Raw genomic sequence first — 65,762 nt, forward strand, 5'->3', positions numbered from 1 at the left:
TAGATTGTAGGACTGCCAGGGTGTTAAGCATATCCCAGTTTAGGTCACCTAACAGAACAAACTCTGAAGCTAGATGGGGGGCGATCAATTCACAAATGGTGTCCAGGGCACAGCTGGGAGCTGAGGGGGGTCGGTAAGCAGGCTGCAACTGTGAGATACTTATTTCTGGAGAGAGTTATTTTTAAAAGTAGTAGTTCGAACTGTTTGGGTATGGACCTGGAAAGTATGATATTACTTTGCAGGCTATCTCTGCAGTAGACTGCAACTCCGCCCTCTTTGGCAGTTCTATCTTGACGGAAAATGTTATAGTTGGGTATGGAAATCTCTGAATTTTTGGTGGCCTTCCTTCTGATGTTGACATGCATGAAACCAAGGCCTTTTCGATCACAGAAGTCAACAAATGAGGGTGCCTGGGGACATGCAGGGCCTGGGTTTACCTCCACATCACCCGCGGAACAAGGAGGAGTAGTATGAGGGTGCGGCTAAAGGCTATCAAAACTGGTCGCCTAGAGCGTTGGGGACAAAGAATAAAAGGAGCAGATTTCTGGGCGTGGTAGAATATATTTAGGGCATAATGCGCAGACGGGTATGGTGGGGAGGTAAGCCCAGGCACTGGGTGATGATAAGAGAGGTTGCATCTCTGGACATGCTGGTTGTAATGGGTGAGGGCACCGCATGTGTGGGAGGTGGGACAAAGGAGGTATCAGAGGTATTAAGAGTGGAACTAGGGGGTCCATTGTAAACTAAAACAATGATAACTAACCTGAACAACAGTATACAAGGCATATTGACATTTGAGAGAGACATACGGCGAGGCATAAAGTAATCGCAGGTGTTGATTGGGAGAGCTAGCTAAAACAACAGGCGAGACAACAACACCTAATTAGCTAACACAACAACAGCAGGTAAAATGGCGATGACTAGGCAGAGAGGGTCGGATTAACTACACACAGAGCCTGAGTTCGCGGCTGGGGCCGACAGATAAAAAATAAATAAACAGAATGGAGTACCGTGATTAATAGACATTCCAGCAGGCATCAGCTATGTGGCCAAGTGATCATAGTGTCCAGAGGGCAGCAGTAGATGGAACAGGGGAGCCGCCACTACGCTAGCACTCGGGCGACACGCCGTTTAAAGTTAGTAGCGTCTGCTCCGACGGAGGTCGGATGAAGGCACAGCGGATGGAGTATTCGTCGGCAGCCCAGTCGTGGTGGTGCGGCGGGGCGCCATGTCGACAGAGAATCCAAGCCAGATGGCGAAAGTGGTATTGTAGAATTTAGTTTGCTAGCCGGGAGATGCGCCTGGCTCACGGCTAACTGGTGCTAGCTTCGTGGCAGTGGCGTTAGCCACTATAGCCAATCGGTAGCAGCAGTGAACCGGTGCCAAGGTCCAGAGTATACAGCAAGGATCCGGTGGAGTATGGTGCTCTAGCCGTGTATGAGTGGGGTTCGGGTGAACAGCTGATTAGGCCGGGGGGTGGGCCTCAAGGATAGCTTTGATGCTGGATGCCACGGTGAGTGCAAACTAGCTGTGAGCTAGCTAGCTGCAAGCTGTGAGCTAGCTAGCTGCAAGCTAGCCGTGAAGATCAGAAATAGTGGTCCAGGGATTACGGCAGGAATCCGGCGTTGTTGTGGAGAGACAGTCCGATACTGGTAGACCGGCGACTATTATCCAGGCTAAAAACAGGGCTGGTATCTGTGCAGAAGGTAAAAGCCGCTAGCAGTGGCTAACAATGACTAATAAATAGCTTGTAGCTAATTAGCTGGTTAGCTTCTGGAGGTTCTAGAATGTGTTCTAAAGTTTAAAACATTTAAAATAATAGCGATACCGTATCACATTGGGTGAGGCAGGTTACCGGAAGGTATAATCAAATTAAAAATCGAAAGGAGATTGAAAATAAAGTTGAAATATAAATACGAAAAATACAAAAATACACGAGACACGAACAAAACACGTCTTCACTGCTACGCCAACTTGGATCTAAGGGGGGTAGCAGAAAGAACAGTCTATGACTAGGGTGGCTGGAGTCTTTGACAATTTTTAGGGCCTGGTATAGAGGTCCTGGATGGCAGGAAGATTGGCCCTGGTGATGTACTGGGCCATTCACACTACCCTCTGTAATGCCTTGCGGTCGGAGGCCGAACAGTTTCCATATCAGGCAGTGATGCAACCCATCGGGATGCTCTCGATGGTGCAGCTGTAAAACCTTTTGAGGATCTGAGGACCCATGCCAAATCTTTTAAGTCTCTTGGGGGAATAGGTTTTGTCATGACCCTCTTCACGACTGTCTTGGTGTGCTTGGACCATATTAGTTTTGTTGGTGAACTTGAATCTCTCAACCTGCTCTACTACAGCCCCGTTGATGAGAATGGGGGAGTGCCCGGTCCTCCTTTTCCTGTAGTCCACAATCATCTCCTTTGTCTTGATCACGTTGACGGAGAGGTTGTTGTCCTGGCACCACTCGGTCAGGTCTCTGACCTACTCCCTATATGGCTGTCTCATCGTTGTCGGTGATTAGGCTTACCACTATTGTGTCATCAGCAAACTTAATGATGGTGTTGGAGTCGTACCTGGCTGTGTAGTCATGAGTGAACAGGGAGTACAGGAGGGAACTGAGCATGCATCCCTGAGGGGCCACAGTGTTGAGGATCCATGTGGCGGATGTATTGTTACCTACCCTTACTACCTGGGGGCGGCCCTTCAGGAAGTCCAGGATCCAGTTGCAGAGGGAGGTGTTTAGTCCCAGGGTCCTTAGCTTAGTGCTGAGCTTTGAGGGTACGATGGTGTTGAATGCTGAGCTGTCGTCAATGAATAGCATTCTCACATAGGTGTTCCTTTTGTCCAAGTGGGAAAGGGCAGTGTGGAGTAAAATAGAGATTGCATCATTTGTGGATCTGTTGGTGTGGTATGCTAATTGGAGTGGGTCTAGGATTTCTGGGATAATGGTGTTGACGTGAGCCATGACCAGCCTTTCAAGGCATTTCATGGTTACAGATGTGAGTGCTACGTGAGTGCTACGGGTCGGTAGTCATTTAGTGTTCTTAGGCACAGGGACTGTGGTGGTCTGCTTGAAACATGTTGATATTACAGACTCAAACAGGGAGAGGTTGAAAATGTCAGTGAAGACATTTGGCAGTTGGTCAGTGCATGCTCGGAGTACACACGTCCTGGTAATCCATCTGGCCCAGCGGCCTTGTGAATGTTGACCTGTTTAAAGGTGTTACTCACAACGGCTGCGGAGAGCGTGATCACACAGTCATCTGGAACAGCTGATGCACTCATGCATGTTTCAGTGTTACTTGCTTCGAAGTGAGCATAGAAGTAGTTTAGTTCATCTGCGAGGCTCGTGTCACTGGGCAGCTCTTGGCTGTGCTTCCCTTTGTAGTCTGTAATAGTTTGCAAGCCCTGCCACATCCGACAAGTATTGGAGCCGGTGTAGTACGATTTGATCTTAGTCCTGTATTAACACTTTGCCTGTTTGATGGTTCGTCAGAGGGCATAGCGGGATTTCTTATAAGCTTCCGGGTTAGAGTCCCTCTCCTTGAAAGCGACGTCCTCGATGCACTTATTGATAAAGCTTGTCACTGATGTGGTGTACTCCTCAATGCCATCGGAAGAATCCTGGACCATATTCCAGTCTGTGCTTACAAAACTGTCCTGTAGTTTAGCATCTGCTTCATCTGACCAGTTTTTTATAGACCGAATCACTGGTGCTTCCTGCTTAGCTTGTAAGCAGGAATCAGAAGGATAGAGTTATGGTCAGATTTGCCAAATGGAAGGCAAGGGAGAGCTTTGAACTCGTCTCTGTGTGTGGAGTAAAGGTGGTATATAATTGTTTCCCTCTGGTTGCACATTTAACATGCTGATAGATATTAGGTAAAACTGATTTACAGTGCCTTGTGAAAGTATTTGGCCCCCTTGAACTTTGCAACCTTTTGCCACATTTCAGGCTTCAAACATAAAGATATAAAACTGTATTTTTTTGTGAAGAATCAACAACAAGTGGGACACAATCATGAAGTGGAACGACATTTATTGGATATTTAAAACTTTTTTAACAAATCAAAAACTGAAAAATTGGACGTGCAAAATTATTCAGCCCCTTTACTTTCAGTGCAGCAAACTCTCTCCAGAAGTTCAGTGAGGATCTCTGAATTATCCAATGTTGACCTAAATGACTAATGATGATAAATACAATCCACCTGTGTGTAATCAAGTCTCCGTATAAATGCACCTGCACTGTGATAGTCTCAGAGGTCCGTTAAAAGCGCAGAGAGCATCATGAAGAACAAGGAACACACCAGGCAGGTCCGAGATACTGTTGTGAAGAAGTTTAAAGCCGGATTTGGATACAAAAAGATTTCCCAAGCTTTAAACATCCCAAGGAGCACTGTGCAAGCGATAATATTGAAATGGAAGGAGTATCAGACCACTGCAAGTCTACCAAGACCTGGCCGTCCCTCTAAACTTTCAGCTCATACAAGGAGAAGACTGATCAGAGATGCAGCCAAGAGGCCCATGATCACTCTGGATGAACTGCAGAGATCTACAGCTGAGGTGGGAGACTCTGTCCATAGGACAACAATCAGTCGTATATTGCACAAATCTGGCCTTTATGGAAGAGTGGCAAGAAGAAAGCCATTTCTTAAAGATATCCATAAAAAGTGTTGTTTAAAGTTTGCCACAAGCCACCTGGGAGACACACCAAACATGTGGAAGAAGGTGCTCTGGTCAGATGAAACCAAAATTGAACTTTTTGGCAACAATGCAAAACGTTATGTTTGGCGTAAAAGCAACACAGCTGAACACACCATCCCCACTGTCAAACATGGTGGTGGCAGCATCATGGTTTGGGCCTGCTTTTCTTCAGCAGGGACAGGGAAGATGGTTAAAAGTGATGGGAAGATGGATGGAGCCAAATACAGGACCATTCTGGAAGAAAACCTGATGGAGTCTGCAAAAGACCTGAGACTGGGACGGAGATTTGTCTTCCAACAAGACAATGATCCAAAACATAAAGCAAAATCTACAATGGAATGGTTCAAAAATAAACATATCCATGTGTTAGAATGGCCAAGTCAAAGTCCAGACCTGAATCCAATCGAGAATCTGTGGAAAGAACTGAAAACTGCTGTTCACAAATGCTCTCCATCCAACCTCACTGAGCTCGAGCTGTTTTGCAAGGAGGAATGGGAAAACATTTCAGTCTCTCGATGTGCAAAACTGATAGAGACATACCCCAAGCGACTTACAGCTGTAATCGCAGCAAAAAGGTGGCGCTACAAAGTATTAACTTAAGGGGGCTGAATAATTTTGCACGTCCAATTTTACCGTTTTTGATTTGTTAAAAAGGTTGGAAATATCCAATAAATGTCGTTCCACTTCATGATTGTGTCCCACTTGTTGTTGATTCTTCACAAAAAAATACAGTTTTATATCTTTATGTTTGAAGCCTGAAATGTGGCAAAAGGTTGCAAAGTTCAAGGGGGCCGAATACTTTCGCAAGGCACTGTATGTTCTTATTGTCGTCGTTCAGCCATGACTCTGTGAAACATAAGATATTACAGTTTTTAATGTCCCGTTGGTAGGATGTACGTGCTTTAAGTTGGTCACATTTATTTTCCAGTGATTGAACGTTAGCTAGCAGAACGGAAGGCAAGGGCACATTAGCCACTCGTCGTTTGATCCTCACAAGGCATCCTGATCTCTTTCTGCGAAACCTACGTTTCCTTTTCAATCGAATCACAGGGATCTGGGCCTTGTCGGGTGCCTGTAGTATATCTCTCGCGTCCGACTCATTGAAGAAGAACTCCTCATCCAATTTGAGGTCCAGAAGCTCTTTTTGGTCATAAGAGACGGTAGCAGCAACATTATGTACAAAACAAGTTACAAACAACGCGAAAAAACAAACAAAATAGCATGGTTGATTAAGAGCCGATAAGACGGCAGCCCTATTCTTCGGCACCATTTTCACCTCTCTTTTGGGTGTGGTCTCAGTAAGTTTGCAGAGGTCCAAACATAGTGTTCAAACATGATGAAATCATGTGGTGACAAAAGCACAGCTCGGTGAGAGAGATGAGTCACAGGCGGCAGTCCGGTTGAGGAGGAGATGTTAAAAAACTGAAAGGTCAAAAATGTGATGGTAGTTTTGGCCTCAGGCCCATGACTACAGTAGGTCCAGTGAGAGGATATCTATAAATAAAGATCAGATACAAAAGAGACACACCTGGTCTCCCCTTGATTAAATATTATTGGTGTAGATTGGAAGAAAAAATCTGTCCCCACAAAAAAATGTTTGAAAAAATGTCAGAATTCATAAGCACATAATTGAGACAGTGGCATTATCTATAATTCTAAGCTCTTAATTCAAAGCTCTTGTTGGATATTGTAGTACTTCATTGGCCTGTTTAGTATGGGTGATGCACTATTCACTTTGGGGGAAGGCAGTTTGGTTCTCCTCCATAGATTAGGACAGCCATTATTGCCCTGTTGAAGGGGATCAGATGCTATGACGTAAGTAAGAGCTCACCCAACAAGAGAGGATGGCTGTGATAATGACCACATTACTACCGGAGGATGTGTAATCATGGCTCAGGTGTGGCTTAATGCTTGAAGATGCATATTGCATATTATTGATTTCTGACGAGGAGCTCTCATTTGCAACAGAAAAAATAGAAGCTTCCACCAGATGCTCAACCACTATCAGATTTTGCCCAAGGTTTGAGCAGCTGTGAAGTCATGTCCAAAAATGCATTTGAACTGCTGTTAATAATTCATATTTGTTTGCTCCCAAAATACGAGGCCATCATTTTACAAAAAGAATAAGACTCTATTATGCCAGATACGAAGAGCAGCTGAATAGGTTTTTATACGGTATATCCAAAAACATCAACCACACAAGTAGCTAAAAAGAACAAATACACATATAATGAGAACACATGTTGTTCCCCATAGATTATGTTGTGCCCCTTTAGCATAAAAACATTAGATCAGATGGATATTGGGTCTGATCCCTGATCGTCCAGAACCACTGGCCTTCTCCTCTCCCAATCTGGGCTAAAGACGTCATAGGCCTTTCTCAACGTTTGGTGAAATCCGCAAACTCTTGCCTCGGCAAGTTTCACCACACACTCATTTCACACGAATGAAGTCAGAACGTCACATAGCAGTCTCATTAACCTATGCTGTGTGTCTGACAACGCTATAGGAGAGGCTACAGCTGTGGACGGATAGTGAAAATGGAAACGTATTCCCTTTATAGTGCACTACCGTTGACCAGAGCCCATAGGGACTCTTTGCCCATTAGTGTCATGTCAACAGGTATGAGACAAACATGAACATGCTATTGGCTCCCTCCATCTACATTTCTGTATGTGCGGTGAGACAGAGAAGGAGAGACATACAAATCCACGTTAACACTCATCTTGTCCTTTTCAAGATCAGTGATCAGAACGTCCACTCTGCCAAGAAATCATCTAAAGAATCTAAAGCTGTTGTTGAATTGCACTATTATGGTGTGAGGCAGGCTGTCCGAATATTTACACCGTACATTTCTTAGTTGACTGAGGAAATCTTGCTTGCAGGATGATTAACAGTGTTGACCGTTTGTGCCATGGTGTTTTTTGTTAATGAGATTGATCATAAATCGTGGCCTACACAGAGCGTGGGCAGAGGTCCACCATTGATCTTCTCCGGTTTCCCCAGTCTAGAATGGCAGCTTTCCTCCTGTCAGTTCAATTACCAGTTATCTGCTGCTCACTGAAGTAGGTGTTGTATGTTTAGTGGGGGTGCTGGTGGGTCAGATTGAACAGGATATTAAAAGCTATGGAAACACTACTAGAGTGTATGGTCTGGTGTGATCAAAAGTCATGTTGCTAAGGCCGGGATTCAATCCGATCAGCGATAGATCTGCGTAATAGCGAACTTGACATTTAAAGGTAATTCAATTTTTTTGCTGACATTTGCACCATTTACAGTTAAATCGGTCTACAAAATACAGGAAAATCGCATTTAAAATGTTTATAACCTAAAAGGGTGGTTTGAATCGAATCTCTGCCTAAATCCTCCTGGGATGGTGGCTGGGATAGGGCATGCAGGGTGGGAATTAAGAGATACAATGCTCCCGTGTTCGCGGAGTCCACATTCCCGGCAGAAGCTGCGCATGTCAGCTCAATCAGAAATGACCTTTAAATGGTGTGTTTTCGACAAAGCGTGAATCGGATTGAATCCCGGCCTAAACACACAAATATAGCTGAGAGATTACAGGAGTGCACATTTGTGTGTCATATCTGTAGGTTCAATCGGGAAGATGGCAAACATACAGTTTATTGACATATTAAAACTATTACAAATATAAAGATGGAATGAACACCATAACACCATGTAGTATTATTAATATCCTTAAGAAATAAATATAGTTACCAGCATAGATAAACTGCAGCATCAGCATGCCGGTATCGATCTTTATTTCATGAGTTTATTCTTTGCAAGTTATTGGATGTGCGAACACTACGTTTGAAAATAGTATTAATAATCGTGACCTGTTCTAGGATGATATGTCTTTTTCACTGTTTCAAGGCTTGCTGACTGCAATTTTAACGGTTTAACATGACATTTTTAGGGCAACATGATATTTTGGGGTGGGCAACCCTGCACCCCCCCCCCCCCCCCCTAGAGATGGTGTTGGTATTATTATCCTTCTGAATTTGACCAAGACGTTCCAGGAACCTAATGTTTCATGGGCACAATGTAATAAACGTTGGGGTCAACTAATCTAGAACAGCTAAAAAAAAAAAGTTAAATGGAAGAATATTTCTTTAAATGACAAAACAGTGGGTAGTGTAATTAGCTTGCTTGACAGATTAAAATAATGTTGGAAATTAGATCAGTCTGAACAAGTACTGAGAATGTACCTGCTTTTACAAGGATCATGCATTGATGTAACCAGTGGCGTTGCTTCATTCACAAAATTAATAAGATGTAGACTGTATATAAAATATAATAAAATGCAAAACCCCCAAAAAGACACTGATTCTTTAAATCAAGGGAGTACATGTCCTGTCCCCAACCCCCTCATTCTGAAATTACATTTTTGTCCCCCATAGTTTTATCATTGGAATGTGATACAAAACGAGGCTACTATATGCTTTAGGACCATGCGGACACCTCCAAGCAGTCGGATAGGCTGTTTGGAGTGTTTATCCAACTGGTGAAAAAATAAAAAATAATAATAGTTATGTCCCCCCCATTTCGAAAACTAAAGTTGCACCCCTGGTTATACTGTATATAATGTATTTTCAACTCGTTTTTCATTTCAAAACTTGAGACATCTGTGGCTTTGTGTTTTGTGAAAAAACTGCACATTTTAAAGTGGCCTTTTATTGTCCCCAGCATAGATTGTACATCTCAATTGTCAGTAGGAACCACATTTGTTTAAGCAAGTCAGCCATATCAGCTACAGTATGTTTTTTTAAAAAGGCAGTAAACGAGGCTGAATGAACTGTTTCGTTGACAGACAAGGCTCCGCTGATAGCCAGGTGTAGCAGTGGTAAGGATGTTTTGGTGCTGAAAAGAAAGCTCTGCTGTTGGGAAAGCTTTATATAGGGCCTAACTGTTTGTGGGTACCGTTTGTCACCGTTATAGTGCAATGAACGTATTCTTTAATGTTGTATTGTCTTGTGTAATGGCTTTGCTGGCATGCGTCAAAACTTTTCCAGTATGTTTGCCCCACCGAGATGTAATTTTCTTTTGGGAATAAGAGATCCAGTGGCCTAATGGATAAGGCATCAGCCTCCGGAGCTGGGGATTGTGGGTTCAAGTCCCACCTGGGTCTGTTGAGAGCAGCTGTGCATTAAATAAATGGCTAGCCGAGACTTGGTTCTTGCTAAGATCCACTTGCATGGAATATCTGTACTAAATTCCCAATTCCCTGATTCAAATAGTGAATTCCAAATAAGTGAAGCGTTACTCAACAGTAGGAGTGCTAGAAAAGTGACAATTGGAACCCCTCTTCCAGGTCATGACTTCACCAAACAATCTACAGCTTTATTAATCATAAATAAAAACATCTTCATAGTATTCAAATGACTCCAATTGATCTAGTGAGTCAGGATTTGTTTTTTTGTGAAATGTATTGTGACAAACATGATTGTGAAACTAAACGTTATAATAAATGTTGATTTGAATGTTGATTCATATTTGTATGATGATGACAGTAGAATAGGTTTGTCTACTTGGAGCTTGCTGCTAGTGGCTGTTTTCTTTTAGATTAGCTGTTAGTATATTGTTGTTGTTCTTGAGGCTGGCCAGAGAGGCAGCGTAGTCCACTACTTTTTCCACACTCCACTTGGAACAGAAGAACATGGGCAGGCTGGAGTCTTTGCCCTCTTTGGGAAGGAAGACGTTGAAATAGGTCCACTCTGTCTGGAAAAACAAATGAATAAGATGTAGACTTGTATATAAAATATAATAAAATGTAAAACCCCCAAAAATACACTGATTCTTTAAATCAGGGGAGTACATGTCCTATCCCCAACCCCCTCATTCTGAAATTACATTTTTGTCCCCCCTAGTTTTATCATTGGAATGTGATACAAAACATGGCTACGGTATGCTTTAGGACCATGCAGACACCTCCAAGCAGTCGGATAGGCTGTTTGGAGTGTTTATCCAACTGGTGAAAAAATAATAATAGTTATGTCCCCCCCATTTCGAAAACCAAAGTTGCACCCCTGCTTTGTACTGTATATAATGTATTTTCAACTCATTTTTCATTTCAAAACTTGAGACATCTGTGGCTTTGTGTTTTGTGAAAAAACTGCACATTTTAAAGTGGCCTTTTATTGTCCCCAGCATAGATTGTACATCTCAATTGTCAGTAGGAACCACATTTGTTTAAGCAAGTCAGCCATATCAGCTACAGTATGTTTTTTTAAAAAGGCAGTAAACGAGGCTGAATGAACTGTTTCGTTGCCAGACAAGGCTCCGCTGATAGCCAGGTATAGCAGTGGTAAGGATGTTTTGGTGCTGAAAAGAAAGCTCTGCTGTTGGGAAAGCTTTATATAGGGCCTAACTGTTTGTGGGTACCGTTTGTCACCGTTATAGTGCAATGAACGTATTCTTTAATGTTGTATTGTCTTGTGTAATGGCTTTGCTGGCATGCGTCAAAACTTTTCCAGTATGTTTGCCCCACCGAGATGTAATTTTCTGTTGGGAATAAGAGATCCAGTGGCCTAATGGATAAGGCATCAGCCTCCAGAGCTGGGGATTGTGGGTTCAAGTCCCACCTGGGTCTGTTGAGAGCAGCTGTGCATTAAATAAGTGGCCAGCCAAGACTTGGTTCTTGTTAAGATCCACTTGCATGGAATGTTTAGCTTTAATCAATATCTGTACTAAATTCCCAATTCCCTGATTCAAATAGTGAATTCCAAATAAGTGAAGCGTTACTCAACAGTAGGAGTGCTAGAAAAGTGACAATTGGAACCCCTCTTCCAGGTCAAACAATCTACAGCTTTATTAATCATAAATAAAAACATATTCATAGTATTCAAATGACTCCTATAGATCTAGTGAGTCAGGATTTGTTTTTTTGTGAAATGTATTGTGACAAACATGATTGTGAAACTACCCGTTATAATAAATGTTGATTTGAATGTTGATTCATATTTGTATGATGATGACAGTAGAATAGGTTTGTCTACTTGGAGCCTGCTGCTAGTGGCTGTTTTCTTTTAGATTAGCTGTTAGTATATTGTTGTTGTTCTTGAGGCTGGCCAGAGAGGCAGCGTAGTCCACTACTTTTTCCACACTCCACTTGGAACAGAAGAACATGGGCAGGCTGGAGTCTTTGCCCTCTTTGGGAAGGAAGACGTTGAAATAGGTCCACTCTGTCTGGAAAAACAAATGAATAAGATGTAGACTTGTATATAAAATATAATAAAATGTAAAACCCCCAAAAATACACTGATTCTTTAAATCAGGGGAGTACATGTCCTATCCCCAACCCCCTCATTCTGAAATTACATTTTTGTCCCCCCTAGTTTTATCATTGGAATGTGATACAAAACGAGGCTACGGTATGCTTTAGGACCATGCAGACACCTCCAAGCAGTCGGATAGGCTGTTTGGAGTGTTTATCCAACTGGTGAAAAAATAATAATAGTTATGTCCCCCCCATTTCGAAAACCAAAGTTGCACCCCTGCTTTGTACTGTATATAATGTATTTTCAACTCATTTTTCATTTCAAAACTTGAGACATCTGTGGCTTTGTGTTTTGTGAAAAAACTGCACATTTTAAAGTGGCCTTTTATTGTCCCGAGCATAGATTGTAAATCTCAATTGTCAGTAGGAACCACATTTGTTTAAGCAAGTCAGCCATATCAGCTACAGTATGTTTTTTTTTAAAGGCAGTAAACGAGGCTGAATGAACTGTTTCGTTGCCAGACAAGGCTCCGCTGATAGCCAGGTGTAGCAGTGGTAAGGATGTTTTGGTGCTGAAAAGAAAGCTCTGCTGTTGGGAAAGCTTTATATAGGGCCTAACTGTTTGTGGGTACCGTTTGTCACCGTTATAGTGCAATGAACGTATTCTTTAATGTTGTATTGTCTTGTGTAATGGCTTTGCTGGCATGCGTCAAAACTTTTCCAGTATGTTTGCCCCACCGAGATGTAATTTTCTTTTGGGAATAAGAGATCCAGTGGCCTAATGGATAAGGCATCAGCCTCCGGAGCTGGGGATTGTGGGTTCAAGTCCCACCTGGGTCTGTTGAGAGCAGCTGTGCATTAAGTAAATGGCCAGCCAAGACTTGGTTCTTGCTAAGATCCACTTGCATGGAATGTTTGGCTTTAATCAATATCTGTACTAAATTCCCAATTCCCTGATTCAAATAGTGAATTCCAAATAAGTGAACCGTTACTCAACAGTAGGAGTGCTAGAAAAGTGACAATTGGAACCCCTCTTCCAGGTCAAACAATCTACAGCTTTATTAATCATAAATAAAAACATATTCATAGTATTCAAATGACTCCTATAGATCTAGTGAGTCAGGATTTGTTTTTTTGTGAAATGTATTGTGACAAACATGATTGTGAAACTACCCGTTATAATAAATGTTGATTTGAATGTTGATTCATATTTGTATGATGATGACAGTAGAATAGGTTTGTCTACTTGGAGCCTGCTGCTAGTGGCTGTTTTCTTTTAGATTAGCTGTTAGTATATTGTTGTTGTTCTTGAGGCTGGCCAGAGAGGCAGCGTAGTCCACTACTTTTTCCACACTCCACTTGGAACAGAAGAACATGGGCAGGCTGGAGTCTTTGCCCTCTTTGGGAAGGAAGACGTTGAAATAGGTCCACTCTGTCTGGAAAAACAAATGAATAAGATGTAGACTTGTATATAAAATATAATAAAATGTAAAACCCCCAAAAATACACTGATTCTTTAAATCAGGGGAGTACATGTCCTATCCCCAACCCCCTCATTCTGAAATTACATTTTTGTCCCCCCTAGTTTTATCATTGGAATGTGATACAAAACGAGGCTACGGTATGCTTTAGGACCATGCAGACACCTCCAAGCAGTCGGATAGGCTGTTTGGAGTGTTTATCCAACTGGTGAAAAAATAATAATAGTTATGTCCCCCCCATTTCGAAAACCAAAGTTGCACCCCTGCTTTGTACTGTATATAATGTATTTTCAACTCATTTTTCATTTCAAAACTTGAGACATCTGTGGCTTTGTGTTTTGTGAAAAAACTGCACATTTTAAAGTGGCCTTTTATTGTCCCGAGCATAGATTGTAAATCTCAATTGTCAGTAGGAACCACATTTGTTTAAGCAAGTCAGCCATATCAGCTACAGTATGTTTTTTTTTAAAGGCAGTAAACGAGGCTGAATGAACTGTTTCGTTGCCAGACAAGGCTCCGCTGATAGCCAGGTGTAGCAGTGGTAAGGATGTTTTGGTGCTGAAAAGAAAGCTCTGCTGTTGGGAAAGCTTTATATAGGGCCTAACTGTTTGTGGGTACCGTTTGTCACCGTTATAGTGCAATGAACGTATTCTTTAATGTTGTATTGTCTTGTGTAATGGCTTTGCTGGCATGCGTCAAAACTTTTCCAGTATGTTTGCCCCACCGAGATGTAATTTTCTTTTGGGAATAAGAGATCCAGTGGCCTAATGGATAAGGCATCAGCCTCCGGAGCTGGGGATTGTGGGTTCAAGTCCCACCTGGGTCTGTTGAGAGCAGCTGTGCATTAAATAAATGGCCAGCCAAGACTTGGTTCTTGCTAAGATCCACTTGCATGGAATGTTTGGCTTTAATCAATATCTGTACTAAATTCCCAATTCCCTGATTCAAATAGTGAATTCCAAATAAGTGAAGCGTTACTCAACAGTAGGAGTGCTAGAAAAGTGACAATTGGAACCCCTCTTCCAGGTCATGACTTCACCAAACAATCTACAGCTTTATTAATCATAAATAAAAACATATTCATAGTATTCAAATGACTCCAATAGATCTAGTGAGTCAGGATTTGTTTTTTTGTGAAATGTATTGTGACAAACATGATTGTGAAACTACCCGTTATAATAAATGTTGATTTGAATGTTGATTCATATTTGTATGATGATGACAGTAGAATAGGTTTGTCTACTTGGAGCCTGCTGCTAGTGGCTGTTTTCTTTTAGATTAGCTGTTAGTATATTGTTGTTGTTCTTGAGGCTGGCCAGAGAGGCAGCGTAGTCCACTACTTTTTCCACACTCCACTTGGAACAGAAGAACATGGGCAGGCTGGAGTCTTTGCCCTCTTTGGGAAGGAAGACGTTGAAATAGGTCCACTCTGTCTGGAAAAACAAATGAATAAGATGTAGACTTGTATATAAAATATAATAAAATGTAAAACCCCCAAAAATACACTGATTCTTTAAATCAGGGGAGTACATGTCCTATCCCCAACCCCCTCATTCTGAAATTACATTTTTGTCCCCCCTAGTTTTATCATTGGAATGTGATACAAAACGAGGCTACGGTATGCTTTAGGACCATGCAGACACCTCCAAGCAGTCGGATAGGCTGTTTGGAGTGTTTATCCAACTGGTGAAAAAATAAAAAATAATAATAGTTATGTCCCCCCCATTTCGAAAACTAAAGTTGCAACCCTGCTTTATACTGTATATAATGTATTTTCAACTCGTTTTTCATTTCAAAACTTGAGACATCTGTGGCTTTGTGTTTTGTGAAAAAACTGCACATTTTAAAGTGGCCTTTTATTGTCCCCAGCATAGATTGTACATCTCAATTGTCAGTAGGAACCACATTTGTTTAAGCAAGTCAGCCATATCAGCTACAGTATGTTTTTTTTAAAAGACAGTAAACGAGGCTGAATGAACTGTTTCGTTGACAGACAAGGCTCTGCTGATAGCCAGGTGTAGCAGTGGTAAGGATGTTTTGGTGCTGAAAAGAAAGCTCTGCTGTTGGGAAAGCTTTATATAGGGCCTAACTGTTTGTGGGTACCGTTTGTCACCGTTATAGTGCAATGAACGTATTCTTTAATGTTGTATTGTCTTGTGTAATGGCTTTGCTGGCATGCGTCAAAACTTTTCCAGTATGTTTGCCCCACCGAGATGTAATTTTCTGTTGGGAATACGAGATCCAGTGGCTTAATGGATAAGGCATCAGCCTCCGGAGCTGGGGATTGTGGGTTCAAGTCCCACCTGGGTCTGTTGAGAGCAGCTGTGCATTAAGTAAATGGCCAGCCAATACTTGGTTCTTGCTAAGATCCACTTGCATGGAATGTTTAGCTTTAATCAATATCTGTACTAAATTCCCAATTCCCTGATTCAAATAGTGAATTCCAAATAAGTGAAGCGTTACTCAACAGTAGGAGTGCTAGAAAAGTGACAATTGGAACCCCTCTTCCAGGTCATGACTTCACCAAACAATCTACAGCTTTATTAATCATAAATAAAAACATCTTCATAGTATTCAAATGACTCCAATAGATCTAGTGAGTCAGGATTTGTTTTTTTGTGAAATGTATTGTGACAAACATGATTGTGAAACTAAACGTTATAATAAATGTTGATTTGAATGTTGATTCATATTTGTATGATGATGACAGTAGAATAGGTTTGTCTACTTGGAGCTTGCTGCTAGTGGCTGTTTTCTTTTAGATTAGCTGTTAGTATATTGTTGTTGTTCTTGAGGCTGGCCAGAGAGGCAGCGTAGTCCACTACTTTTTCCACACTCCACTTGGAACAGAAGAACATGGGCAGGCTGGAGTCTTTGCCCTCTTTGGGAAGGAAGACGTTGAAATAGGTCCACTCTGTCTGGAAAAACAAATGAATAAGATGTAGACTTGTATATAAAATATAATAAAATGTAAAACCCCCAAAAATACACTGATTCTTTAAATCAGGGGAGTACATGTCCTATCCCCAACCCCCTCATTCTGAAATTACATTTTTGTCCCCCCTAGTTTTATCATTGGAATGTGATACAAAACATGGCTACGGTATGCTTTAGGACCATGCAGACACCTCCAAGCAGTCGGATAGGCTGTTTGGAGTGTTTATCCAACTGGTGAAAAAATAATAATAGTTATGTCCCCCCCATTTCGAAAACCAAAGTTGCACCCCTGCTTTGTACTGTATATAATGTATTTTCAACTCATTTTTCATTTCAAAACTTGAGACATCTGTGGCTTTGTGTTTTGTGAAAAAACTGCACATTTTAAAGTGGCCTTTTATTGTCCCCAGCATAGATTGTACATCTCAATTGTCAGTAGGAACCACATTTGTTTAAGCAAGTCAGCCATATCAGCTACAGTATGTTTTTTTAAAAAGGCAGTAAACGAGGCTGAATGAACTGTTTCGTTGCCAGACAAGGCTCCGCTGATAGCCAGGTATAGCAGTGGTAAGGATGTTTTGGTGCTGAAAAGAAAGCTCTGCTGTTGGGAAAGCTTTATATAGGGCCTAACTGTTTGTGGGTACCGTTTGTCACCGTTATAGTGCAATGAACGTATTCTTTAATGTTGTATTGTCTTGTGTAATGGCTTTGCTGGCATGCGTCAAAACTTTTCCAGTATGTTTGCCCCACCGAGATGTAATTTTCTGTTGGGAATAAGAGATCCAGTGGCCTAATGGATAAGGCATCAGCCTCCGGAGCTGGGGATTGTGGGTTCAAGTCCCACCTGGGTCTGTTGAGAGCAGCTGTGCATTAAATAAGTGGCCAGCCAAGACTTGGTTCTTGTTAAGATCCACTTGCATGGAATGTTTAGCTTTAATCAATATCTGTACTAAATTCCCAATTCCCTGATTCAAATAGTGAATTCCAAATAAGTGAAGCGTTACTCAACAGTAGGAGTGCTATAAAAGTGACAATTGGAACCCCTCTTCCAGGTCATGACTTCACCAAACAATCTACAGCTTTATAAATAAAAACATCTTCATAGTATTCAAATGACTCCAATAGATCTAGTGAGTCAGGATTTGTTTTTTTGTGAAATGTATTGTGACAAACATGATTGTGAAACTACACGTTATAATAAATGTTGATTTGAATGTTGATTCGTATTTGTATGATGATAACAGTAGAATAGGTTTGTCTACTTGGAGCCTGCTGCTAATGGCTGTTTTCTTTTAGATTAGCTGTTAGTATATTGTTGTTGTTCTTGAGGCTGGCCAGTGAGGCAGCGTAGTCCACTACTTTTTCCACACTCCACTTGGAACAGAAGAACATGGGCAGGCTGGAGTCTTTGCCCTCTTTGGGAAGGAAGACGTTGAAATAGGTCCACTCTGTCTGGAAAACCAAAGGAATATGATGTAGACTTGTATATAAAATATAATAAAATGCAAAACCCCCAAAAAGACACTGATTCTTTAAATCAGGGGAGTGCATGTCCTGTCCCCAACCGCCTCATTCTGAAATTACATTTTTGTCCCCCATAGTTTTATCATTGGAATGTGATACAAAACAGGGCTACGGTATGCTTTAGGACCATGCGGACACCTCCAAGCAGTCGGATAGGCTGTTTGGAGTGTTTATCCAACTGGTGAAAAAATAAAAAATAATAATAGTTATGTCCCCCCCATTTCGAAAACTAAAGTTGCACCCCTGCTTTATACTGTATATAATGTATTTTCAACTCGTTTTTCATTTCAAAACTTGAGACATCTGTGGCTTTGTGTTTTGTGAAAAAACTGCACATTTTAAAGTGGCCTTTTATTGTCCCCAGCATAGATTGTACATCTCAATTGTCAGTAGGAACCACATTTGTTTAAGCAAGTCAGCCATATCAGCTACAGTATGTTTTTTTTTAAAGGCAGTAAACGAGGCTGAATGAACTGTTTCGTTGACAGACAAGGCTCTGCTGATAGCCAGGTGTAGCAGTGGTAAGGATGTTTTGGTGCTGAAAAGAAAGCTCTGCTGTTGGGAAAGCTTTATATAGGGCCTAACTGTTTGTGGGTACCGTTTGTCACCGTTATAGTGCAATGAACGTATTCTTTAATGTTGTATTGTCTTGTGTAATGGCTTTGCTGGCATGCGTCAAAACTTTTCCAGTATGTTTGCCCCACCGAGATGTAATTTTCTTTTGGGAATAAGAGATCCAGTGGCCTAATGGATAAGGCATCAGCCTCCGGAGCTGGGGATTGTGGGTTCAAGTCCCACCTGGGTCTGTTGAGAGCAGCTGTGCATTAAATAAATGGCCATCCAAGACTTGGTTCTTGCTAAGATCCACTTGCATGGAATGTTTGGCTTTAATCAATATCTGTACTAAATTCCCAATTCCCTGATTCAAATAGTGAATTCCAAATAAGTGAACCGTTACTCAACAGTAGGAGTGCTAGAAAAGTGACAATTGGAACCCCTCTTCCAGGTCAAACAATCTACAGCTTTATTAATCATAAATAAAAACATATTCATAGTATTCAAATGACTCCTATAGATCTAGTGAGTCAGGATTTGTTTTTTTGTGAAATGTATTGTGACAAACATGATTGTGAAACTACACGTTATAATAAATGTTGATTTGAATGTTGATTCATATTTGTATGATGATGACAGTAGAATAGGTTTGTCTACTTGGAGCCTGCTGCTAGTGGCTGTTTTCTTTTAGATTAGCTGTTAGTATATTGTTGTTGTTCTTGAGGCTGGCCAGAGAGGCAGCGTAGTCCACTACTTTTTCCACACTCCACTTGGAACAGAAGAACATGGGCAGGCTGGAGTCTTTGCCCTCTTTGGGAAGGAAGACGTTGAAATAGGTCCACTCTGTCTGGAAAAACAAATGAATAAGATGTAGACTTGTATATAAAATATAATAAAATGTAAAACCCCCAAAAATACACTGATTCTTTAAATCAGGGGAGTACATGTCCTATCCCCAACCCCCTCATTCTGAAATTACATTTTTGTCCCCCCTAGTTTTATCATTGGAATGTGATACAAAACGAGGCTACGGTATGCTTTAGGACCATGCAGACACCTCCAAGCAGTCGGATAGGCTGTTTGGAGTGTTTATCCAACTGGTGAAAAAATAATAATAGTTATGTCCCCCCCATTTCGAAAACCAAAGTTGCACCCCTGCTTTGTACTGTATATAATGTATTTTCAACTCATTTTTCATTTCAAAACTTGAGACATCTGTGGCTTTGTGTTTTGTGAAAAAACTGCACATTTTAAAGTGGCCTTTTATTGTCCCGAGCATAGATTGTAAATCTCAATTGTCAGTAGGAACCACATTTGTTTAAGCAAGTCAGCCATATCAGCTACAGTATGTTTTTTTTTAAAGGCAGTAAACGAGGCTGAATGAACTGTTTCGTTGCCAGACAAGGCTCCGCTGATAGCCAGGTGTAGCAGTGGTAAGGATGTTTTGGTGCTGAAAAGAAAGCTCTGCTGTTGGGAAAGCTTTATATAGGGCCTAACTGTTTGTGGGTACCGTTTGTCACCGTTATAGTGCAATGAACGTATTCTTTAATGTTGTATTGTCTTGTGTAATGGCTTTGCTGGCATGCGTCAAAACTTTTCCAGTATGTTTGCCCCACCGAGATGTAATTTTCTTTTGGGAATAAGAGATCCAGTGGCCTAATGGATAAGGCATCAGCCTCCGGAGCTGGGGATTGTGGGTTCAAGTCCCACCTGGGTCTGTTGAGAGCAGCTGTGCATTAAATAAATGGCCAGCCAAGACTTGGTTCTTGCTAAGATCCACTTGCATGGAATGTTTGGCTTTAATCAATATCTGTACTAAATTCCCAATTCCCTGATTCAAATAGTGAATTCCAAATAAGTGAAGCGTTACTCAACAGTAGGAGTGCTAGAAAAGTGACAATTGGAACCCCTCTTCCAGGTCATGACTTCACCAAACAATCTACAGCTTTATTAATCATAAATAAAAACATATTCATAGTATTCAAATGACTCCAATAGATCTAGTGAGTCAGGATTTGTTTTTTTGTGAAATGTATTGTGACAAACATGATTGTGAAACTACCCGTTATAATAAATGTTGATTTGAATGTTGATTCATATTTGTATGATGATGACAGTAGAATAGGTTTGTCTACTTGGAGCCTGCTGCTAGTGGCTGTTTTCTTTTAGATTAGCTGTTAGTATATTGTTGTTGTTCTTGAGGCTGGCCAGAGAGGCAGCGTAGTCCACTACTTTTTCCACACTCCACTTGGAACAGAAGAACATGGGCAGGCTGGAGTCTTTGCCCTCTTTGGGAAGGAAGACGTTGAAATAGGTCCACTCTGTCTGGAAAAACAAATGAATAAGATGTAGACTTGTATATAAAATATAATAAAATGTAAAACCCCCAAAAATACACTGATTCTTTAAATCAGGGGAGTACATGTCCTATCCCCAACCCCCTCATTCTGAAATTACATTTTTGTCCCCCCTAGTTTTATCATTGGAATGTGATACAAAACGAGGCTACGGTATGCTTTAGGACCATGCAGACACCTCCAAGCAGTCGGATAGGCTGTTTGGAGTGTTTATCCAACTGGTGAAAAAATAAAAAATAATAATAGTTATGTCCCCCCCATTTCGAAAACTAAAGTTGCAACCCTGCTTTATACTGTATATAATGTATTTTCAACTCGTTTTTCATTTCAAAACTTGAGACATCTGTGGCTTTGTGTTTTGTGAAAAAACTGCACATTTTAAAGTGGCCTTTTATTGTCCCCAGCATAGATTGTACATCTCAATTGTCAGTAGGAACCACATTTGTTTAAGCAAGTCAGCCATATCAGCTACAGTATGTTTTTTTTAAAAGACAGTAAACGAGGCTGAATGAACTGTTTCGTTGACAGACAAGGCTCTGCTGATAGCCAGGTGTAGCAGTGGTAAGGATGTTTTGGTGCTGAAAAGAAAGCTCTGCTGTTGGGAAAGCTTTATATAGGGCCTAACTGTTTGTGGGTACCGTTTGTCACCGTTATAGTGCAATGAACGTATTCTTTAATGTTGTATTGTCTTGTGTAATGGCTTTGCTGGCATGCGTCAAAACTTTTCCAGTATGTTTGCCCCACCGAGATGTAATTTTCTGTTGGGAATACGAGATCCAGTGGCTTAATGGATAAGGCATCAGCCTCCGGAGCTGGGGATTGTGGGTTCAAGTCCCACCTGGGTCTGTTGAGAGCAGCTGTGCATTAAGTAAATGGCCAGCCAATACTTGGTTCTTGCTAAGATCCACTTGCATGGAATGTTTAGCTTTAATCAATATCTGTACTAAATTCCCAATTCCCTGATTCAAATAGTGAATTCCAAATAAGTGAAGCGTTACTCAACAGTAGGAGTGCTAGAAAAGTGACAATTGGAACCCCTCTTCCAGGTCATGACTTCACCAAACAATCTACAGCTTTATTAATCATAAATAAAAACATATTCATAGTATTCAAATGACTCCAATAGATCTAGTGAGTCAGGATTTGTTTTTTTGTGAAATGTATTGTGACAAACATGATTGTGAAACTACCCGTTATAATAAATGTTGATTTGAATGTTGATTCATATTTGTATGATGATGACAGTAGAATAGGTTTGTCTACTTGGAGCCTGCTGCTAGTGGCTGTTTTCTTTTAGATTAGCTGTTAGTATATTGTTGTTGTTCTTGAGGCTGGCCAGAGAGGCAGCGTAGTCCACTACTTTTTCCACACTCCACTTGGAACAGAAGAACATGGGCAGGCTGGAGTCTTTGCCCTCTTTGGGAAGGAAGACGTTGAAATAGGTCCACTCTGTCTGGAAAAACAAATGAATAAGATGTAGACTTGTATATAAAATATAATAAAATGTAAAACCCCCAAAAATACACTGATTCTTTAAATCAGGGGAGTACATGTCCTATCCCCAACCCCCTCATTCTGAAATTACATTTTTGTCCCCCCTAGTTTTATCATTGGAATGTGATACAAAACATGGCTACGGTATGCTTTAGGACCATGCAGACACCTCCAAGCAGTCGGATAGGCTGTTTGGAGTGTTTATCCAACTGGTGAAAAAATAATAATAGTTATGTCCCCCCCATTTCGAAAACCAAAGTTGCACCCCTGCTTTGTACTGTATATAATGTATTTTCAACTCATTTTTCATTTCAAAACTTGAGACATCTGTGGCTTTGTGTTTTGTGAAAAAACTGCACATTTTAAAGTGGCCTTTTATTGTCCCCAGCATAGATTGTACATCTCAATTGTCAGTAGGAACCACATTTGTTTAAGCAAGTCAGCCATATCAGCTACAGTATGTTTTTTTAAAAAGGCAGTAAACGAGGCTGAATGAACTGTTTCGTTGCCAGACAAGGCTCCGCTGATAGCCAGGTATAGCAGTGGTAAGGATGTTTTGGTGCTGAAAAGAAAGCTCTGCTGTTGGGAAAGCTTTATATAGGGCCTAACTGTTTGTGGGTACCGTTTGTCACCGTTATAGTGCAATGAACGTATTCTTTAATGTTGTATTGTCTTGTGTAATGGCTTTGCTGGCATGCGTCAAAACTTTTCCAGTATGTTTGCCCCACCGAGATGTAATTTTCTGTTGGGAATAAGAGATCCAGTGGCCTAATGGATAAGGCATCAGCCTCCGGAGCTGGGGATTGTGGGTTCAAGTCCCACCTGGGTCTGTTGAGAGCAGCTGTGCATTAAATAAGTGGCCAGCCAAGACTTGGTTCTTGTTAAGATCCACTTGCATGGAATGTTTAGCTTTAATCAATATCTGTACTAAATTCCCAATTCCCTGATTCAAATAGTGAATTCCAAATAAGTGAAGCGTTACTCAACAGTAGGAGTGCTATAAAAGTGACAATTGGAACCCCTCTTCCAGGTCATGACTTCACCAAACAATCTACAGCTTTATAAATAAAAACATCTTCATAGTATTCAAATGACTCCAATAGATCTAGTGAGTCAGGATTTGTTTTTTTGTGAAATGTATTGTGACAAACATGATTGTGAAACTACACGTTATAATAAATGTTGATTTGAATGTTGATTCGTATTTGTATGATGATAACAGTAGAATAGGTTTGTCTACTTGGAGCCTGCTGCTAATGGCTGTTTTCTTTTAGATTAGCTGTTAGTATATTGTTGTTGTTCTTGAGGCTGGCCAGTGAGGCAGCGTAGTCCACTACTTTTTCCACACTCCACTTGGAACAGAAGAACATGGGCAGGCTGGAGTCTTTGCCCTCTTTGGGAAGGAAGACGTTGAAATAGGTCCACTCTGTCTGGAAAACCAAAGGAATATGATGTAGACTTGTATATAAAATATAATAAAATGCAAAACCCCCAAAAAGACACTGATTCTTTAAATCAGGGGAGTGCATGTCCTGTCCCCAACCGCCTCATTCTGAAATTACATTTTTGTCCCCCATAGTTTTATCATTGGAATGTGATACAAAACAGGGCTACGGTATGCTTTAGGACCATGCGGACACCTCCAAGCAGTCGGATAGGCTGTTTGGAGTGTTTATCCAACTGGTGAAAAAATAAAAAATAATAATAGTTATGTCCCCCCCATTTCGAAAACTAAAGTTGCACCCCTGCTTTATACTGTATATAATGTATTTTCAACTCGTTTTTCATTTCAAAACTTGAGACATCTGTGGCTTTGTGTTTTGTGAAAAAACTGCACATTTTAAAGTGGCCTTTTATTGTCCCCAGCATAGATTGTACATCTCAATTGTCAGTAGGAACCACATTTGTTTAAGCAAGTCAGCCATATCAGCTACAGTATGTTTTTTTTAAAAGGCAGTAAACGAGGCTGAATGAACTGTTTCGTTGACAGACAAGGCTCTGCTGATAGCCAGGTGTAGCAGTGGTAAGGATGTTTTGGTGCTGAAAAGAAAGCTCTGCTGTTGGGAAAGCTTTATATAGGGCCTAACTGTTTGTGGGTACCGTTTGTCACCGTTATAGTGCAATGAACGTATTCTTTAATGTTGTATTGTCTTGTGTAATGGCTTTGCTGGCATGCGTCAAAACTTTTCCAGTATGTTTGCCCCACCGAGATGTAATTTTCTTTTGGGAATAAGAGATCCAGTGGCCTAATGGATAAGGCATCAGCCTCCGGAGCTGGGGATTGTGGGTTCAAGTCCCACCTGGGTCTGTTGAGAGCAGCTGTGCATTAAATAAATGGCCATCCAAGACTTGGTTCTTGCTAAGATCCACTTGCATGGAATGTTTGGCTTTAATCAATATCTGTACTAAATTCCCAATTCCCTGATTCAAATAGTGAATTCCAAATAAGTGAACCGTTACTCAACAGTAGGAGTGCTAGAAAAGTGACAATTGGAACCCCTCTTCCAGGTCAAACAATCTACAGCTTTATTAATCATAAATAAAAACATATTCATAGTATTCAAATGACTCCTATAGATCTAGTGAGTCAGGATTTGTTTTTTTGTGAAATGTATTGTGACAAACATGATTGTGAAACTACACGTTATAATAAATGTTGATTTGAATGTTGATTCGTATTTGTATGATGATAACAGTAGAATAGGTTTGTCTACTTGGAGCCTGCTGCTAATGGCTGTTTTCTTTTAGATTAGCTGTTAGTATATTGTTGTTGTTCTTGAGGCTGGCCAGTGAGGCAGCGTAGTCCACTACTTTTTCCACACTCCACTTGGAACAGAAGAACATGGGCAGGCTGGAGTCTTTGCCCTCTTTGGGAAGGAAGACGTTGAAATAGGTCCACTCTGTCTGGAAAACCAAAGGAATATGATGTAGACTTGTATATAAAATATAATAAAATGCAAAACCCCCAAAAAGACACTGATTCTTTAAATCAGGGGAGTGCATGTCCTGTCCCCAACCGCCTCATTCTGAAATTACATTTTTGTCCCCCATAGTTTTATCATTGGAATGTGATACAAAACAGGGCTACGGTATGCTTTAGGACCATGCGGACACCTCCAAGCAGTCGGATAGGCTGTTTGGAGTGTTTATCCAACTGGTGAAAAAATAAAAATAATAATAGTTATGTCCCCCCCATTTCGAAAACTAAAGTTGCACCCCTGCTTTATACTGTATATAATGTATTTTCAACTCGTTTTTCATTTCAAAACTTGAGACATCTGTGGCTTTGTGTTTTGTGAAAAAACTGCACATTTTAAAGTGGCCTTTTATTGTCCCCAGCATAGATTGTACATCTCAATTGTCAGTAGGAACCACATTTGTTTAAGCAAGTCAGCCATATCAGCTACAGTATGTTTTTTTTTAAAAGGCAGTAAACGAGGCTGAATGAACTGTTTCGTTGACAGACAAGGCTCTGCTGATAGCCAGGTGTAGCAGTGGTAAGGATGTTTTGGTGCTGAAAAGAAAGCTCTGCTGTTGGGAAAGCTTTATATAGGGCCTAACTGTTTGTGGGTACCGTTTGTCACCGTTATAGTGCAATGAACGTATTCTTTAATGTTGTATTGTCTTGTGTAATGGCTTTGCTGGCATGCGTCAAAACTTTTCCAGTATGTTTGCCCCACCGAGATGTAATTTTCTTTTGGGAATAAGAGATCCAGTGGCCTAATGGATAAGGCATCAGCCTCCGGAGCTGGGGATTGTGGGTTCAAGTCCCACCTGGGTCTGTTGAGAGCAGCTGTGCATTAAATAAATGGCCATCCAAGACTTGGTTCTTGCTAAGATCCACTTGCATGGAATGTTTGGCTTTAATCAATATCTGTACTAAATTCCCAATTCCCTGATTCAAATAGTGAATTCCAAATAAGTGAAGCCGTTACTCAACAGTAGGAGTGCTAGAAAAGTGACAATTGGAACCCCTCTTCCAGGTCATGACTTCACCAAAATCTACAGCTTTATTAATCATAAATAAAAACATATTCATAGTATTCAAATGACTCCTATAGATCTAGTGAGTCAGGATTTGTTTTTTTGTGAAATGTATTGTGACAAACATGATTGTGAAACTACCCGTTATAATAAATGTTGATTTGAATGTTGATTCATATTTGTATGATGATGACAGTAGAATAGGTTTGTCTACTTGGAGCCTGCTGCTAGTGGCTGTTTTCTTTTAGATTAGCTGTTAGTATATTGTTGTTGTTCTTGAGGCTGGCCAGTAGAGGCAGCGTAGTCCACTACTTTTTCCACACTCCACTTGGAACAGAAGAACATGGGCAGGCTGGAGTCTTTGCCCTCTTTGGGAAGGAAGACGTTGAAATAGGTCCACTCTGTCTGGAAAAACAAATGAATAAGATGTAGACTTGTATATAAAATATAATAAAATGTAAAACCCCCAAAAATACACTGATTCTTTAAATCAGGGGAGTACATGTCCTATCCCCAACCCCCTCATTCTGAAATTACATTTTTGTCCCCCATAGTTTTATCATTGGAATGTGATACAAAACGAGGCTACGGTATGCTTTAGGACCATGCAGGACACCTCCAAGCAGTCGGATAGGCTGTTTGGAGTGTTTATCCAACTGGTGAAAAAATAATAATAGTTATGTCCCCCCCATTTCGAAAACCTAAAGTTGCACCCCTGCTTTAGTACTGTATATAATGTATTTTCAACTCATTTTTCATTTCAAAACTTGAGACATCTGTGGCTTTGTGTTTTGTGAAAAAACTGCACATTTTAAAGTGGCCTTTTATTGTCCCCGAGCATAGATTGTAAATCTCAATTGTCAGTAGGAACCACATTTGTTTAAGCAAGTCAGCCATATCAGCTACAGTATGTTTTTTTTAAAGGCAGTAAACGAGGCTGAATGAACTGTTTCGTTGACAGACAAGGCTCCTGCTGATAGCCAGGTGTAGCAGTGGTAAGGATGTTTTGGTGCTGAAAAGAAAGCTCTGCTGTTGGGAAAGCTTTATATAGGGCCTAACTGTTTGTGGGTACCGTTTGTCACCGTTATAGTGCAATGAACGTATTCTTTAATGTTGTATTGTCTTGTGTAATGGCTTTGCTGGCATGCGTCAAAACTTTTCCAGTATGTTTGCCCCACCGAGATGTAATTTTCTTTTGGGAATAAGAGATCCAGTGGCCTAATGGATAAGGCATCAGCCTCCAGGAGCTGGGGATTGTGGGTTCAAGTCCCACCTGGGTCTGTTGAGAGCAGCTGTGCATTAAATAAATGGCCAGCCAAGACTTGGTTCTTGCTAAGATCCACTTGCATGGAATGTTTGGCTTTAATCAATATCTGTACTAAATTCCCAATTCCCTGATTCAAATAGTGAATTCCAAATAAGTGAAGCGTTACTCAACAGTAGGAGTGCTAGAAAAGTGACAATTGGAACCCCTCTTCCAGGTCATGACTTCACCAAACAATCTACAGCTTTATTAATCATAAATAAAAACATATTCATAGTATTCAAATGACTCCAATAGATCTAGTGAGTCAGGATTTGTTTTTTTGTGAAATGTATTGTGACAAACATGATTGTGAAACTACCCGTTATAATAAATGTTGATTTGAATGTTGATTCATATTTGTATGATGATGACAGTAGAATAGGTTTGTCTACTTGGAGCCTGCTGCTAGTGGCTGTTTTCTTTTAGATTAGCTGTTAGTATATTGTTGTTGTTCTTGAGGCTGGCCAGATGAGGCAGCGTAGTCCACTACTTTTTCACACTCCACTTGGAACAGAAGAACATGGGCAGGCTGGAGTCTTTGCCCTCTTTGGGAAGGAAGACGTTGAAATAGGTCCACTCTGTCTGGAAAAACAAATGAATAAGATGTAGACTTGTATATAAAATATAATAAAATGTAAAACCCCCAAAAATACACTGATTCTTTAAATCAGGGGAGTACATGTCCTATCCCCAACCCCCTCATTCTGAAATTACATTTTTGTCCCCCATAGTTTTATCATTGGAATGTGATACAAAACGAGGGCTACGGTATGCTTTAGGACCATGCAGGACACCTCCAAGCAGTCGGATAGGCTGTTTGGAGTGTTTATCCAACTGGTGAAAAATAAAATAATAATAGTTATGTCCCCCCCATTTCGAAAACCTAAAGTTGCACCCCTGCTTTATACTGTATATAATGTATTTTCAACTCATTTTTCATTTCAAAACTTGAGACATCTGTGGCTTTGTGTTTTGTGAAAAAACTGCACATTTTAAAGTGGCCTTTATTGTCCCCGAGCATAGATTGTACATCTCAATTGTCAGTAGGAACCACATTTGTTTAAGCAAGTCAGCCATATCAGCTACAGTATGTTTTTTTTAAAGGCAGTAAACGAGGCTGAATGAACTGTTTCGTTGCCAGACAAGGCTCTGCTGATAGCCAGGTGTAGCAGTGGTATGGATGTTTTGGTGCTGAAAAGAAAGCTCTGCTGTTGGGAAAGCTTTATATAGGGCCTAACTGTTTGTGGGTACCGTTTGTCACCGTTATAGTGCAATGAACGTATTCTTTAATGTTGTATTGTCTTGTGTAATGGCTTTGCTGGCATGCGTCAAAACTTTTCCAGTATGTTTGCCCCACCGAGATGTAATTTTCTGTTGGGAATAAGAGATCCAGTGGCCTAATGGATAAGGCATCAGCCTCCGAGCTGGGGATTGTGGGTTCAAGTCCCACCTGGGTCTGTTGAGAGCAGCTGTGCATTAAATAAATGGCCAGCCAAGACTTGGTTCTTGCTAAGATCCACTTGCATGGAATGTTTAGCTTTAATCAATATCTGTACTAAATTCCCAATTCCCTGATTCAAATAGTGAATTCCAAATAAGTGAAGCGTTACTCAACTGTAGGAGTGCTAGAAAAGTGACAATTGGAACCCCTCTTCCAGGTCATGACTTCACCAAACAATCTACAGCTTTATTAATCATAAATAAAAACATCTTCATAGTATTCAAATGACTCCAATAGATCTAGTGAGTCAGGATTTGTTTTTTTGTGAAATGTATTGTGACAAACATGATTGTGAAACTAACCGTTATAATAAATGTTGATTTGAATGTTGATTCATATTTGTATGATGATGACAGTAGAATAGGTTTGTCTACTTGGAGCCTGCTGCTAGTGGCTGTTTTCTTTTAGATTAGCTGTTAGTATATTGTTGTTGTTCTTGAGGCTGGCCAGAGAGGCAGCGTAGTCCACTACTTTTTTCCACACTCCACTTGGAACAGAAGAACATGGGCAGGCTGGAGTCTTTGCCCTCTTTGGGAAGGAAGACGTTGAAATAGGTCCACTCTGTCTGGAAAAACAAATGAATAAGATGTAGACTTGTATATAAAATATAATAAAATGTAAAACCCCCAAAAATACACTGATTCTTTAAATCAGGGGAGTACATGTCCTATCCCCAACCCCCTCATTCTGAAATTACATTTTTGTCCCCCCTAGTTTTATCATTGGAATGTGATACAAAACGAGGCTACGGTATGCTTTAGGACCATGCAGACACCTCCAAGCAGTCGGATAGGCTGTTTGGAGTGTTTATCCAACTGGTGAAAAAATAATAATAGTTATGTCCCCCCCATTTCGAAAACCAAAGTTGCACCCCTGCTTTGTACTGTATATAATGTATTTTCAACTCATTTTTCATTTCAAAACTTGAGACATCTGTGGCTTTGTGTTTTGTGAAAAAACTGCACATTTTAAAGTGGCCTTTTATTGTCCCGAGCATAGATTGTAAATCTCAATTGTCAGTAGGAACCACATTTGTTTAAGCAAGTCAGCCATATCAGCTACAGTATGTTTTTTTTTAAAGGCAGTAAACGAGGCTGAATGAACTGTTTCGTTGCCAGACAAGGCTCCGCTGATAGCCAGGTGTAGCAGTGGTATGGATGTTTTGGTGCTGAAAAGAAAGCTCTGCTGTTGGGAAAGCTTTATATAGGGCCTAACTGTTTGTGGGTACCGTTTGTCACCGTTATAGTGCAATGAACGTATTCTTTAATGTTGTATTGTCTTGTGTAATGGCTTTGCTGGCATGCGTCAAAACTTTTCCAGTATGTTTGCCCCACCAAGATGTAATTTTCTGTTGGGAATAAGAGATCCAGTGGCCTAATGGATAAGGCATCAGCCTCCGGAGCTGGGGATTGTGGGTTCAAGTCCCACCTGGGTCTGTTGAGAGCAGCTGTGCATTAAATAAATGGCCAGCCAAGACTTGGTTCTTGCTAAGATCCACTTGCATGGAATGTTTAGCTTTAATCAATATCTGTACTAAATTCCCAATTCCCTGATTCAAATAGTGAATTCCAAATAAGTGAAGCGTTACTCAACTGTAGGAGTGCTAGAAAAGTGACAATTGGAACCCCTCTTCCAGGTCATGACTTCACCAAACAATCTACAGCTTTATTAATCATAAATAAAAACATCTTCATAGTATTCAAATGACTCCAATAGATCTAGTGAGTCAGGATTTGTTTTTTTGTGAAATGTATTGTGACAAACATGATTGTGAAACTAAACGTTATAATAAATGTTGATTTGAATGTTGATTCATATTTGTATGATGATGACAGTAGAATAGGTTTGTCTACTTGGAGCCTGCTGCTAGTGGCTGTTTTCTTTTAGATTAGCTGTTAGTATATTGTTGTTGTTCTTGAGGCTGGCCAGAGAGGCAGCGTAGTCCACTACTTTTTCCACACTCCACTTGGAACAGAAGAACATGGGCAGGCTGGAGTCTTTGCCCTCTTTGGGAAGGAAGACGTTGAAATAGGTCCACTCTGTCTGGAAAAACAAATGAATAAGATGTAGACTTGTATATAAAATATAATAAAATGTAAAACCCCAAAAAATACACTGATTCTTTAAATCAGGGGAGTACATGTCCTATCCCCAACCCCCTCATTCTGAAATTACATTTTTGTCCCCCCTAGTTTTATCATTGGAATGTGATACAAAACGAGGCTACGGTATGCTTTAGGACCATGCAGACACCTCCAAGCAGTCGGATAGGCTGTTTGGAGTGTTTATCCAACTGGTGAAAAAATAATAATAGTTATGTCCCCCCCATTTCGAAAACCAAAGTTGCACCCCTGCTTTGTACTGTATATAATGTATTTTCAACTCATTTTTCATTTCAAAACTTGAGACATCTGTGGCTTTGTGTTTTGTGAAAAAACTGCACATTTTAAAGTGGCCTTTTATTGTCCCGAGCATAGATTGTAAATCTCAATTGTCAGTAGGAACCACATTTGTTTAAGCAAGTCAGCCATATCAGCTACAGTATGTTTTTTTTTAAAGGCAGTAAACGAGGCTGAATGAACTGTTTCGTTGCCAGACAAGGCTCCGCTGATAGCCAGGTGTAGCAGTGGTAAGGATGTTTTGGTGCTGAAAAGAAAGCTCTGCTGTTGGGAAAGCTTTATATAGGGCCTAACTGTTTGTGGGTACCGTTTGTCACCGTTATAGTGCAATGAACGTATTCTTTAATGTTGTATTGTCTTGTGTAATGGCTTTGCTGGCATGCGTCAAAACTTTTCCAGTATGTTTGCCCCACCAAGATGTAATTTTCTGTTGGGAATAAGAGATCCAGTGGCCTAATGGATAAGGCATCAGCCTCCGGAGCTGGGGCTTGTGGGTTCAAGTCCCACCTGGGTCTGTTGAGAGCAGCTGTGCATTAAATAAGTGGCCAGCCAAGACTTGGTTCTTGCTAAGATCATGTTTAGCTTTAATCAATATCTGTACTAAATTCCCAATTCCCTGATTCAAATAGTGAATTCCAAATAAGTGAAGCGTTACTCAACAGTAGGAGTGCTAGAAAAGTGACAATTGGAACCCCCCTTCCAGGTCATGACTTCACCAAACAATCTACAGCTTTATTAATCATAAATAAAAACATCTTCATAGTATTCAAATGACTCCAATAGATCTAGTGAGTCAGGATTTGTTTTTTTGTGAAATGTATTGTGACAAACATGATTGTGAAACTAAACGTTATAATAAATGTTGATTTGAATGTTGATTCATATTTGTATGATGACGACAGTAGAATAGGTTTGTCTACTTGGAGCCTGCTGCTAGTGGCTGTTTTCTTTTAGATTAGCTGTTAGTATATTGTTGTTGTTCTTGAGGCTGGCCAGAGAGGCAACGTAGTCCACTACTTTTTCCACACTCCACTTGGAACAGAAGAACATGGGCAGGCTGGAGTCTTTGCCCTCTTTGGGAAGGAAGACGTTGAAATAGGTCCACTCTGTCTGGAAAAACAAATGAATAAGATGTAGACTTGCATATAAAATATAATAAAATGTAAAACCCCCAAAAAGACACTGATTCTTTAAATCAGGGGAGTACATGTCCTATCCCCAACCCCCTCATTCTGAAATTACATTTTTGTCCCCCCTAGTTTTATCATTGGAATGTGATACACAACGAGGCTACGGTATGCTTTAGGACCATGCAGACACCTCCAAGCAGTCGGATAGTCTGTTTGGAGTGTTTATCCACCTGGTGAAAAAATAATAATAGTTATGTCCCCCCCATTTCGAAAACCAAAGTTGCACCCCTGCTTTGTACTGTATATAATGTATTTTCAACTAATTTTTCATTTCAAAACTTGAGACATCTGTGGCTTTGCGTTTTGTGAAAAAACTGCACATTTTAAAGTGGCCTTTTATTGTCCCGAGCATAGATTGTAAATCTCAATTGTCAGTAGGAACCACATTTGTTTAAGCAAGTCAGCCATATCAGCTACAGTATGTTTTTTTTTTAAGGCAGTAAACGAGGCTGAATGAACTGTTTCGTTGCCAGACAAGGCTCTGCTGATAGCCAGGTGTAGCAGTGGTAAGGATGTTTTGGTGCTGAAAAGAAAGCTCTGCTGTTGGGAAAGCTTTATATAGGGCCTAACTGTTTGTGGGTACCGTTTGTCACCGTTATAGTGCAATGAACGTATTCTTTAATGTTGTATTGTCTTGTGTAATGGCTTTGCTGGCATGCGTCAAAACTTTTCCAGTATGTTTGATCCAGTGGCCTAATGGATAAGGCATCTGCCTCCGGAGCTGGGGATTGTGGGTTCAAGTCCCACCTGGGTCTGTTGAGAGCAGCTGTGCATTAAATAAATAGCCAGCAAAGACTTGGTTCTTGCTAAGATCCACTTGCATGGAATGTTTAGCTTTAATCAATATCTGTACTAAATTCCCAATTCCCTGATTCAAATAGTGAATTCCAAATAAGTGAAGCGTTACTCAACAGTAGGAGTGCTAGAAAAGTGACAATTGGAACCCCTCTTCCAGGTCATGACTTCACCAAACAATCTACAGCTTTATTAATCATAAATAAAAACATCTTCATAGTATTCAAATGACTCCAATATATCTAGTGAGTCAGGATTTGTTTTTTTGTGAAATGTATTGTGACAAACATGATTGTGAAACTAAACGTTATAATAAATGTTGATTTGAATGTTGATTCGTATTTGTATGATGATAACAGTAGAATAGGTTTGTCTACTTGGAGCCTGCTGCTAATGGCTGTTTTCTTTTAGATTAGCTGTTAGTATATTGTTGTTGTTCTTGAGGCTGGCCAGTGAGGCAGCGTAGTCCACTACTTTTTCCACACTCCACTTGGAACAGAAGAACATGGGCAGGCTGGAGTCTTTGCCCTCTTTGGGAAGGAAGACGTTGAAATAGGTCCACTCTGTCTGGAAAAACAAATGAATAAGATGTAGACTTGTATATAAAATATAATAAAATGTAAAACCCCCAAAAAGACACTGATTCTTTAAATCAGGGGAGTACATGTCCTATCCCCAACCCCCTCATTCTGAAATTACATTTTTGTCCCCCCTAGTTTTATCATTGGAATGTGATACAAAACGAGGCTACGGTATGCTTTAGGACCATGCAGACACCTCCAAGCAGTCGGATAGGCTGTTTGGAGTGTTTATCCAACTGGTGAAAAAATAATAATAGTTATGTCCCCCCCATTTCGAAAACCAAAGTTGCACCCCTGCTTTGTACTGTATATAATGTATTTTCAACTCATTTTTCATTTCAAAACTTGAGACATCTGTGGCTTTGTGTTTTGTGAAAAAACTGCACATTTTAAAGTGGCCTTTATTGTCCCGAGCATAGATTGTAAATCTCAATTGTCAGTAGGAACCACATTTGTTTAAGCAAGTCAGCCATATCAGCTACAGTATGTTTTTTTTTAAAGGCAGTAAACGAGGCTGAATGAACTGTTTCGTTGCCAGACAAGGCTCCACTGATAGCCAGGTGTAGCAGTGGTATGGATGTTTTGGTGCTGAAAAGAAAGCTCTGCTGTTGGGAAAGCTTTATATAGGGCCTAACTGTTTGTGGGTACCGTTTGTCACCGTTATAGTGCAATGAACGTATTCTTTAATGTTGTATTGTCTTGTGTAATGGCTTTGCTGGCATGCGTCAAAACTTTTCCAGTATGTTTGCCCCACCGAGATGTAATTTTCTGTTGGGAATAAGAGATCCAGTGGCCTAATGGATAAGGCATCAGCCTCCGGAGCTGGGGATTGTGGGTTCAAGTCCCACCTGGGTCTGTTGAGAGCAGCTGTGCATTAAATAAATGGCCAGCCAAGACTTGGTTCTTGCTAAGATCCACTTGCATGGAATGTTTAGCTTTAATCAATATCTGTACTAAATTCCCAATTCCCTGATTCAAATAGTGAATTCGAAATAAGTGAAGCGTTACTCAACTGTAGGAGTGCTAGAAAAGTGACAATTGGAACCTCTCTTCCAGGTCATGACTTCACCAAACAATCTACAGCTTTATTAATCATAAATAAAAACATCTTCATAGTATTCAAATGACTCCAATAGATCTAGTGAGTCAGGATTTGTTTTTTTGTGAAATGTATTGTGACAAACATGATTGTGAAACTAAACGTTATAATAAATGTTGATTTGAATGTTGATTCATATTTGTATGATGATGACAGTAGAATAGGTTTGTCTACTTGGAGCCTGCTGCTAGTGGCTGTTTTCTTTTAGATTAGCTGTTAGTATATTGTTGTTGTTCTTGAGGCTGGCCAGAGAGGCAGCGTAGTCCACTACTTTTTCCACACTCCACTTGGAACAGAAGAACATGGGCAGGCTGGAGTCTTTGCCCTCTTTGGGAAGGAAGACGTTGAAATAGGTCCACTCTGTCTGGAAAAACAAATGAATAAGATGTAGACTTGTATATAAAATATAATAAAATGTAAAACCCCCAAAAATACACTGATTCTTTAAATCAGGGGAGTACATGTCCTATCCCCAACCCCCTCATTCTGAAATTACATTTTTGTCCCCCCTAGTTTTATCATTGGAATGTGATACAAAACGAGGCTACGGTATGCTTTAGGACCATGCAGACACCTCCAAGCAGTCGGATAGGCTGTTTGGAGTGTTTATCCAACTGGTGAAAAAATAATAATAGTTATGTCCCCCCCATTTCGAAAACCAAAGTTGCACCCCTGCTTTGTACTGTATATAATGTATTTTCAACTCATTTTTCATTTCAAAACTTGAGACATCTGTGGCTTTGTGTTTTGTGAAAAAACTGCACATTTTAAAGTGGCCTTTTATTGTCCCGAGCATAGATTGTAAATCTCAATTGTCAGTAGGAACCACATTTGTTTAAGCAAGTCAGCCATATCAGCTACAGTATGTTTTTTTTTAAAGGCAGTAAACGAGGCTGAATGAACTGTTTCGTTGCCAGACAAGGCTCCGCTGATAGCCAGGTGTAGCAGTGGTAAGGATGTTTTGGTGCTGAAAAGAAAGCTCTGCTGTTGGGAAAGCTTTATATAGGGCCTAACTGTTTGTGGGTACCGTTTGTCACCGTTATAGTGCAATGAACGTATTCTTTAATGTTGTATTGTCTTGTGTAATGGCTTTGCTGGCATGCGTCAAAACTTTTCCAGTATGTTTGCCCCACCAAGATGTAATTTTCTGTTGGGAATAAGAGATCCAGTGGCCTAATGGATAAGGCATCAGCCTCCGGAGCTGGGGCTTGTGGGTCTGTTGAGAGCAGCTGTGCATTAAATAAGTGGCCAGCCAAGACTTGGTTCTTGCTAAGATCATGTTTAGCTTTAATCAATATCTGTACTAAATTCCCAATTCCCTGATTCAAATAGTGAATTCCAAATAAGTGAAGCGTTACTCAACAGTAGGAGTGCTAGAAAAGTGACAATTGGAACCCCCCTTCCAGGTCATGACTTCACCAAACAATCTACAGCTTTATTAATCATAAATAAAAACATCTTCATAGTATTCAAATGACTCCAATAGATCTAGTGAGTCAGGATTTGTTTTTTTGTGAAATGTATTGTGACAAACATGATTGTGAAACTAAACGTTATAATAAATGTTGATTTGAATGTTGATTCATATTTGTATGATGACGACAGTAGAATAGGTTTGTCTACTTGGAGCCTGCTGCTAGTGGCTGTTTTCTTTTAGATTAGCTGTTAGTATATTGTTGTTGTTCTTGAGGCTGGCCAGAGAGGCAACGTAGTCCACTACTTTTTCCACACTCCACTTGGAACAGAAGAACATGGGCAGGCTGGAGTCTTTGCCCTCTTTGGGAAGGAAGACGTTGAAATAGGTCCACTCTGTCTGGAAAAACAAATGAATAAGATGTAGACTTGTATATAAAATATAATAAAATGTAAAACCCCCAAAAATACACTGATTCTTTAAATCAGGGGAGTACATGTCCTATCCCCAACCCCCTCATTCTGAAATTACATTTTTGTCCCCCCTAGTTTTATCATTGGAATGTGATACAAAACGAGGCTACGGTATGCTTTAGGACCATGCAGACACCTCCAAGCAGTCGGATAGGCTGTTTGGAGTGTTTATCCAACTGGTGAAAAAATAATAATAGTTATGTCCCCCCCATTTCGAAAACCAAAGTTGCACCCCTGCTTTGTACTGTATATAATGTATTTTCAACTCATTTTTCATTTCAAAACTTGAGACATCTGTGGCTTTGTGTTTTGTGAAAAAACTGCACATTTTAAAGTGGCCTTTTATTGTCCCGAGCATAGATTGTAAATCTCAATTGTCAGTAGGAACCACATTTGTTTAAGCAAGTCAGCCATATCAGCTACAGTATGTTTTTTTTTAAAGGCAGTAAACGAGGCTGAATGAACTGTTTCGTTGCCAGACAAGGCTCCGCTGATAGCCAGGTGTAGCAGTGGTAAGGATGTTTTGGTGCTGAAAAGAAAGCTCTGCTGTTGGGAAAGCTTTATATAGGGCCTAACTGTTTGTGGGTACCGTTTGTCACCGTTATAGTGCAATGAACGTATTCTTTAATGTTGTATTGTCTTGTGTAATGGCTTTGCTGGCATGCGTCAAAACTTTTCCAGTATGTTTGCCCCACCAAGATGTAATTTTCTGTTGGGAATAAGAGATCCAGTGGCCTAATGGATAAGGCATCAGCCTCCGGAGCTGGGGCTTGTGGGTTCAAGTCCCACCTGGGTCTGTTGAGAGCAGCTGTGCATTAAATAAGTGGCCAGCCAAGACTTGGTTCTTGCTAAGATCATGTTTAGCTTTAATCAATAAATGTACTAAATTCCCAATTCCCTGATTCAAATAGTGAATTCCAAATAAGTGAAGCGTTACTCAACAGTAGGAGTGCTAGAAAAGTGACAATTGGAACCCCCCTTCCAGGTCATGACTTCACCAAACAATCTACAGCTTTATTAATCATAAATAAAAACATCTTCATAGTATTCAAATGACTCCAATAGATCTAGTGAGTCAGGATTTGTTTTTTTGTGAAATGTATTGTGACAAACATGATTGTGAAACTAAACGTTATAATAAATGTTGATTTGAATGTTGATTCATATTTGTATGATGACGACAGTAGAATAGGTTTGTCTACTTGGAGCCTGCTGCTAGTGGCTGTTTTCTTTTAGATTAGCTGTTAGTATATTGTTGTTGTTCTTGAGGCTGGCCAGAGAGGCAACGTAGTCCACTACTTTTTCCACACTCCACTTGGAACAGAAGAACATGGGCAGGCTGGAGTCTTTGCCCTCTTTGGGAAGGAAGACGTTGAAATAGGTCCACTCTGTCTGGAAAAACAAATGAATAAGATGTAGACTTGCATATAAAATATAATAAAATGTAAAACCCCCAAAAAGACACTGATTCTTTAAATCAGGGGAGTACATGTCCTATCCCCAACCCCCTCATTCTGAAATTACATTTTTGTCCCCCCTAGTTTTATCATTGGAATGTGATACAAAACGAGGCTACGGTATGCTTTAGGACCATGCAGACACCTCCAAGCAGTCGGATAGTCTGTTTGGAGTGTTTATCCACCTGGTGAAAAAATAATAATAGTTATGTCCCCCCCATTTCGAAAACCAAAGTTGCACCCCTGCTTTGTACTGTATATAATGTATTTTCAACTAATTTTTCATTTCAAAACTTGAGACATCTGTGGCTTTGCGTTTTGTGAAAAAACTGCACATTTTAAAGTGGCCTTTTATTGTCCCGAGCATAGATTGTAAATCTCAATTGTCAGTAGGAACCACATTTGTTTAAGCAAGTCAGCCATATCAGCTACAGTATGTTTTTTTTTAAAGGCAGTAAACGAGGCTGAATGAACTGTTTCGTTGCCAGACAAGGCTCCGCTGATAGCCAGGTGTAGCAGTGGTAAGGATGTTTTGGTGCTGAAAAGAAAGCTCTGCTGTTGGGAAAGCTTTATATAGGGCCTAACTGTTTGTGGGTACCGTTTGTCACCGTTATAGTGCAATGAACGTATTCTTTAATGTTGTATTGTCTTGTGTAATGGCTTTGCTGGCATGCGTCAAAACTTTTCCAGTATGTTTGCCCCACCGAGATGTAATTTTCTATTGGGAATAAGAGATCCAGTGGCCTAATGGATAAGGCATCAGCCTCCGGAGCTGGGGATTGTGGGTTCAAGTCCCACCTGGGTCTGTTGAGAGCAGCTGTGCATTAAATAAATGGCCAGCAAAGACTTGGTTCTTGCTAAGATCCACTTGCATGGAATGTTTAGCTTTAATCAATATCTGTACTAAATTCCCAATTCCCTGATTCAAATAGTGAATTCCAAATAAGTGAAGCGTTACTCATCAGTAGGAGTGCTAGAAAAGTGACAATTGGAACCCCTCTTCCAGGTCATGACTTCACCAAACAATCTACAGCTTTATTAATCATAAATAAAAACATCTTCATAGTATTCAAATGACTCCAATAGATCTAGTGAGTCAGGATTTGTTTTTTTGTGAAATGTATTGTGACAAACATGATTGTGAAACTAAACGTTATAATAAATGTTGATTTGAATGTTGATTCATATTTGTATGATGATGACAGTAGAATAGGTTTGTCTACGTGGAGCCTGCTGCTAGTGGCTGTTTTCTTTTAGATTAGCTGTTAGTATATTGTTGTTGTTCTTGAGGCTGGCCAGAGAGGCAGCGTAGTCCACTACTTTTTCCACACTCCACTTGGAACAGAAGAACATGGGCAGGCTGGAGTCTTTGCCCTCTTTGGGAAGGAAGACGTTGAAATAGGTCCACTCTGTCTGGAAAACCAAAGGAATATGATGTAGACTTGTATATAAAATATAATAAAATGCAAAACCCCCAAAAAGACACTGATTCTTTAAATCAGGGGAGTACATGTCCTGTCCCCAACCCCCTCATTCTGAAATTACATTTTTGTCCCCCATAGTTTTATCATTGGAATGTGATACAAAACGATGCTACGGTATGCTTTAGGACCATGCGGACACCTCCAAGCAGTCGGATAGGCTGTTTGGAGTGTTTATCCAACTGGTGAAAAAATAAAAAATAATAATAGTTATGTCCCCCCCATTTCGAAAACTAAAGTTGCACCCCTGCTTTATACTGTATATAATGTATTTTCAACTCGTTTTTCATTTCAAAACTTGAGACATCTGTGGCTTTGTGTTTTGTGAAAAAACTGCACATTTTAAAGTGGCCTTTTATTGTCCCCAGCATAGATTGTACATCTCAATTGTCAGTAGGAACCACATTTGTTTAAGCAAGTCAGCCATATCAGCTACAGTATGTTTTTTTAAAAAGGCAGTAAACGAGGCTGAATGAACTGTTTCGTTGACAGACAAGGCTCCGCTGATAGCCAGGTGTAGCAGTGGTAAGGATGTTTTGGTGCTGAAAAGAAAGCTCTGCTGTTGGGAAAGCTTTATATAGGGCCTAACTGTTTGTGGGTACCGTTTGTCACCGTTATAGTGCAATGGACGTATTATTTAATGTTGTATTGTCTTGTGTAATGGCTTTGCTGGCATGCGTCAAAACTTTTCCAGTATGTTTGCCCCACCGAGATGTAATTTTCTGTTGGGAATAAGAGATCTAGTGGCCTAATGGATAAGGCATCAGCCTCCGGAGCTGGGGATTGTGGGTTCAAGTCCCACCTGGGTCTGTTGAGAGCAGCTGTGCATTAAATAAATGGCCAGCCAAGACTTGGTTCTTGCTAAGATCCACTTGCATGGAATGTTTGGCTTTAATCAATATCTGTACTAAATTCCCAATTCCCTGATTCAAATAGTGAATTCCAAATAAGTGAAGCGTTACTCAACAGTAGGAGTGCTAGAAAAGTGACAATTGGAACCCCTCTTCCAGGTCATGACTTCACCAAACAATCTAAAGCTTTATTAATCATAAATAAAAACATCTTCATAGTATTCAAATGACTCCAATAGATCTAGTGAGTCAGGATTTTTTTTTGTGAAATGTATTGTGACAAACATGATTGTGAAACTAAACGTTATAATAAATGTTGATTTGAATGTTGATTCATATTTGTATGATGATAACAGTAGAATAGGTTTGTCTACTTGGAGCCTGCTGCTAGTGGCTGTTTTCTTTTAGATTAGCTGTTAGTATATTGTTGTTGTTCTTGAGGCTGGCCAGAGAGGCAGCGTAGTCCACTACTTTTTCCACACTCCACTTGGAACAGAAGAACATGGGCAGGCTGGAGTCTTTGCCCTCTTTGGGAAGGAAGACGTTGAAATAGGTCCACTCTGTCTGGAAAAACAAATGAATAAGATGTAGACTTGTATATAAAATATAATAAAATGTAAAACCCCCAAAAATACACTGATTCTTTAAATCAGGGGAGTACATTTCCTGTCCCCAACCCCCTCATTCTGAAATTACATTTTTGTCCCCCCTAGTTTTATCATTGGAATGTGATACAAAACGAGGCTACGGTATGCTTTAGGACCATGCGGACACCTCCAAGCAGTCGGATAGGCTGTTTGGAGTGTTTATCCAACTGGTGAAAAAATAAAAAATAATAATAGTTATGTCCCCCCCATTTCGAAAACTAAAGTTGCACCCCTGCTTTATACTGTATATAATGTATTTTCAACTCGTTTTTCATTTCAAAACTTGAGACATCTGTGGCTTTGTGTTTTGTGAAAAAACTGCACATTTTAAAGTGGCCTTTTATTGTCCCCAGCATAGATTGTACATCTCAATTGTCAGTAGGAACCACATTTGTTTAAGCAAGTCAGCCATATCAGCTACAGTATGTTTTTTTAAAAAGGCAGTAAACGAGGCTGAATGAACTGTTTCGTTGACAGACAAGGCTCCGCTGATAGCCAGGTGTAGCAGTGGTAAGGATGTTTTGGTGCTGAAAAGAAAGCTCTGCTGTTGGGAAAGCTTTATATAGGGCCTAACTGTTTGTGGGTACCGTTTGTCACCGTTATAGTGCAATGGACGTATTATTTAATGTTGTATTGTCTTGTGTAATGGCTTTGCTGGCATGCGTCAAAACTTTTCCAGTATGTTTGCCCCACCGAGATGTAATTTTCTGTTGGGAATAAGAGATCTAGTGGCCTAATGGATAAGGCATCAGCCTCCGGAGCTGGGGATTGTGGGTTCAAGTCCCACCTGGGTCTGTTGAGAGCAGCTGTGCATTAAATAAATGGCCAGCCAAGACTTGGTTCTTGCTAAGATCCACTTGCATGGAATGTTTGGCTTTAATCAATATCTGTACTAAATTCCCAATTCCCTGATTCAAATAGTGAATTCCAAATAAGTGAAGCGTTACTCAACAGTAGGAGTGCTAGAAAAGTGACAATTGGAACCCCTCTTCCAGGTCATGACTTCACCAAACAATCTAAAGCTTTATTAATCATAAATAAAAACATCTTCATAGTATTCAAATGACTCCAATAGATCTAGTGAGTCAGGATTTTTTTTTGTGAAATGTATTGTGACAAACATGATTGTGAAACTAAACGTTATAATAAATGTTGATTTGAATGTTGATTCATATTTGTATGATGATAACAGTAGAATAGGTTTGTCTACTTGGAGCCTGCTGCTAGTGGCTGTTTTCTTTTAGATTAGCTGTTAGTATATTGTTGTTGTTCTTGAGGCTGGCCAGAGAGGCAGCGTAGTCCACTACTTTTTCCACACTCCACTTGGAACAGAAGAACATGGGCAGGCTGGAGTCTTTGCCCTCTTTGGGAAGGAAGACGTTGAAATAGGTCCACTCTGTCTGGAAAAACAAATGAATAAGATGTAGACTTGTATATAAAATATAATAAAATGTAAAACCCCCAAAAATACACTGATTCTTTAAATCAGGGGAGTACATTTCCTGTCCCCAACCCCCTCATTCTGAAATTACATTTTTGTCCCCCCTAGTTTTATCATTGGAATGTGATACAAAACGAGGCTACGGTATGCTTTAGGACCATGCGGACACCTCCAAGCAGTCGGATAGGCTGTTTGGAGTGTTTATCCAACTGGTGAAAAAATAAAAAATAATAATAGTTATGTCCCCCCCATTTCGAAAACTAAAGTTGCACCCCTGCTTTATACTGTATATAATGTATTTTCAACTCGTTTTTCATTTCAAAACTTGAGACATCTGTGGCTTTGTGTTTTGTGAAAAAACTGCACATTTTAAAGTGGCCTTTTATTGTCCCCAGCATAGATTGTACATCTCAATTGTCAGTAGGAACCACATTTGTTTAAGCAAGTCAGCCATATCAGCTACAGTATGTTTTTTTAAAAAGGCAGTAAACGAGGCTGAATGAACTGTTTCGTTGACAGACAAGGCTCCGCTGATAGCCAGGTGTAGCAGTGGTAAGGATGTTTTGGTGCTGAAAAGAAAGCTCTGCTGTTGGGAAAGCTTTATATAGGGCCTAACTGTTTGTGGGTACCGTTTGTCACCGTTATAGTGCAATGGACGTATTCTTTAATGTTGTATTGTCTTGTGTAATGGCTTTGCTGGCATGCGTCAAAACTTTTCCAGTATGTTTGCCCCACCGAGATGTAATTTTCTGTTGGGAATAAGAGATCCAGTGGCCTAATGGATAAGGCATCAGCCTCCGGAGCTGGGGATTGTGGGTTCAAGTCCCACCTGGGTCTGTTGAGAGCAGCTGTGCATTAAATAAATGGCCAGCCAAGACTTGGTTCTTGCTAAGATCCACTTGCATGGAATGTTTGGCTTTAATCAATATCTGTACTAAATTCCCTGATTCAAATAGTGAATTCCAAATAAGTGAAGCGTTACTCAACAGTAGGAGTGCTAGAAAAGTGACAATTGGAACCCTTCTTCCAGGTCATGACTTCACCAAACAATCTACAGCTTTATTAATCATAAATAAAACCATCTTCATAGTATTCAAATGACTCCAATAGATTTAGTGAGTCAGGATTTGTTTTTTTGTGAAATGTATTGTGACAAACATGATTGTGAAACTACACGTTATAATAAATGTTGATTTGAATGTTGATTCGTATTTGTATGATGATAACAGTAGAATAGGTTTGTCTACTTGGAGCCTGCTGCTAGTGGCTGTTTTCTTTTAGATTAGCTGTTAGTATATTGTTGTTGTTCTTGAGGCTGGCCAGAGAGGCAGCGTAGTCCACTACTTTTTCCACACTCCACTTGGAACAGAAGAACATGGGCAGGCTGGAGTCTTTGCCCTCTTTGGGAAGGAAGACGTTGAAATAGGTCCACTCTGTCTGGAAAAACAAATGAATAAGATGTAGACTTGTATATAAAATATAATAAAATGTAAAACCCCCAAAAATACACTGATTCTTTAAATCAGGGGAGTACATGTCCTGTCCCCAACCCCCTCATTCTGAAATTACATTTTTTTCCCCCCTAGTTTTATCATTGGAAGGTGATACAAAACGAGGCTACGGTATGCTTTAGGACCATGCGGACACCTCCAAGCAGTCGGATAGGCTGTTTGGAGTGTTTATCCAACTGGTGAAAAAATAATAATAGTTATGTCCCCCCCATTTCGAAAACCAAAGTTGCACCCCTGCTTTGTACTGTATATAATGTATTTTCAACTCATTTTTCATTTCAAAACTTGAGACATCTGTGGCTTTGTGTTTTGTGAAAAAACTGCACATTTTAAAGTGGCCTTTTATTGTCCCCAGCAGAGATTGTACATCTCAATTGTCAGTAGGAACCAAATTTGTTTAAGCAAGTCAGCCATATCAGCTACAGTATGTTTTTTTGAAAAGGCAGTAAACGAGGCTGAATGAACTGTTTCGTTGCCAGACAAGGCTCCGCTGATAGCCAGGTATAGCAGTGGTAAGGATGTTTTGGTGCTGAAAAGAAAGCTCTGCTGTTGGGAAAGCTTTATATAGGGCCTAACTGTTTGTGGCTACCGTTTGTCACCGTTATAGTGCAATGAACGTATTCTTTAATGTTGTATTGTCTTGTGTAATGGCTTTGCTGGCATGCGTCAAAACTTTTCCAGTATGTTTGCCCCACAGAGATGTAATTTTCTTTTGGGAATAAGAGATCCAGTGGCCTAATGGATAAGGCATCTGCCTCCGGAGCTGGGGATTGTGGGTTCAAGTCCCACCTGGGTCTGTTGAGAGCAGCTGTGCATTAAATAAATGGCCAGCAAAGACTTGGTTCTTGCTAAGATCCACTTGCATGGAATGTTTAGCTTTAATCAATATCTGTACTAAATTCCCAATTCCCTGATTCAAATAGTGAATTCCAAATAAGTGAAGCGTTACTCATCAGTAGGAGTGCTAGAAAAGTGACAATTGGAACCCCTCTTCCAGGTCATGACTTCACCAAACAATCTACAGCTTTATTAATCATAAATAAAAACATCTTCATAGTATTCAAATGACTCCAATAGATCTAGTGAGTCAGGATTTGTTTTTTTGTGAAATGTATTGTGACAAACATGATTGTGAAACTAAACGTTATAATAAATGTTGATTTGAATGTTGATTCATATTTGTATGATGATGACAGTAGAATAGGTTTGTCTACGTGGAGCCTGCTGCTAGTGGCTGTTTTCTTTTAGATTAGCTGTTAGTATATTGTTGTTGTTCTTGAGGCTGGCCAGAGAGGCAGCGTAGTCCACTACTTTTTCCACACTCCACTTGGAACAGAAGAACATGGGCAGGCTGGAGTCTTTGCCCTCTTTGGGAAGGAAGACGTTGAAATAGGTCCACTCTGTCTGGAAAACCAAAGGAATATGATGTAGACTTGTATATAAAATATAATAAAATGTAAAACCCCCAAAAAGACACTGATTCTTTAAATCAGGGGAGTACATGTCCTGTCCCCAACCCCCTCATTCTGAAATTACATTTTTGTCCCCCATAGTTTTATCATTGGAATGTGATACAAAACGAGGCTACGGTATGCTTTAGGACCATGCGGACACCTCCAAGCAGTCGGATAGGCTGTTTGGAGTGTTTATCCAACTGGTGAAAAAATAAAAAATAATAATAGTTATGTCCCCCCCATTTCGAAAACTAAAGTTGCACCCCTGCTTTATACTGTATATAATGTATTTTCAACTCGTTTTTCATTTCAAAACTTGAGACATCTGTGGCTTTGTGTTTTGTGAAAAAACTGCACATTTTAAAGTGGCCTTTTATTGTCCCCAGCATAGATTGTACATCTCAATTGTCAGTAGGAACCACATTTGTTTAAGCAAGTCAGCCATATCAGCTACAGTATGTTTTTTTAAAAAGGCAGTAAACGAGGCTGAATGAACTGTTTCGTTGACAGACAAGGCTCCGCTGATAGCCAGGTGTAGCAGTGGTAAGGATGTTTTGGTGCTGAAAAGAAAGCTCTGCTGTTGGGAAAGCTTTATATAGGGCCTAACTGTTTGTGGGTACCGTTTGTCACCGTTATAGTGCAATGGACGTATTATTTAATGTTGTATTGTCTTGTGTAATGGCTTTGCTGGCATGCGTCAAAACTTTTCCAGTATGTTTGCCCCACCGAGATGTAATTTTCTGTTGGGAATAAGAGATCTAGTGGCCTAATGGATAAGGCATCAGCCTCCGGAGCTGGGGATTGTGGGTTCAAGTCCCACCTGGGTCTGTTGAGAGCAGCTGTGCATTAAATAAATGGCCAGCTAAGACTTGGTTCTTGCTAAGATCCACTTGCATGGAATGTTTGGCTTTAATCAATATCTGTACTAAATTCCCAATTCCCTGATTCAAATAATGAATTCCAAATAAGTGAAGCGTTACTCAACAGTAGGAGTGCTAGAAAAGTGACAATTGGAACCCCTCTTCTAGGTCATGACTTCACCAAACAATCTACAGCTTTATTAATCATAAATAAAAACATCTTCATAGTATTCAAATGACTCCAATAGATCTAGTGAGTCAGGATTTGTTTTTTTGTGAAATGTATTGTGACAAACATGATTGTGAAACTACACGTTATAATAAATGTTGATTTGAATGTTGATTCGTATTTGTATGATGATAACAGTAGAATAGGTTTGTCTACTTGGAGCCTGCTGCTAATGGCTGTTTTCTTTTAGATTAGCTGTTAGTATATTGTTGTTGTTCTTGAGGCTGGCCAGTGAGGCAGCGTAGTCCACTACTTTTTCCACACTCCACTTGGAACAGAAGAACATGGGCAGGCTGGAGTCTTTGCCCTCTTTGGGAAGGAAGACGTTGAAATAGGTCCACTCTGTCTGGAAAACCAAAGGAATATGATGAAGACTTGTATATAAAATATAATAAAATGCAAAACCCCCAAAAAGACACTGATTCTTTAAATCAGGGGAGTACATGTCCTGTCCCCAACCCCCTCATTCTGAAATTACATTTTTGTCCCCCATAGTTTTATCATTGGAATGTGATACAAAACGAGGCTACGGTATGCTTTAGGACCATGCGGACACCTCCAAGCAGTCGGATAGGCTGTTTGAGTGTTTATCCAACTGGTGAAAAAATAATAATAGTTATGTCCCCCCCATTTCGAAAACCAAAGTTGCACCCCTGCTTTGTACTGTATATAATGTATTTTCAACTCATTTTTCATTTCAAAACTTGAGACATCTGTGGCTTTGCGTTTTGTGAAAAAACTGCATATTTTAAAGTGGCCTTTTATTGTCCCCAGCATAGATTGTACATCTCAATTGTCAGTAGGAACCACATTTGTTTAAGCAAGTCAGCCATATCAGCTACAGTATGTTTTTTTAAAAAGGCAGTAAACGAGGCTGAATGAACTGTTTCGTTGCCAGACAAGGCTCCGCTGATAGCCAGGTATAGCAGTGGTAAGGATGTTTTGGTGCTGAAAAGAAAGCTCTGCTGTTGGGAAAGCTTTATATAGGGCATAACTGTTTGGGGGTACCGTTTGTCACCGTTATAGTGCAATGAATGTATTCTTTATTGTTGTATTGTCTTGTGTAATGGCTTTGCTGGCATGCGTCAAAACTTTTCCAGTATGTTTTCCCCACCAAGATGTAATTTTCTTTTGGGAATAAGAGATCCAGTGGCCTAATGGATAAGGCATCAGCCTCCGAAGCTGGGGATTGTGGGTTCAAATCCCACCTGGGTCTGTTGAAAGCAGCTGTGGATTAAATAAATGGCAAGACATGACTTGGTTCTTGCTAAGATCCACTTGCATGACATGTTTAGCTTTAATCAATATCTGTACTAAATTCCCAATTCCCTGATTCAAATAGTGAATTCCAAATAAATGAAGCGTTACTCAATAGTAGGAGTGCTAGAAAAGTGACAATTGGAACCCCTCTTCCAGGTCTGGACTTCACCAAACAATCTACAGCTTTATTAATCATAAATAAAAACATCTTCATACTATTCAAATGACTCCAATAGATCTAGTGAGTCAGGATTTGTTTTTTGTGAAATGTATTGTGACAAACATGATTGTGAAACTACACGTTATAATAAATGTTGATTTGAATGTTGATTCGTATTTGTATGATGATAACAGTAGAATAGGTTTGTCTACTTGGAGCCTGCTGCTAGTGGCTGTTTTCTTTTAGATTAGCTGTTAGTATATTGTTGTTGTTCATGAGGCTGGCCAGTGAGGCAGCGTAGTCCACTACTTTTTCCACACTCCACTTGGAAAAGAAGAACATGGGCAGGCTGGAGTCTTTGCCCTCTTTGGGAAGGAAGACATTGAAATAGGTCCACTCTGTCTGGAAAACCAAATGAATAAGATGTAGACTTGTATATAAAATATAATAAAATGCAAAACCCCCAAAAAGACACTGATTCTTTAAATCAGGGGAGTACATGTCCTGTCCCCAACCCCCTCATTCTGAAATTACATTTTTGTCCCCCCTAGTTTTATCATTGGAATGTGATACAAAACGAGGCTACGGTATGCTTTAGGACCATGCGGACACCTCCAAGCAGTCGGATAGGCTGTTTGGAGTGTTTATCCAACTGGTGAAAAAATAAAAAATAATAATAGTTATGTCCCCCCCATTTCGAAAACCAAAGTTGCACCCCTGCTTTATACTGTTTATAATTTATTTTCAAATCGTTTTTCATTTCAAAACTTGAGACATCTGTGGCTTTGTGTTTTGAGAAAAAACTGCACATTTTAAAGTGGCCTTTTATTGTCCCCAGCATAGATTGTATATCTCAAATGTCAGTAGGAACCACATTTGTTTAAGCAAGTCAGCCATATCAGCTACAGTATGTTTTTTTAAAAAGACAGTAAACGAGGCTGAATGAACTGTTTCGTTGCCAGACAAGGCTCCGCTGATAGCCAGGTGTAGCAGTGGTAAGGATGTTTTGGTGCTGGAAAGAAAGCTCTGCTTTTGGGATAGCTTTATATAGGGCATAACTGTTTGTGGATACCGTTTGTCACCGTTATAGTGCAATGAATGTATTCTTTAATGTTGTATTGTCTTGTGCAATGGCTGGCATGCATTTAATTAAGAGCACGTCAAACTGTTGTACATCAAATCTTTATTAGTCATAAAGAAATAAAAACATCTTCATAGTATCCTGGTCAAAAGTAGTGCACTTAAACCTGTTGGTACTATGGGGCAGTATTTTCATTTTTGGATAAAAAACGTTCCCATTTTAAATGGGATATTTTTTCAGGACAAGATGCTAGAATATGCATATAATTGACAGCTTTGGATAGAAAACACTCTAACGTTTCCAAAACTGTAAAGATATTGTCTGTGAGTATAACAGAACTGATGTTGCAGGCGAAAGCCTGAGAAAAATCCAATCCGGAAGTGCCCCAGGTTTTGAAAGCGCTGCGTTCCAATGAGTCCCTATTGAGCTGTGAATGTGCCATCAACGAGCTTACGCTTTCTACGTATTCCCCAAGGTGTCTACAGCATTGTGACGTAGTTTTACGCATTTATGTTGAAGAATAGCCGTAGGCGGCTACATTGCGTAAGTGTTCACATGGTGGCTCCGAGAGAGATTCTCGCCTAAAATACAGAGGTAGCCATTACTCCAATCGGTCCTACTGGATATATTATCGAATAGATATTAGAAAAACACCTTGAGGATGGATGTTTCTGTTGATATTATGGAGCTAATTTGGAATGTTTTTCGCTGTTTTCGTGACTGCAATTTCCGGGGGATTTCTCAGCCAAACGTGAAGAACAAACGGAGCTATTTCGCCTACAAAAATAATGTTTTGGGAAAAAATGAACTTTGGCTATCTACCTGGGAGTCTCATGAGTGAAAACATCTGAAGTTCATCAAAGGTAAACGATTAAATTTGATTACTTTTCTGATTTTCGTGACAAGGTTGCCTGCTGCTAGTCTATGATAAACTTACACAAATGCTTGTGTAGCTTTGGCTGTAAAGCATATTTTGAAAATCTGAGATGACAGGGTGATTTACAAAAGGCTAAGCTGTGTTCCAATATATTTCACTTGTGATTTTCATGAATAGGAAGATTTTCTAGGAAGATTTATGTCCGTTGCGTTATGCTAATTAGTGTCAGGCGATGATTACACTCCCGGACCTGGGTTTGAGAGTCACAAGATAGGTAATACAGTTCCATTAGGGACACAACCACTTTCTCCAGCTCTCTCTTCATATATGCCTCGTAGTACCTGTGGCAGTCCCTTGTCTCCTTCAGCATGATGCTTTAGTTTCATTGGAGCCACCTTGGATGCTGTTGCAGTGTTCTTTGCCCCCTTGCAACCTTTACTCGGAGGCAAAGCCTACTTTGACTCTTCAGTGACAAGTGTGGAACAACACAACATAAACATACTGCTACTAAAACACGTACACTATTGGTAAACACTGCCTTCATGTGGAGATGCTAAAGAATTGGGACAGACTTTTATTTTTTATTTAACCTTTATTTGAGTAGGAAAGTCAGTTAAGAACAAATTCTTATTCATAATGATGGTCTACTGTACCAAAAGGCAAAAGGCCTCCTGCGGGGACAGGGGCTGGGATTAAAAATAAAATAAAAATGTAGGACAAAACACACATCACGACAAGAGAGACCTAAAACGACAACATAGCATGGCAGAAACACATGGAAGCACAGCATGGTAGCAACACAGCATGGCAGCAGCACAACATGGTCGCAGCACAAAACATGGTACAAACATTATTGGGCACAGACAACAGCACAAAGGGCAAGAAGGTAGAGACAACAATACATCACATGAGGCAGCCACAACTGTCAGGAAGAGTGTCCATTTTTGAGTGAAGAGATGGAGATAAAGCAGCCCAGTTTGAGTGTTTTTTGCAGCTCGTTCCAGTCGTAAGCTGCAGTGAATTGAGAATTCGTATATAAGTCCCCACTTCCCTCCATTCTGCTAGCAAATGTGCAATCCTTGGGGAATAAAATTTACGAATTACGCGGAAGATTAAACTACCAATGGGACATTAAAAACTGTCACCTCTTATGCTTCACGGAGTCGTGGCTGAACGACGACAATATCAACATACAACTGGCTGGTTATACGATGTACCGGCAGGATAGAACAGCGTAGTCTCGTAAGACAAGGGGCGGCGGACTATGTATTTTTGAAAACAACACCTGGTGCCCGATATCTAAGAGAGTCTCGAGCTACTGTTTGCCTGAGGTAGAATATCTCATGATAAGCTGTAGACAACACTACCTATCGAGAGAGTTTTCAACTTTATTCTTTGTAGCTGTTTATACATACCACCACAGTCAGAGGCTGGCACTACGACAGCATTGAATGAGATGTATTCCGTCATAAGCAAACAAGAAAATGCTTACCTAGAGGCGGCGCTCCTAGTAGCCGGGGACTTTAATGCAAGGAAACTTAAATCAGTTTTACCAAATATCTATCAGCATGTTGAACGTGCAACCAGAGGGAAAAATAATTCTGGACCACCTACTGTATACCCCACACACAGATGCATACAAAGCTCTCTCTCGCCCTCCATTTGGCAAATCTGACCATAATTCTATCCTCCTGATTCCTGCTTACAAGCAAAGCATTTAAGCAGGAAGCACCAGTGACTAGATCAATAAAAAAGTGGTCAGATGAAGTAGATGCTTAGCCATTAGGACTGTTTTGCTTGCACAGACTGGAATATGATCCGTAATTCCTCCGATGGCATTGAGGAGTACACCACATCCGTCATTGGCTTCATCAATAATTGCATTGATGACGTCGTTCACACAGTGACCGTACGTACATACCCCAACCAGAAGCCATGGATTACAGGCAGCATCCGCACTGAGCAAAAGACTAGAGCTGCCGCTTTCAAGGAGTGGGACTCTAGCCTGGAAGCTTATAAGAAATCCCGCTATGCCCTCAGACGAACCATCAAACAGGCAAAGCGTCAATACAGGACTAAGGGCAGCCGAGGGTTGCCCAGTGGCACAAGCCTACCAGACGAGGTAAACTACTTCTATGCTCTCTTCAAGGCAAATAACACTGAAACATGCATGAGAGCACCAGCTGTTCCGGAAGACTGTGTGATCACGCTCTCCGCAGCCAATGTGAGTAAGACCTTTAAACAGGTCAACATTCACAAGGCCGCAGGGATAGACGGATTACAAGTACGTGTACTGCGAGCACGTGCTGACCAACTGGCAAGTGTCTTCACTGACATTTTCAACCTCTCCTTGTCTGAGTCTGTAATACCTCTAAACACTCAGCGGTAGTAAAGGTAGTAATCACACCGGTGGGAAGAGTTATTTGAAAGTTTAATGTGTATAACCAGCAAATAAAATAGTTTGGGGAAAGTCTTGGTAGAGACAACCGAGCACTGAAGGTGTTACTTGGTAAAGATTGCCACCTTTGGAAGATCTGAGTTGCCGAAAACAGTAAAAACCAGGAAGGTTAACATCAGTGTTCAAAACACTCATTCTTAACGTCTCAGTAATGACCAACACATCTGTGTTGGAGTTGTGAACCCCCACTTTCAATTAATTAATTTGAGACAATAAGCTTCTTGTGTTCACGTGCAGAAAACCCAGGCTTTTACGGGAGCAGAAATTAGTCAAGCAGATTTCTGTGGCTTGGTTTTTTTAGATTGGTTTTTGCTCTGACATGCACTGTCAACTGTGGGACCTTATATAGACAGGTGTGTGCCTTTCCAAATCATGTCCTATCAACTGAATTTACCACAGGTGGACTCTAATCAAGTTGTAGAAGGATGATCAATGGAAACAGGATGCACCTGAGCTCACTTTCAAGTCTCATAGCAAAGGGTCTGAATACATATGTAAATAAGGTATTTCTGTTTTTTATTTTTAATATATTTGTAAAACATTCTTATAAACCTGTTTTCCCTTTGTCATTATGGGGTATTGTGTGTAGATTGATGAGAAAAAAATAGATTTCATCCATTTTAGAATAAGGCTGTAACGTAAGAAAATGTGGAAAAAGTCGAGGGGTCTGAATACTTTCTGAATGCACTGTAACTAGCGTCTCTTCATTACAAACCAGTAATATTACTTATAGGTCTTCATACTCTCTTGAGAACCTTGATGAAATGGAGTCAGACGTCAGAGGTGAGGTGAGCGCTCGGAGGTTGAGCCAGTCCACGATGAAGAGGGCCTACCTGTGGCAACGGGTGTAGAGGATACGTCCAGTGTTTGCCCTGAGAATTCTACCAGAGATGATTTTGGACCGGTAAGCGTGAACATTTTGGAAAACGTGGATTCCTGCATTTTGACTGACCCACACATTGTGTCAGGCTGGGTAAAGGACAAACTGGGATGGGCTAAATCTATGCAAGTTTTGAGAAGTGGAATTGTTTCGATTTTTTTGTGCATGCCTCTTCCAGAGGAAGCGGGTGCTTCGAGTCACGTGGTTCAACCTGTGGTGTGCTTTGCTCTCCGGAGGAAGGTGCCACTAAAAGGGGTGATCAGTGAGGAAGTAGCTTTGAGTGTAGAGGTGGATCAAATGAAAAGGAATATTCCTAGTGTTTGCATCACCCGCCGTTTGGTGAAATGTAGACCCAGTGGCAATGGCGAGACTGAGAATACCCTGTCTGTCTTGAGCTTTGACAAAGAGTTTCTACCTGATTAGGTTAGGTTAAATGTGCTAGCCTGTGTTCCAAACCCGCTTCGGTGCTTTAGGTGCCAAAGATTCGGACACATTGCTTTAGTGTGTAGAAGGGAGAATCCCATGTGCAGGAGGGCATATTCAGAGGGAGTGTACAGCTGGTATAGAGAAAGCACTGTGTGTCAACTGTGGGGGAGCCCATGCAGCTGGGGATCCAAAGTGACCTGTTAGAGGGAGACAGATGGAGATTGCCAGAGTTCAAGTGGGGCAGAAAGTTTCCTATGCTGAGGCAGTGAAGAGAGTAGAGTATAGCCCAAGGATAAGTAAGTCGACTGGGAGGGCCCCAGTGAGTAAGCCTGAAGAGAGAGAGCCAGGGAGGATGAGTTTTAGTAAGGTTGGATTTATTGCGTTTATAGCCATGGTGATCAACTGCACTTCACTTATGGAGTGGAAATCACAGAAGATAGATGTGGTAGTTGCAGCAGCAGAGGCATTTTTGGGTGTGAGAGATTGTAGTGCAGAAGATCTACATTAAGTTTTGAGAGAAGGGGTTCCATCCTCCCAAGCTGATGGCCTGGTGTACGATCGTTTAGGGCCAAAGCAATGGGATGGGGTGGTGGGTTTTGGGGGATAATGTATAGATACCGGGTTAGATGGTGATGCAATTTAAGTTTTTACCATTCCCCCTTTTTTTGCAGGGGACGAAACTGTGCAATCCGCACTCCGACCTGCGAAAGGCAGCAATACCCAACACAGCTTTTAGTTTGCCGGAAACCCACCCTAAAAAGTTCCACGCCACCTGTCAAACAAGCAGGAAATCCTTATTCAGTGGATTAAACCAAAGATGTTCTACTAAAATAGACCACATTCTGTCGTTTCCAATTGGAGGCAAGTGAGCCGAGAAGTTGGGATTGGGAAGTGTCGAGATGGGTTTTTCAAAGTCGCGTTTACTGGTCTATCAGATGTCAGTCAGATGGCTTAGTGACGTCAAAAAAATTAATCGTCATCATATTCAAATTAAGTTAAAAATGAAATGCAGACGTTGGGACTGGAGATTTGCAGGAGAGGGACTTCAATGCTTGAGTGTAACTTTAAGTAACTTTTTGTTGTTCAGACTGTTATAACGCCACCAAGATAGAAAAGTAAGTTACAAATATATAGTTTAATGTTATACATGTTATATAAATTAGATTTTAAAATGTTTTGTAGTGGGCGTTAACTGTTTGGCTAGCTATTTTACGTTAAAACATGCTGAGGAACAGTAACGTAACGTTAAGTTAGCTAGCAGTTATCGTCAGCTAAATCAATAACATTAAATTAGCTCTGCTCCGCACATGCAAGAAACTAGATGATGACTAGTTAACAGTTGTCATTTTGCGACTCAATACTGGAGAATATTGGTAAAATATACCTGAATGAGGTTATTGTTACGGAGTCTAGTTGATAGGTAATCGACTAGCCGGACTGTTCCCCGGGACTCCAGTTGTAGGGATTTGTACAATGCACAAACAAGGCTATTGAACCTGACATTGGTGTCTGTCTTTATTCCTTTATCTAGCATATCATACTGAAACATGGTATCAGAAGTGGCTCGGAAAACACACGTTTGTTATTTTTGTAGCTAAGTACAGTATAGGCGCAGTTACGTTCCATATGCGAACACACGCCGTTTCCTACTCACAACACTGATCAACTCGTTGTTTGCTGGCTAGCTAGCATCACTACCTACGTCGATGACTGAAGGCAATGAAATCTCATATTCAATTGCTATGGCAGTGAACATTCCGCCACCAAATTCTATGGTTCTCACAGGGGACTGGAATACTAATTGGGACAACTTCAGGGATGAATTCGAGGACTATGCGCTGGCGACCAGTCTACATGAGAAAGCCAACGAGGTACAAGCTGCAACTCTGAGGAGTTTAATGGGCAGCGAATGCAGGCATATCTACCGGCACAATCTCACCCTCACAGCACGACAACAGTGTGATGCAAAGGCTATATTGCATGCATTGGAGAATTACTTCAAACCTGCCAGAAACGTAATTTATGAGCGGTTCGTTTTCGGAAGCTGTAAACAGGAAGAGGGTGAGTCAGTACACAACTTTGTAACCCGTTTGAGAGAGAAATCCGCCACTTGTGAATACGGGGGATTGAAAGATGAATTGATTCGTGACAAAATAGTGCTGGGAATTGAAAATGAGGATACACGCCGGCGTCTACTGAGAGAGAGAGACTTAACATTAGTAACTGCCATCGAAATGTGCCGCACTGCTGAAGTCACTGACATGAGAATGAGAGCAATGGAAATCGAAACCCCACGCTCCGACGTTGATACTGTTCACGCTGTTGCTAGGCAGACATTCAGACTAAACCAATCGAGGCAGAGCAATTCACCACGAACGGTGAACAAAGAGAGCCCCGTAGCATGTAAATACTGTGGGAATATACACACACGTGGCAAAGAGCACTGCCCTGCCTACGGAAAACCATGCAGAGCTTGTGGAACTAATAATCATTTTGCAAAAGTGTGTCTCAAAAGCAAAAGAAGGGTGAGTGAGGGCAAGATTCACTGTGTTGATGATGTCACTCAATGTTCAGAGCTGAAAAGTGAAAGTGACATTTACATGCATGAATCCATTGGGGCTGTACACTCAAGAGGGAAAAAATGGTTTGTGACACTACGTTTACACAACAAGCAACAACAATGTCAACTGGATTCTGGTGCTACATGCAACGTAATGAGCTACAAAGACAAAATCAATCTGGCACCTGACACACATCTATTGCCCAGCGATACTAGACTAAAGCTGTACTCAGGAGAGCTAATGAGCTCTATTCGGGGGGACGTAAACACAAGCTGGAGTTTGAGATTGTAAAAACCAGTCAACATCCTCTCCTCTCAGGCTCTACATGCGAACGCCTGGGACTGATGCAGTTCACTGTACCAAATGACCTGCACATTGTGGATCATGTCCAGCATGGACCCCTGTCCAAAGAACAACTTCTCAGCAGATATGACGATGTATTCAACATGCCCGTTGAATCTGTGCCTGGGGAGGTACACTTTGAAGTGGATGAGAGCATCACTCCAGTCCAGTGTGCTCCTCGCAATGTGCCCATTGCAATGAAAGTGGCTGTGAAGGCCCAGCTGGACAAGTATGAGGCCGATGGCCACATGACACCTGTGACTGAACCAACTGACTGGATCAGCAATATGGTCATAGTGAAAAAAACAGAGAAGCTGAGGGTCTGCATCGACCCAAAGCATCTGAACCAAGCACTGAAACGATCCCACTACATCATGCTGACACTGGATGATGTCCTCTATAAGCTTCCCAAGGCCAGGATTTTCACCTTGGTGGATGCCCGTGATGCATTCAATGCAAGCTGGATGAAGAAAGCAGCCTCATGACTACCTTCTGGACCCCCTGGGGTCGGAAACGCTGGCTCAAGCTCCCGTTTGGTGTCTCAGTGGCGCCTGAGATATACCAACGTAAGCAGCACGAGTTACTGGCTGGGCTCAAGGGCATTGAACCCATCGCCGATGATGTCCTGATCGTAGGCTGTGGTGACACAGACGAAGAAGCAGAACGCGACCACGATGTGAAGCTCCTGGCACTGATGAAGCGCTGCCGATCAGTCAAGCTTCGCCTTGGCTTGTAGAAGTTCAAGGGGAAAGACACTTCCATGGCCACATTCTCTCGGCAAAAGGCCTGAAGCCGGACCCAGACAAGTTCAGAGCGATCCTCGACATGCCAAACCCGTCTGATGCAAAAGGAGTACAGCGTCTCATCGGCTTTGCAAACTATCTTGCAAAGTTCATGCCACACTTATCGGCAGTCTGTGAGCCTCTGCGCCGGTTGCTGGACAAAGACACACCATGGCACTGGCTACCCAAGCACGAGGCCGCAGTGCAGGAGATGAAATCTCTGGCTTCATCCATGCCAGTGTTGCGCTACTACAACGTCATGAAGCCTGTCACAATCCAGAGCGACTCCAGCCAAAGGGGACTTGGATGCTGCCTTATGCAGGAAGGCCAGCCCGTTGCGTTTGCCTCGAGAGCGCTCACCCCCACCGAACAAAACTATGCACAAATTGAAATTGCACAAATTGAAAGACACCTTTCACAGTGAGAGAATACTGGACCTTTCGAGATGAGATCAGCGTGCAAAATGGCGTCTTGTTCAGAGGTCAGAAGGTCATTATTCCCAATTCACTACGTCCAGAGATGCTTACTCGCATACACTCCAGTCATGTTGGAGGTGATGCATGCTACCGCCAGGCTCGTGAAACATTATACTGGCCAAACATGCAAGCAGAAATTAAAGACTTTGTCAGCAACTGTACCACATGCAACGAGTACGCTCATGAACAGCAAAAGGAAACCATGATGTCACACAAACTGCCCACAAGGGCCTGGCAAATCGGCAGCATTGACTTATTCAGCCACAGACAAAAGGACTATCTTCTCATCGTTGATCACTACTCTGACTTTTGGGAAATTGAACTGCTCCCTGACTTGTCTGCAGAGACGGTCATAAAGCGCTGCAAGGCGCAGTTTGCAAGGCAAGGTCAGCCTGACAAGGTAATCACGGACAATGGCCCACAATTCACTGCACAGTTCAAGCGTTTCACCTCAGAATGGGAGTTTGACCACGTGACCTCCTCTCCAAGACACCCAAAAGCAAATGGCAAGGCAGAATCAGCTGTCAAGATTGCAAAAAACCTGTTAAGCAGGGCCTTGCGCGACAGCGACGACCCATGGAAAGCGATCTTACAGTGGAGGAACACACCCACCGAAAACATGGACTGCAGCCCAGCACAACGCCTTCTGTCCAGACGTCTGAAGACTACCATCCCCGTAGCTAACAAGCTACTTGAGCCCTGCGTCATGGTTGGCGTCACGGACAAACTGCGTCACAGAAAGCAGCTCGCTAAGTGCTTCTACGACCGGACTGCTCGGGACCTACCAGAGCTGGAGATGGGTGAAACGATAAGGATGAAACCGCTGCCGGGAGACCACACAGGACTTTGGAGGCTGGGCACATGCCTGCAGAGAGTTGCACCACGTTCTTACCTGGTGGATGTTGGTGGCTCCCTCTATCGTCGCAATCGGGTGGATCTGCGTGTAGCAGAGCAGACAAACCAGAACACGCCATACACTCACCTAGATGAGCTGGATCACAGTCCAGGCCTAAGGGTAAGGGGCGCAGAATTGAGACATGGGCCAACTGAAGGTGAGGCTTCTATCTCACCAAGCTCTCCAGCTCGTGCCCCTAATCCTACCCCTGTCAGAGCCAATACTTACTCACGGGTGGGTCGGCTGTGCAAGCCACCGGACAGGCTTACTCTGTAAGCAAGGGACTGTTAACTTGCCCTCAGTTAATTAAAATCTATATTTTTTTCTTAAATAATTAAATTACAATTAAAAAAGGAAGATGACAACTGAATGCTTTTTCTATTGTTATGACCTGACTGTTAAGAACTTAATGTTGTGCCTTTTATGTTTGCACTTTCTATTGAAAAGGATGATGTTACGGAGTCTAGTTGATAGGTAATCGACTAGCCGGACTGTTCCCCGGGACTCCAGTTGTAGGGATTTGTACAATGCACAAACAAGGCTATTGAACCTGACATTGGTGTCTGTCTTTATTCCTTTATCTAGCATATCATACTGAAACAGTTATTAATAGCTAACCCGTTACTCTTCTCTTAATACATGTTTTAATTTCTCATGGGCAAGAAGAGAGAAATAGTAGCTAGCTCGATATATACACTATTATATATTTCTCAACTAACGTAGCGCAATAAATCCGATTCAGCACATGTCAGAAAAATAGCAGAGTAACTAGCTAGTTTAGCTAGCTAATCATTCAGAACCGCACATCTGAGAGAACAGGGCATAAGTTATTTGTTTTACTTGAAGAGCTAGAAATCGTTAGAACACAGATGAACACTGACGAACAGAGTTTATATGAATTAATGTACTCTACAGTGCTGTATTGTTACACCTCAAAAGAGCTAGAAACAGTTGTAGGAACCAAAATTATTTTACAATTGTTTTGAAAAGAACCATTACCAAGCGGACATTGGAATTTGTTTCTGAGTGACATTGAGGACAAAGCAATGTTCCCCCAACTTGCGGGCTGAATTTGGCACATGGGTGGTTTTATTTGGCCCCCAAAGTTTTCTGAGGCAATTTTGAATATATATTTTCCAGGCACCAAAAGAAAAGTACTATCCGGTGAAACAGTTTTCGCTGTGCTTTGGTTTTTGGTTCGTTAACTTCGTCAATTTATTTTCTAAGCTGTGCTCGCATTCAATACATTGTGCATTTCTTTATCATTTTTTTCTATGAGGGGGTAGGCATGCACGACATGGTCTTCCTGGATGCAATCAAAGGCACTAGTTCTAAGTAAGAGGACTCTTAGTCCTTACACAATGCCAGTATTTGCCCAGAGACTGCTACGGTTTTGGTCAATGATGTCCTCCATTGCTATAAGACGACGATGTACTTGGTTTTGGTGGCTTTTAGTCTTGCGGCATGCCTACTTTGCATTTTCCTGTTTTTATTTTGACAGCTTTTTTTTCCAGGAGCTGTAATCTCTTATTAAAGTAACATCTGTATGAGATTAACTTTGTGATATTTTTGTTTCAATGTGTGTGCAATGAATCACTGTGGGTGTATTATTATTATTATACAGGATGATGGTCTCCTCCTGCATGACACCTGAGCTTCCTGTATGCTCTTGAGGATGACTCCTTCTGTCACCCGAGCCTCCTGCTGTATGCTTGTGAGGAAGCCTCCTGCCACCTCTGTCACCTGACAGACCCACCTCACGCAGACCACCTGAACTAAATTCAGAATCTCCTGCTTCCTCTGCTGGAGCTGGGTCTATGCTCTCCTTCACTCTCTTGTTCTCTCTGTCTTTCCCACCTAAAACTCCTACATCTGCTTCCCTGTCCTCTCCTTAAAAAATAGACAATTCAAGACTTTAAACCTGTTGATATAAAACAATAATGATGCATCTTTAATTGCTACAAACTTTGTGGTTGGCTTACTTATTTTTCTACTACGCCGTGCATCTGTTGCAGATTGAGGGGGTGGATTCATGCAATTTAATCTGGTAGGTGCTGCCTCGGAGGACAGTGTCTTCCAGAAAAGTATCATGACTGAAATGTATTTTTATTGACAAAGGTGGTCAATAATCAGAATAAAACACTCTTCAAAGAGCTCCTTGCACACAGCGTAACCGCCCTTCTTCAGGTCCTCAAAGGACTTTTGCAGACTGATGTCCCTACGCCTGATGTTTCTCAGCCACATCTTCCTCCTGGGTAATTACAAAAGTGTGTAAGGTCTACGTCACACTTCTCCTCTTCAATCAAAACTGACACTCCTCTCTGTGAGACACCACCTTAACAACCTTTGCCTGATTAGCAACACCCACAATAACGGAGAACATATTATAGAATAAAGACCCACACTTTATCCTGTCCTATGAAACATCAGAATAAAGACCCACACTTTCTCCTGTCCTATGAAACATTACAAATAAAGACCCACACTTTATCCTGTCCTATGAAACATTACAAATAAAGACCCACACTTTATCCTGTCCTATGAAACATTACAATAAAGACCCACACTTTATCCTATGAAACATTTTCAGTTGCTGCCCTCGTAAACCTGATAGATGTCTTTTTTGTACCATTGTCCTATTGTGCATGCATCCCGTCAATGTGATCAAATGCTCTACTTTCATGGTTTTGATATGTTCTACATGTTTCACCATGTTAACAGGCATTTAATAAATGTACAACCTTTTGAGTTTTGTCTATTTTCTGAAGATGCATATAATTATAGTAGACTATAGTTTGTGGTATTCTTACATAATCTGATCATAGGACAACAGAACATAAGCATTTGCCTATACAATGTTTTACAGACATCTACCATGATTTAAGAGGTGCTTAATGGTGCTCTACAACTCTATACATTACTTTGCAATGACCCAGTGTCACAAATGGCTTCTATTGATTGTGCAGCATGCCCTTGGATGTAATATGGCAGGGCAAATTGGTAAACTATTGTTAGCTAGCCTTGCTGCCTCGTGCTAGTTGTGTTAAACCCAGCTATAGATTTCTTTCATTACTGGTAGCTAGCATGTTTTATCTAACAGTGAACATTGCTTTGGTGATTGATTCGATGGGTAGTCATGGATACAGCACTCTACTGATTACACAACCAATGACGAGTGCCTCACCATGCAATAATTGCTCCAAATGCATCTTTATTATTTATTACATACCTTTCAGCGTCTGTTGGAAATTGGATTTTCCTCCCATCCATTTTACAGTAAACAAGGTAATTATTGATGACGTGTTTCTTATCGTGAAAAAAGTGGATTCACAGAAGGAGTACTAGTATTGAGGAAAACTTGCAAAGGAATCGATTTCCAGCTATTTAAGCAAACTAAGTGTTTTTTGTGTGTGAACATCACAACTCATGAGCACGGACTGTTTAGCTAATACTGTTTTAGTCCCCGTTTCTGCAATTACGTGGTGATAAAGGAAGCTTGAAGCAACAAGCCATACCTCCACTTTAGCATGTTCATCAGTAATTACAAATCAAAGCTCTTCCTCTATATAGGCAGCTAGATATCTACTTGGGACAAGCTAGCTACTCCCAAGAAGAGGATGAAGACCATTTGTGCCTATATGACGTTCATTAGGAAAACGCTCATTATCTAGTGCACTCGTCCTAAACAAAGTCATCTCTATAAACAATTGGTAAGTCAAGTCTACCAAACTTAGTGCACTCTGTTTGTTATAGATTCTAGTTTTGGAAACAGAAAACTATGGAGATCATTGATGAGAAAATTAGCAGAATGTCAGCCAAAATCCATCTAGCTCAATGTTCTCCCACTGCCGGCAAACGGGCTTTCTCTCACTACCATATTTGGTAGTGAGAGGAAACGCTAACAGGATGTCTCACATTTATACATCCGGTGAAATATCTGTCTCATCTAGCTGTGATTCAACTTTGGAAAACTAAACAGCGACATGGAATCGGAGAAAGAAGTGCAATCAATAGGTGGGTCTTCTAAAAGACAAACGGTGTCCCAAGTAAATCGATACAACTCATCGAACAAAACGTATTAAGATAAGGTTATCGATAGTTCACTGAAGGTTAACAGTAACAACATCGCTAAATAACGTTAGCTACAGTGGCTAGCTAGTTTGGTTAACTATGCAGTTTAAACTAACTCTGAGCCGAACCTGACACGTTTCACTTAAACTAGCTAGTTTACTGCTTCAGACCGGGTCGCTATGAGTCAAATGTTAGAATAACTCGGCTGATACAGAGCAAGATCCGGTTTCAACCATAGCCACACAGTAGATGAGCTGGCTGGATTTGAATGTTGACGCGATCGAACGAATGAAAGTGATACAGTAACTTACTCATTGATCTCAATGCAGAAAGGCAGGCTATGACTCGTTTATACACTGGCTTTATTAAAGGAATTTGAACTTGATAAAAATGATTATGCACCACCAACTAAATATTCTGTAGTTAAACTGCGTGGTTCACTTACGGTATAGTTGTAAAGTTTCTAGCCTATAAAAATGTTGCCAGTAGTGTGACCTTAATTGGCATATGTCAGTGTAATTAGTCTATGTATTTAGTTAGCAACGAACATAGTTGTCAATATTGTCTATACAGCGGAAGAGCTTTGATATGTAATTACTGATAAACATGCTAAAGTGGAGGTATGGCTTGTTGCTACAAGTTTCCTTTATCAAAACGTAATTGCAGAAACGGGGACTAAACCAGTATTAGCTAAAAAGTCCTTGCTAATGAGTTGTGATGTTTGTACTCCCAGGAGATGTCCCTGACCCAGAGGAGGAAGAGAAGAGGCTGGCGGCAGCAGCCCGGGAAGCCAACCATCTAACTGAGTTGAGGCTGGTGCTGTTGGGCTGGAGGTGGCCTGGGAAGAGCCTGACAGGCAATACCATACTGGGCCACGAGGAGTTCCGCCTGGAGCGGGCGGCTGAATTCTGCGTCAAGCGTCAGACTGAGGTGGAGGGGCGCCAGGTGACGGTAATAGACACGCCGGGCTGGTTCTCGACACAGTCCACGCCACCAGTTTACCAGCAGGAGATGGTGCGGGGCGCCTCCATGTGCGGGCCCCTGGGCCCCCACGCTTTCTTGCTGGTCATCCCTGTGGGCATGTTTACCGAGGTGGACCGGGCCCGCATCGAGGAGCACTTGGCTCTGTTCGGGGAGCGTGTGTGGAGGCATACCATCGTGGTGTTCACCTGGGCAGATGTGCTGAGGAACATGTCCATCGAGAGGCACATCAAGCGAGAGGGGAAGGATCTGCAGTGGGTGCTGGAAAAGTGCAAGATGCGGTACTTTGTCATCAGCAACTACATATTTGGGGAGCACCCCCAGCTGCGACAGCTTATGGAGAAGATAGAGAAGGTGGTGGCGGAGGAGGGCATCTATAACCCAGAGGATGTGGAGGAGAAGAAACCTCTGGGCCAGAATCAGAACCAAACCCAGAACCGGGAGCTTGGAGCAAGGCCCAAAGTGAATTCTGCCGTAGGATTGGCCAAAATGGACATGGACCCGCCCCACAGTGAGTGACAGCTTTACTGACAACTCAGATATAGTCTTGTAACAGCAGTCACATAGGCTAAACCTCACACGGGGTGAAATTTATAATCCTTGCTCTTCTCTGCAAAACTAGTACTTGCATTACTGTTGTATTATTCCACTTAGGGTAACTGTATTTGAATTACTCATGTGGTAGTTATGTACATTGTACCAAGTACATCCTCTCCCCCTCCTTACATTTCTTCCTTCATTTTCTTTCCCAACTATCTCTCCTCTTATCTCATGTCTGCTGCTTGGGAATAGAGAAGAATCCATGATGATTGTCCAGGACAAGGCAATATTCCTCTATAGTAATATCAAAACTTAAATGAACAAGTCTTTAACAAGATAGTTTCACATAGACGTGAAGACAATGATAGTTATACCAATGATATTACTAGGGATGCACGATATATCGGAATTGGCAGATGTTAGCTAAAAATGACAACATCGGTATCGGCCCGAGATCAAGTTTAACGCCGATTGTTTTTTAACAAATGTCAAAGCTACTGTGCATACCTATATAATGGCGTGATAACGCCACGTAAAATTTTGCACTACACGTTCAACACAGCATTCCTAACCTAGCCCACACAATGTCTGCTGTGTGTATTGAGCAGTCAACAAGTCGAGCAGTCATTTGAAAGAGTAAGAAAATTTTAACTCAAAGGCGAAATCCATGAAAGCCAACATAATGGAATTCATTGCCTTTGACAGTCAACTGTTCTCTGTCATGGGTGCTGTTGGCTTTCGCCGACTGGTCGAGCACCGGTACACACTACCAAGTGTGCTATATTTCAGATGTTGCCCTACCAGAGTTACACAGTAATAGCGTCACTGCTATTAGCTTCACGACATACATACTATGGAACGCCGTTTGGGTCTTTGCATGTCAAAAAATATACAATAGCACTCCAAGCTGTACAAAAAAAGTCTGCAAACACCGGCCACAAACGATGTGTTTACAATAGAGGTCGACCGATTAATCAGAATGGCCGATTTAATTAGGGCCGATTTCAAGTTTTCATAACAATTGGAAATCT

The 65,762-nt window shown here is 41.0% G+C and overlaps 1 protein-coding gene and 25 non-coding genes across 28 annotated transcripts in view; all 26 read left to right on the top strand.

Annotated features, from left to right (window-relative positions):
• Positions 1-9,759: 9,759 nt before the first annotated feature.
• trnar-ccg lies at positions 9,760-9,832 on the top strand. The gene has a single exon. It is a non-coding gene; the product is annotated as a tRNA-Arg (tRNA).
• A 1,388-nt stretch (positions 9,833-11,220) lies between these two features.
• Positions 11,221-11,293, top strand: trnar-ccg. Its single transcript has one exon. It is a non-coding gene; the product is annotated as a tRNA-Trp (tRNA).
• Positions 11,294-12,687: 1,394 nt separating this feature from the next.
• Positions 12,688-12,760, top strand: trnar-ccg. The gene has a single exon. It is a non-coding gene; the product is annotated as a tRNA-Arg (tRNA).
• A 1,394-nt stretch (positions 12,761-14,154) lies between these two features.
• On the top strand, positions 14,155-14,227 carry trnar-ccg. The gene has a single exon. It is a non-coding gene; the product is annotated as a tRNA-Arg (tRNA).
• A 1,412-nt stretch (positions 14,228-15,639) lies between these two features.
• trnar-ccg lies at positions 15,640-15,712 on the top strand. Its single transcript has one exon. It is a non-coding gene; the product is annotated as a tRNA-Arg (tRNA).
• Positions 15,713-17,117: 1,405 nt separating this feature from the next.
• On the top strand, positions 17,118-17,190 carry trnar-ccg. The gene has a single exon. It is a non-coding gene; the product is annotated as a tRNA-Arg (tRNA).
• A 1,405-nt stretch (positions 17,191-18,595) lies between these two features.
• trnar-ccg lies at positions 18,596-18,668 on the top strand. Its single transcript has one exon. It is a non-coding gene; the product is annotated as a tRNA-Arg (tRNA).
• A 1,394-nt stretch (positions 18,669-20,062) lies between these two features.
• Positions 20,063-20,135, top strand: trnar-ccg. The gene has a single exon. It is a non-coding gene; the product is annotated as a tRNA-Arg (tRNA).
• A 1,412-nt stretch (positions 20,136-21,547) lies between these two features.
• trnar-ccg lies at positions 21,548-21,620 on the top strand. Its single transcript has one exon. It is a non-coding gene; the product is annotated as a tRNA-Arg (tRNA).
• A 1,405-nt stretch (positions 21,621-23,025) lies between these two features.
• On the top strand, positions 23,026-23,098 carry trnar-ccg. The gene has a single exon. It is a non-coding gene; the product is annotated as a tRNA-Arg (tRNA).
• A 1,405-nt stretch (positions 23,099-24,503) lies between these two features.
• Positions 24,504-24,576, top strand: trnar-ccg. Its single transcript has one exon. It is a non-coding gene; the product is annotated as a tRNA-Arg (tRNA).
• Positions 24,577-25,977: 1,401 nt separating this feature from the next.
• trnar-ccg lies at positions 25,978-26,050 on the top strand. Its single transcript has one exon. It is a non-coding gene; the product is annotated as a tRNA-Arg (tRNA).
• A 1,409-nt stretch (positions 26,051-27,459) lies between these two features.
• trnaw-cca lies at positions 27,460-27,533 on the top strand. Its single transcript has one exon. It is a non-coding gene; the product is annotated as a tRNA-Trp (tRNA).
• A 2,889-nt stretch (positions 27,534-30,422) lies between these two features.
• Positions 30,423-30,495, top strand: trnar-ccg. Its single transcript has one exon. It is a non-coding gene; the product is annotated as a tRNA-Arg (tRNA).
• Positions 30,496-31,900: 1,405 nt separating this feature from the next.
• Positions 31,901-31,973, top strand: trnar-ccg. The gene has a single exon. It is a non-coding gene; the product is annotated as a tRNA-Arg (tRNA).
• A 1,357-nt stretch (positions 31,974-33,330) lies between these two features.
• On the top strand, positions 33,331-33,403 carry trnar-ccg. Its single transcript has one exon. It is a non-coding gene; the product is annotated as a tRNA-Arg (tRNA).
• Positions 33,404-34,807: 1,404 nt separating this feature from the next.
• trnar-ccg lies at positions 34,808-34,880 on the top strand. The gene has a single exon. It is a non-coding gene; the product is annotated as a tRNA-Arg (tRNA).
• A 2,854-nt stretch (positions 34,881-37,734) lies between these two features.
• On the top strand, positions 37,735-37,807 carry trnar-ccg. Its single transcript has one exon. It is a non-coding gene; the product is annotated as a tRNA-Arg (tRNA).
• Positions 37,808-39,200: 1,393 nt separating this feature from the next.
• trnar-ccg lies at positions 39,201-39,273 on the top strand. Its single transcript has one exon. It is a non-coding gene; the product is annotated as a tRNA-Arg (tRNA).
• Positions 39,274-40,685: 1,412 nt separating this feature from the next.
• On the top strand, positions 40,686-40,758 carry trnar-ccg. Its single transcript has one exon. It is a non-coding gene; the product is annotated as a tRNA-Arg (tRNA).
• A 1,410-nt stretch (positions 40,759-42,168) lies between these two features.
• trnar-ccg lies at positions 42,169-42,241 on the top strand. The gene has a single exon. It is a non-coding gene; the product is annotated as a tRNA-Arg (tRNA).
• A 1,410-nt stretch (positions 42,242-43,651) lies between these two features.
• Positions 43,652-43,724, top strand: trnar-ccg. The gene has a single exon. It is a non-coding gene; the product is annotated as a tRNA-Arg (tRNA).
• Positions 43,725-45,122: 1,398 nt separating this feature from the next.
• trnar-ccg lies at positions 45,123-45,195 on the top strand. The gene has a single exon. It is a non-coding gene; the product is annotated as a tRNA-Arg (tRNA).
• Positions 45,196-46,607: 1,412 nt separating this feature from the next.
• On the top strand, positions 46,608-46,680 carry trnar-ccg. The gene has a single exon. It is a non-coding gene; the product is annotated as a tRNA-Arg (tRNA).
• A 1,404-nt stretch (positions 46,681-48,084) lies between these two features.
• Positions 48,085-48,157, top strand: trnar-ccg. The gene has a single exon. It is a non-coding gene; the product is annotated as a tRNA-Arg (tRNA).
• Positions 48,158-63,032: 14,875 nt separating this feature from the next.
• LOC110535615 (GTPase IMAP family member 4) overlaps positions 63,033-65,762 on the top strand; it is a 6,878-nt gene continuing 4,148 nt past the window's right edge. For 2 of the 3 annotated variants that reach the window (XM_021620720.2, XM_036935345.1), the window contains exons 1-2: positions 63,033-63,153; positions 63,944-64,702. In XM_021620720.2, coding sequence (XP_021476395.2) covers positions 63,123-63,153; positions 63,944-64,702 — 790 coding nt within the window. In that variant the 5' untranslated portion in view covers positions 63,033-63,122. Of the gene's footprint in view, positions 63,154-63,943; positions 64,703-64,983; positions 65,562-65,762 lie in introns of those variants that run through there. The other variant, XM_036935346.1, reaches the window with a different exon arrangement.

The sequence above is a fragment of the Oncorhynchus mykiss genome, chromosome 11 (genome assembly GCF_013265735.2).
Source record: "Oncorhynchus mykiss isolate Arlee chromosome 11, USDA_OmykA_1.1, whole genome shotgun sequence".
Classification (NCBI taxonomy): Eukaryota; Metazoa; Chordata; class Actinopteri; order Salmoniformes; family Salmonidae; genus Oncorhynchus; species Oncorhynchus mykiss.